The sequence below is a fragment of the Coturnix japonica genome, chromosome Z, assembly GCF_001577835.2.
Source record: "Coturnix japonica isolate 7356 chromosome Z, Coturnix japonica 2.1, whole genome shotgun sequence".
Classification (NCBI taxonomy): domain Eukaryota; kingdom Metazoa; phylum Chordata; class Aves; order Galliformes; family Phasianidae; genus Coturnix; species Coturnix japonica.
The window spans coordinates 33958411-34024138 of record NC_029547.1 but is presented as its reverse complement, the minus strand read 5'-3'; the positions used below and the strand labels follow the sequence as shown (position 1 = coordinate 34024138).

The 65728-nt window shown below is 37.9% G+C and overlaps 2 protein-coding genes across 4 annotated transcripts in view; one reads left to right on the top strand and one right to left on the bottom strand.

Moving 5' to 3' along the window:
* Positions 1–6828: 6828 nt before the first annotated feature.
* Positions 6829–59340, top strand: GNA14 (G protein subunit alpha 14). Of its 2 annotated transcripts, none has more exons than XM_015849193.2 (7): positions 6829–7210; positions 25777–25961; positions 50963–51117; positions 52665–52793; positions 53569–53698; positions 56117–56270; positions 56812–59340. In XM_015849193.2, the coding sequence occupies exons 1-7, from the start codon at positions 7090–7092 to the stop codon at positions 57000–57002; spliced, it is 1065 nt and encodes a 354-aa protein (XP_015704679.1). In that variant the 5' UTR covers positions 6829–7089; the 3' UTR covers positions 57003–59340. The 2 variants fall into 2 exon arrangements, with proteins under 2 accessions (XP_015704679.1, XP_032297263.1); XM_032441372.1 differs by lacking the exon at positions 6829–7210 and adding an exon at positions 21350–21734.
* Positions 59341–63024: 3684 nt separating this feature from the next.
* VPS13A (vacuolar protein sorting 13 homolog A) overlaps positions 63025–65728 on the bottom strand; it is a 102919-nt gene continuing 100215 nt past the window's right edge. For both annotated transcript variants that reach the window (XM_032441136.1, XM_032441137.1), the window contains one exon: positions 63025–63857. In XM_032441136.1, coding sequence (XP_032297027.1) covers positions 63807–63857 — 51 coding nt within the window. In that variant the 3' untranslated portion in view covers positions 63025–63806. The remainder of the gene's footprint in view (positions 63858–65728) is intronic.

Sequence of the window (65728 nt, the reverse complement as noted above, 5' to 3'; positions counted from 1 at the left end):
TTCTAACCTGCTCCTTCTGAGTCTTTGAAAATGCCAGTTAGTATTTTCAAATTTTTGTAGCTAGTATTACATAATTTAAATCCCACTATAGCATAAAATTTGAACTTTTTACAGAATGATACAATCACAGAATGGCCTGGGTTGGAAAGGACCACAGTGATCCTGTAGTTTCAATCCCCCTGCTATGTGCAGGGTCTCCAACCACCAGACCAGGCAGCCCAGAGCCACATCCAGCCTGGCCTTAAATGCCTCCAGGGATGGGGCACCCACAGCCTCCTTGGGCAACCTGTTCTAGTGCGTCACCACCTTCTGTGTGAAAAACTTCCTTCTAATATCCAACCTAAACCTCCTCTGTCTTAGTTTAAAAACATTCCTCCTTGTCTTAGCACTATCAGACCATGTAAACAGTTGTGCTCCATCTTGTTTATTTGCTCCCTTCAAGTACTGCAAGGTCACAATCCTCATCTGTGGATGAGGTCTCCCTGGAGCCTTCTCTTTAGCTAAGCAAGCCCAGTTCCTTTCTTCATAGGAGAGGTGCTCCAGCCATCTGTTAATTTTAGTGACCCTCTTCTGGACCCATTCCAAGAGCTCTGCATCTTTCTTATACTGGGGGCCCCAGGCCTGAATGCAGAACTCCAGATGGGGCCTCACAACAGCTGAGTAGAGGGGGACAATCACCTCCTTCTCTGTACTGGCCACCCCTTTTTGTTCATCTGAATCTGATTGCAGCTTAGATTTTGCTCAAAATTAAATCACTCAACAATTCAGACTCTATTCCTGCTTTCCCTAAAAGACTCATTTGAGTGTTTTCCATTAACTTTATCTGCAAACCCAACACACAATTTTAACGCTAGCTCTCAGGGCTCTTCATTAATGTGGCTTGCGACATACTAACAGTGATTTTTGTTTTGACTACAACTATATCATTAGAAAGACTGCATAAAGCAGGCTGGTTGGCATTTGTAGTAAAACAGACCTTTTCTAAGTATTTTGTTCCTGGTAACTTAAAATTTTGAGGGTATTAAATACATGTGAGCCAGTGGATTATCTAAAAAGCTAAAGCTGCTAGGATTAGAAAGAGAGAGAGGAAGAATACTGTAAACAGTTGAATTAAATGAGAATACAACTAATTACTCCTAATTATTCCTGCCTGTACTGTGTTAGAATCTTTTGTTTTGGAGAATATGAGCCTAGCCAGTAAAAAAAAACAACATTGATTTATTTGTTTAACAATTACAGGAGCTTTTTAAATAACATTTTTGCACAAAATCTGTGGCAGCCTTTGAAAAAAGTGAGTTTTGGTGAAAAATATTATTACCTGACCTGAAGCCAGTTCCTGCAAGGATCTAGTAACTCAAACCAACAACTTTTATGGGCAAAAAGAAGAGAGTTCCTGGAATTAATCCACGTACCTGAGACTTCAAAACTGCCGATTTACAAATCTGGGAAAATTAAGAGTGAGTTCTGCAAGAAGAATAAGCACAGTGTAGTATAAATAAAAGAGAACTTTAAAGAGACTTATTAAATAATATATATATATATATATATATATATAGTACCAAGACAATTTGGCAAAAACTTCATCTTGATTTAATTGGTAGGGAAAGGGAAAAAATGCAGCATACAGAAAAGAAGGTAGGAAGTATACAAAATGGTAAAGGGAAAGTTAAATAACTACTGCTTTAAGAATAACTTGGTACTAAAAAGGCCGATAGGTCAAAGTATACCAGGAACAAAATACATTAGCAATGTTGGTTGGCCATTAAGGATTTACTGAAATGTTAAAACATGAGGATGAAGAAATGATGAGACTGGGATGACAGACCTGGGAGGTGTGCTTGAACACATTCTAGTCTGTTAATAACTAGAGATAATTGTGAATAATACTGAGTGGGAACTAAATCAAGCCCAGATAAGTTGCTGCCAGAAGTTCAAAAGAGATTTTGTTCTGTTTTAATACATCATGAAGAACACCAAAAGATTGGAACAGTGTGGCTGTGGTGCATTATCTGCTGCAGTTTAATTAATGGAACGCTGCCATCAGTCAGCATAAGTAAACACTATGGTAAACTTTCAGAAGTATTTGACTGAATGTTACTGAGTGCTTCATTGACAAACTGAAGAGCAGGAGTAGAAGTGATATGATCAGTCTTTCAATCCCAACTCTACCGCAGTACGACTGTACAACATTTTGCAAATGTATTCTGGCTTTCCTCCCTCTCTGATTGAGCCAGTGGAGAGGTGAGAGTGAAAACAGTTCATACAAATTAGCTTTGGTGATGCTTCAGTGCTAGTGAAGTTTAGACTACATGATAGAAGGTAAAATAAAAACGCAAAACTTTACAGTATCTGCCAGCAACTGAAACATTTGTTTTTTTCCAAAACATCTCCTAAGCCGATATTGTTTCTATGTCTCTCTTTGAACCTGAAGTTATTTACTGTCACCTCAAAACACATTAATAACTCTAATAAGAGCATATACATGTGGAGATGCTCAAGAAAATTTCCATACATGGTAAATCTTTAGAATTTAAGAGAGAATTTTTTATTTCACCCTTCCTCTATATGAAAATGATTATCTGACAAATCCTTTGCTTCACCATTCTCTCATTTTCCTCTTTGATCCCTCTCAGAATATTTGTTACATCAACATTTTTATTTGGCTTTCACTGCTTTTTTTCCCTTGTTTACTGTTTTAGGGCATAAGTTCACATTGCAAATATGATGTCAGTCTACCATACAATACAATTAGCAAAATCTGTCGATGGTAACTCTCAGACAACATCAGTCAGAAGGAAACCTGAGCTTGCTTTCAAAGTACAAGCTGAAAGGACCAGATTTCCCTTTCAATTGTTTTGTGATTTTATCCAATCAACTGTTCGCTTTCTCAGTGCTAATTTAATTGGTATCTTTCAATCCAGGCATTAGTATTGTAGAGCAAGAGCACAGTAAATAACATGGGTTTGGAGGACAGTTGAATCTGGGATATTTTTCACCTCACCAGTATTTGGGATCATTAAATCTGTCAGACTTGTTTGGGCCAGAACGAAGGCTTCTCTGAGTCTATTCCTTTTAAGGAGCACAGCTACTGTGAGTTACAGAGCAATGAAATGCACAAAGTACACAAAGTGCCAAAGCAAATAAAGAAGTCAGCTGGACTGAAACTTTATCACTATGTAAAACAAAACAAACAGAAACTCAACCACCCACCTAAAGAGAAAGCCACATGATCGTTAGTGTATTTTGTTTATTTTAATCTCCCAATTTCAATAGGCACATAACATCTGGAGTCTGTTTCTCATTAAATCTCTGTAGCTTGTATGACTGTTTACTCCTCAGAAATATGGACATAAACCACTACCAAATAAAAATCCTTTATCCATTTTTCACAGGTTAAAATGACAATGAATGCCTACAACAATGGTTTCCTTATTCTTCAGTACTTCTTGAGTGAATGACAGGGCTCTTATAGTGCCCCTCTTGCTCACGTGTTTAGTACAGCCTTAGCTAGGAATTGAAGGAACACCATATACACAAATAAGGATTAAAACTGAAATAATATTGGTATTGGGTATTCAGCATTGAAGTTCTCTCTCCGTATAATTACCCAGAAGATCACTTACAGATATTGAAAAACTTACTTTAAAAAAAAAGCAAAAATGAAGTAACTTCTCTCACTGCACCTACACTGATAATTTCTGCTAATGGCTTTTCTAAAGTGTGATCTGTCTCACACACTCCTACATTCAGTTCCCTTTTTCATTCAGCCAGTTGTTTTTGTGTAGAGCATACAATACAACATGAGTTTATGAAACAGCAGAAGTTCAAAAAAAAAAAAAAGGTCACAGAATCACAAAGTCATTTGAGTCGAGAGGGACACTTAGAGGTCACCTAGTTCAACTCCTGCAACGAACAGGGACAATTAGGTGCTCAGAGCCCCACCCAGCCTGACCTCCAAGGTCTCCAGGGATGACGCATCCACCACCTCTCCGGGCAACTCATTCCAGTGTCTCACCACACTCACTGTAAAAAGTTTTTTCCTTTTATCCAGTCTTTTCCTTATATGCAGATGTTGGAGCTGAAACATTTTTAAATCACACCAGATCTTTAAGAGAATCTCAAGTTACCCTTAGCAAAACATGTGCTTTGATTAACAGAAGGCAGTTTCACCACTGACATACTGTAAACAACTCAGAACTGAACCCTGCTTCTGCAATCTCACCTGATCTCCTCAGAAATACTGTGTAACGATACATCTCCTACTGATCCTTTAGTTTTTGGCAGCCAGTGGTTTTTTGGCAGTCACTGTATACTAAGCATTAAAACTCTTTGCACTTTTAGTGTGCTGCATCTATGGAAGTGGGAATCTCTGGTTAATGGTAGATTAGCCATAGGAGTTAATGCTAAGTATCACTGGGTACTTACTACAGGTGTACAAAACATCATACACCTTAATGTTCTGTGCAGCCTCTTTGCATGTAACTCATAATAAAGGCTCTGGAGGCTGCTACAGACAGGAGTGGCTGCCAGGTTCTGTGGTGTTTATATTTCTATCCAACTGTGCTGAGAGACACAGCAACATTTTGGATAAACAAAGCCTTCAGGAGCTCAGCAGAAATTATCAACTGCCTTATTATAATCTACACAGACCTACTGCTCAGCTACAGGATAATCAAAAGGCAAGCAGCGCTAGTGTGTTCTAAACAGCAACAACTTATCAGACAAGAACACTGATGATTAGGAGAAAGCTTAAGTGTACTACATAAATAAATGCTATTTCAAGGGATAAGTTGCCTAGGTAACTTCCTAGTAACTGCAAAATACTAACTTGTTCTTGGGTGGAGAAGTAGATGAAATATAGTATATTGTGTCAGGAAGAGTTCTTAAGCCTAACCAGTAAAAGATGTACAGATGAGGGAATCCACACTCTTTGGGAAACTGCATGGCACCAGGCAGTGGTATGGTATGGTATGGTATGGTATGGTATGGTATGGTATGGTATGGTATGGTATGGTATGGTATGGTATGGGTATGGTATGGGTAGTAATGGTATGGTATGGTATGGTATGGTATGGTATGGTATGGTATGGTATGGTATGGTATGGTATGGTATGGTATGGATACATCCACAGTTGAAGCCCAGCCCAATAAGGGACAGGAACCTGCGTAGCTTCCCTTTTCCTCTCTCTGCCTTTTTCCTGCCTATGGCTATGTTATCACAGTGCTTTTATTTTGCTGATATTGAAGAACTGCTGATGGGAGAATTGGGAACCTTTCCTTTTCAGAAAGGAATGTTTTTGATGCTTCTTAAGAAGTGGGCTGACATACTTAGTTGGAACCATGAAGATAAGCTTACCTGGTACAACCCTGAAAATTCTTCTGTAGATGTCTATTTTTTTGCTTTAGAGTAATGCCAATCAGGGTAAGAGATATCTGAGTCTAAATGTGGGTTGTACAAACTCTGTATTTCCCTTGGAAAGCCAAACATATTGTGGGAACAGAGACGGGATCTGAATCTTCAATGTTGTCTGGGCAGTGGGAATTGTACTGCTGTGTGCAGCTGTCTGTATTTTGCCAAGAAACCTTAATTCTGATACTTGTCTCACACTTTGTGTACTGCTCATCAAATGCTACAAACAAGGCAGATACCTGTTTAGCAATGAATGACAGTATTTGGAGAACAGCCATGTTTGCAAAGAAAACTGCTATCAATGGACTCAGAAGGTCTCCAAACCCTGACTGCACTGTTTCCCATGTTGGGGAGGCAACGTGAAGAGTTGGTAACACTAAAAAAAAAAACAACACTACAAAACACTTAGCTTTCAAATTATGAACCAACATCTTCATAAACGCTTGCTCCCACATGTTGTACAGAACCAGATGCAGTGAGCTTTGTTTTAAAAATATTTTACATTCACAATGTAGATACACACAACTACTTTGGTGAAGAAGTCAGGAAATCAACCTGTCACACTCATTAAATATTTATTTATCTCCCCATTACCATGTAGTTTCACCTGTCATTGTTGCATGTACTCTGAGTCAGAACCTTGCTGCTCTTTATCAAATCCATCTCAAGGTCCAAGTGTCATTGTGGGGTAAGCCACTGTAAAGGGAAGTAGGGAAGGAATGCAACAGGAGGAAAATGGAGTAATGCATCAGAATAAAAGAGACTTCCGAAAAACAGACAAATCGAAGTAGAAAAGAAAAGGTGATTTCATCATGTAGTCAGTGTTACTGTAAATCAGAGGTCCAGCTTTAGTGTAGTAAACGTTTTTTCCCCACTGATACTTCCCCCCTGCAAAAATAAATCTCTCAGCTAACCAGGAAAATAGACCTGTGGTCAGCTTGAAACGAGATTCAAAAATCAAATACTGATTTTTCAGATCTGCAATAGGGTAAAAGGGTCACATATAATATACCGTATGTATGATATCGTGTCTATCAAGAAGGTCATCAATATCACACTTTCTGCGCAGACTTTCTGTCTGCGAACACGTGAATCAGTCCCAAGCCTGGGACGTGCACTGTGACACAGCGTTACAGAGGGAGCACCCTGTGCGGCAGACGCGAAAGGAGCCGAGCTGAGAAGGGTTCCTGGACTCACGAAGTGTCTCTCTGGGAAGAGCCCAGCGCAGGGCACTCTCCCCAGCACGGCCGTAGCCCAGAAGCTGCCTTGCAGCTCCGCGTCCTCCAAGGCGCCGATGACAGCAGCCCTGCCCTCAGCGGTGTTTCCCACGTTTAGAGGCGGCGGACTCCCATGGGGACAGTGGTGCTATTGCCGCTGCCGGGGCTCCCGGGGGGGGGGGGGGCGGGGCGGGGCGGCAAGTAAACTTTCGGACGTAACCACAAGGTTCGGCAGGGAACGAGAGGCAGCTGACTGCACAACAACTCAAAACGAAAACCCGATAGCCCCCAACAGTAGAGGGATAGCCCCTAACCCGCCAGCAGCTCCCACTCTGACCCGAAGGCAGAGGTACCCCCAGCAGAGGGACGGACACCGTTCCCCCCCACCGGCGCCTCCCCCGGCCCCGTCCCGCCGGCCCCTCTCAGCACTGAGCGGGCGGAGGCACTTTCCACCGGCGGGCCATGGCCGGCTGCTGCCTGTCGGCCGACGAGAAAGAATCACAGCGCATCAGTGCTGAGATCGAGCGGCAGCTGCGCCGCGACAAGCGGGACGCGCGGCGAGAGCTGAAGCTGCTGCTTCTGGGTGAGTGCGGCTCGGCGCGGGGCTGCGGGCACCGCACGGGGCACCCGTGGGCAGCGGCGGGCAGAACGGGAGGCAGCCGCTCCCGGGGCCGTGTCACCGAGCGATGCGGCTGTGGGCCGGCCGGGCGGTGCCAAAAGGAAACCCCAAGCACTGACGTACCGCACTGCCACGTGCTGGCCTTCGCCGCGTGCCGGGCTGGAGGTGTGCAGTGTTTTGATGCAGCCGTCAGAGCTGATATCTACTTGTTTTCTGCCAGGTCTCTGGGGAAGACTGATAAATGTTTTGAACCTTGCTGTGAATATTTATAAGGAATGGGATTTAGCTGCCAAACTTTGGTTTGTTGGGAGTGTCTGCAAAGTTTGTGAGCCCAGGAGTTGGGCTTAATGATCACTATGGACCCCTTACAACTCAGGATATTCTGATTCCCATTCAAAAGCTCATAATATTAGTTTAGAAAGAGGCAGGATACTGCCAGTGCCTATCCAGCCTTCTCTGTGTCTCTTGGTTATGCATACCTCTTACATCCCTCTTCAGTCATCGGTCCGATAAGATGAAGCACATAAATGACATTTTCTTCTTCACTGTGCCCGGGTGCATACACAACATCAGTGTGCTAATAAAGGGGGTGTCATATACTTTCAAAGCTTAGTTCATGTTGAGAAATGTACTGGGGAATGGTAGTTTTTATTTTATTATTTTATTTTCACACACTGGTTTTTATTATAGCCCACAAACATTTGTTTCATGCCTCTTCCTGTTCTGCTCCCCTGCTCCAGGCTTCTTGAGAGAGAAAGCGGACTTTGGAAAGAACTCATCTTGCTGCATAGCACTGAGACCGCTTACAGAACGAACCTGCCTGCAGGCAGCAGTATGGGTTTGTGATTGAAGGGGTTTGTTGTTAGAGGAAGTGTGCACATTTGCTGAAAAACAACTTAATATACCTAAGAGGAGAGATATATTTTTGTCCAGAAATCTTACTGAAGTACACAGAAGGAATACTTAAATTGTCATTGCAAATGAATTTTTGATGAAAAGTCTCTATGCATGAGGAAGATAGGTAGTGCTGCTTATGAGTATGTTGTATGTAAGCAGCAGCCTGTGAACAGTGGGAGTCAGTGCAGTTGGTCCTTCAGAAGGCTCCTGTGGCCACCTCAAGTAGATTTTCTTACAGCCTGCATTTTTATAAGTGTGGAGAGGGCCGTGCTGGACAGGCAGAGTCATTAGTTCTTAATGAGAAGAAATGTGTACTGGGCATCAACATAGTTGACTGGCAGTACATTGACTTCTGTTTGGAAGCAGAAAGATCCAGCTACGCCATGACAGATTTCACTGAAAGAGTACTACAAGTCTGAGATACCAGCTGCCATAGGCCTTTATTTTCTGGAAGCATCTGGAAATGTTTACAGTAATTGTATCACATGGATGAACCACTTTTTCTTAACCTCCTCCCCCCACTTATTTTAGACCATTATTTGGCACAAAGAGAGACCAGAAGACAAAATAAAGCTTTGATCAAAGTTTTAGAGGTATCTGTCATTGCTGCTGTGCATTGCTGTAGTTGTTTAGGTATCTTCGCATTTCAAACAAACGTTAACAGAATAAATGAATAATACATTTCAGAGCTCCTGAAGTAGTGAAGGACCAGCACTGGTTTTGCATTTTCTCAGAGGAGTATACACAAGACATGTGCAGAAAGAACAGATTTTGACTGGCTACTGAATGTGAGAAGCCCTGGGAGAAATCACAGGCTAAGCATGTAACAGAATCTTTTGTGGGATCTGGATTCACTTTTACTATAAAATGTACAAAAGAATGAGTTTCTAAGCATATTCAAATGCAACCCGGTATGAATCAGTCTAGTTTTATTTCTTGTAATTGGGTTATCTGGAAAAAAAAAGATACTATCCTAAACAGGAACTTCTGTACAGGTGGATAAAGCACTTGGTGACATTCATAGCAGCAGCAAGAAATCACCTTGGTCCTTCTGTTTTCCTAAAAGAAATAATCACATTTCTACAGAAAACGTAAATTTATCTTTCTCAGTATAGGCAAGTTCTAGATTTATCATCATGGTTAATTTTTTTTTCTGTTCCACAGCTCAGGAGAACAGTTGGGTGATATTTACAAATGTGTTAAAATCAACTATTTTTGAGTGTAGGAATAACGAGCTTCTCTGTGATGAAGTGATTTGAATTTACATGGGGTAGAAAGTCATATAGAAAGGAAATAATCTAGAGGTGATAAAGTCTATCTTACCAAGTCTTTAGCAGAGCTATTCTTGTACTGGCTATTTTATATTGCCAGACTGCATCAACTAGTCTGATATCAACATCTCATCTGAATTTAAAGTAAGAGGCAAAATTGAACATTTAGAATGAATCCTGGGCTGCATCAAAAGAAGTATGGCCAGCAAGTCAAGGGAGGTGATTCTGCCCCTCCACTCTGCACTGGTGAGGCCTCACCTGGAGTACTGCATCCAGGTGTGGAGTCCTCAGTACCAGGAGAGGGCAGACCTGTTGGAGCTCATCCAGAGCAGGGCCTCAGGAATGCTCTAAGGGGTGAAACACCTCCCCTAGGAGGACAGGCTGAGAGAACTGGGTCTGTTCAGCATGGAGAACAGAAGGCTCTGAGGTGTTTTTGCCTTTCAAGTATCTAAAGGGGGCTATAAGAAGGAAGGCAACAGGCTCTTTAGCAGGATTTGTTGTGACTGGGCAAGGGGAATGATTTCAGACTTAAAAGAGGGGTTATTTATATTGGATATAAGGATTAAGTTTTTTATGGTGTGGATGATGAGGGACTGGAACAGGTTGCCCAGAGATGTTGTGGATGCCCCATCCCTGAGGACACTCAAGGGCAGACTGGATAGGGCTCTGATGTAGCAGTCTGATTTAGCTTTAGGTGTCCCTGTTTATTTCAGTATTTGGACTAGATGGCTTCCAAGTGTCCCTTCCAACTCAAACTCTATGATCCAATGATTTCATTTTAGTGGTTTGCAAATAGAGAAACGGCAGAATTGACTTTAGAGAAAGCTGATGCTCGAACAAGTGCTTGTTATCACTTGAAATTCTGATTATGTATTGCACTTTCTGAGAAGAAACAACATAATTATTTTCTTTAGAAGCTAACCTGAACAAATAATTCATGGAATCCCAGAACGAGATTTGATCATCTAGTTTACATTTGATTCAAGCAAGTAAAATCTGGCTCTAAAATTAAAATCAAAACACAATAAAATGCATGGAAATCAGAGGAGAGGAACTACTGGTAATTTACAGGGACCTACCATTTTACCCAAATACTTACCTATTTGCAGCCAGTGAAGTGATCTCTCTTGCGATTTACAGGGCTGTGATGAAAGATTCCATTGATAAGGAGATAGATAGAAAAATGAAATGAAATAACAAAAAAGAAAATAAGGTAAAATAAAATTAGGTCGTATCAACTTTTATTATTGAAATTTACATTCTCTGTATTACTTAATTCCTGAAGCTTAACAGTAGCTCACACAATTTTTAGGCTATGTCTTTTAACCTTTGTGTTAAGCAGCCTGTGAGCTCACTTATATCCTAGTGCTTTTTTCTGTGCCTGGCTTCAACTCTATGTTATGTTTAGAATGCTGTGAGAGTATAGATAAAGATTTTGCATGTGCAACTTTATTTGCAGTATTTCAGTATGTCTAGCAGATTGTCAGCTGTTACCTTTGCCCTCTTCTGCTTCTTGGACACATTCGTTATTTGATGTTTGGCTGTTGACTGGATCTCATTTTCTTTCTTTAAAATATAGGGTAAATAATCAGTATCTTTTGTCTGACCTGTTATATCTTCTGAAGTCTTCCACTAGTGTCTGTGGAAAGCAGTTTGAAATGTCAGAGGTGAACATACTGTAAGACATAGTTGAAAAATGAAAGTGATGGTTTATGGCAGCCTGCTATGAAAAGCCTGTAAAATCTGAGTTTGGATTAGAATAAAATAATTATATTAGAATTCCTTAAGCATTTGAGTTTCCTTCATGTAGTTAACCCAGAATGAAAATTATAGCATGGTAAACTTTGAAATGAATATTCTGTCACTTCCATTTGCAGTTTTCTTACTGAACTGGATATTGAAAGCACAGCATAGGGTGGGAATCCTTTCCACTGAAAGCTTTCAACTTAAAGCAAGTATTATGAAAAGCAGAGTGAAAAGAAGTTAAGTGGTAAAAAGATGACTTGCTCAGTTTGCTTTCATCTGTTTGTCACTGTGGTGTTTTTGTTTCAGTTATGCTACTTTTTCTATGTGTCTGAAAAAGTAGGCAAAAGGGAACAAAATTTCATCCTGGGCTTAGAATCTAGTTTCTCTTAAGTATAATTTTAGAAAAGCTAAATTTGAGACCCTTTAAGCTCAAGTACAAATTAGGCATACATGCTTGTAAACAAAAACCAAGACACAAATGAAAACTTCTTTAGGTGTGATTTTTGGTGCTGTTTTCTCCAATGTGCTCCTAAAAAGGTGACTTTTTCCAGTTCACCAGATAGTCAGAATTTGTACATATTTGAATATCTGTGCTCTTCTAATAAGAGTTATCATATGAAGTAACAGTGGGAAGATTAACATCATCTAAATGGTTGTGTTCTCATTTATTTATTTATCTTACTATAAGGAGGAGAATACTCTGGCTTGAAGGAATTTTTGCTACTTTAATTTTCTTGGTGGCTGGATACATTAAGCTATACTGCCTTGCAGTACTGGTAATTGAAATATGTGTACTTTTAAAATTGAACTAAAATTAAACTGTCTAGAGACTATTTTCACTTTTTCAATTCATCAGGCTTTTCAGCACTGATGCTCTTTCTGCGGACAAAGCTCTCAGCACACAGTGCTGAGTTCTCTCTTGAATTATATCCTTTCCATATGAGTAGTTTGGTAGGGTGTTTTCTACAGGAGTAATACAGGTAAGGAGATCTTTCCACCGACTGTGCATAGCAACACTGTTGTTCTTTACGGGTGTCTTTTCTGGTCACTGTGGAATTGTAGTGTGATTATGTATGTTGGGAAGTTGCAGTGAGCTTAGAGCTGCTGTTTTTTTTTCAGTTAGTTTTCCAAACTTTGAAGAAAAAATGAGTCTGTTTGTAGTATCTGTTGATTTAATTAAACTTCTGTAATAGATTGAGCTATTTAACACTGAATTTCTGCTGTTTTCCCCAGAAGTAATGCTCCTTGATATTAGATAATCATCTCTGCAATTGAAGAACTAGAATCACAGTGAGACCTTTATTAATTTCTGTATTGACCTAGAGCTGAACTGGCTTATTGGAGGTAAAGTTTGCCTTCATTTATTGTATTACACTGTAGATAGTCCATGGAGGAAGTAATTCTTGGAAAACAATACTTAAATAAAATTTTAAAAGTGGGTTTCCAGATGTATTACATAACTGCAATGTGTTGTTTGTTTCACCGTAAGTCTAATAGAATAGTATTCCATTATCCTGAAAAGCATTAGGGCTTCATAAGAACAGTGAGGTGCTACCACAGGCTGCCCATATAAGCAGTGGATGTCCCATCCCTGTGGTTGTTCAAGGCAAGGTTGGATGGGGCCTGGGCAGCCTGAACTGGTGGGGGCAGCCCTACCCACAGCTGAGAGTTGGAACTGTGTGATTGTCAAGATCCCTTCAAATCTAAGCTATTCTGTAATTCATGCAGAGTGTCTTGGAAATATCTGTCAGCGGCCACTGTATGAAAAATTAAATAAGAAACAAAATACTTCAAGTAAATAAAGTCTGTGCACAAATTATGAAAGTAAATTGCAACTAAATATATATATATATATATATATTTGTCTCAAATATTTCTGAGGTAATTGTGCCAAGTGTTCACTTGCAATCATAAATACATTTTAAAAGCAAATAAGTTCCCAGCCTGTTATGTTCCCTTTCATAGGAAGGGCTAAACAATTCATTTAGCCCTTAGGAAATATCTGTTTCACAACTGCTAGCTTTGTGTTTGAGATGGAAATGTGTTTCATATAGAAACTTGGCATTCTTTCTCCAGGAAGGAAGCTTTTATGCTTCACTCTTTGTTTCATTTTTACTTTTCAGTCTTAAAGGTGTATGCTAGCCCATATTTTTAATTGGGAAGCACCTTTCGTGGCACTGAGGCCTCAGCGGAAGGCCCTTAATGGTCAGGCTCATAGGAGATCCTAATTTCTAATTGAAACTGTTAAATGCCAACATTATGGATCTGAAAATAGAAAGCTTACAGACCTGTTTTCAGGAAGAGTTCCTACCAGCCTTGACCCGTATAGTCGCTAGACCTCAGCTGTGCATGCGTGTACTGCACTTTTGCCTTTTCTCCCTCCCAGTTAGATAGGAAAACTGTGAATATGAGCCCCAAGTTTATTTTGCTGAAAGTTTTCACTTGTTATTAAACTCAAAAGAATTGCAGCCCTGTAAAATCTTGAGATGGCAGCGCATTTATAGAGAGCAGTGTTCTCACAATATGGGTCAGTGAGATCTCAAACATCTGCAATTGTTTTTAAACAATTTATGTGCTGTAAGTCCAAAGAGAGGAGGTAAACAGTTCTAACAGGCATAGAAGTCTGTTGTATGAATAACTCCAGTAGGCCCAGAGAAACTTAAGGGAATTTGGATATTCCTATGACATGAGAGCTTTCTGAAAATGGCACTAAGTTCTTCAGGTCACCTCAAGAGTACAGCTTTACTTAAATTTGCGCATAAAAACAGAAACAAGACTCTGCCAAGTACAGAATTACATGGTTATGATTTTAAAGGCCAGGAGTTTCTTACAAAACTGTATTCCATTTTAATGCAGAATAGCCCATTACTGTCACAGGTGGAAAACACCCTATTTAGATTTTTTAAATTCTGCTCAGTAGAAATTTGTTCTTGTGAGATAAACTTATCTTTGAAAATAACACAAACGGTTAGTTTTAAATTTGGTATTGTTTTATTTTGAACAGTTGATTCTTTCTGCTATACTTTTTTTTTTTTTAATTATTATTATTTTTTAAATTATTACAGGCTTCACCAGTGTTTAACTTAGTTGCCTCTCCTACTTCAAATCCCTGTGACCTCAATAGCTTACTGTTTTTAATACCTAGGCATTAGAAAATAACAGTTGAAGAACAAGGGATATAGGCAAAGGAAATCTGGGGAACTCCATGTTACACAAACTTTCTTTTTTTTGGCTGATACTCTGTGAAAAGTAGATTGAACAAAGGAATATGTTTAGTATTTTTAGTCTTTATATTGCATTTTTTACCTTCTGAGTTTCCAGTGTAAGTGGATTTACAGACATTAACTGCAAGACAATATTTCTGGAGTACATAGAACTGATGGAAGTATGAAGAAAATGATGAGGGAATGGTGGCACAGTATTCCAGCAGCATGTTTCAACTCTTGATTCAAATATTACTGAATTAGGAGCTTTGAAACTGGATGAGGTAGGGAGATCATGTAGCAATACTGTGTGCATTTAGCATAAGATCATTAAGAAGTCTAGTTGCAGAAATCTAGACTTTACTGCTGTTAGAAGACAGTTTGACTATTCACAAATTTTGCAGAAAATATTGTATTTGTGAACAAGTATACCTCTATGTGACTCCAATTGAAGTTGCTGTTTTCTAGAAGAACGTTTGGAGATTAACACATTTCTGCTGCTAATAGCTGTTGTAGTTACATTCTGGTTGGCAGTGTGTGGAGCCAGGTGTTGAACCTGATGATCCTTGTGGGTCCCTACCAACTGGATGAGATATTTTATGATTCTATGAAATTAGTAAATTAATTTTATCCTAACAGGCTTCCACTGTACTGAGTATACTTCAGACTTAGAGTACAATGCCCAATGCTCTTTTAGTACTGCTAGAGTACCGTAGAATCATAAAATCATAGAATCACCAAGGTTGGAAAAGACCTACAAGGTCATCCAGTCCAACCATCCAGCTATCACCAATATTTCTAACAAAGCCGTGTCCCTCAACACAACGTCTAAATGTTCCTTGAACACCTCTGGGTTTGGTGACTCCACCACCTCCCCAGGCAGCCCATCCCACTGCCTGGCCACTCTTTCAGAGAAGAATTATTTCCTGACATCCAACCTGAATTTCCCATGGCACAACTTGAGGCCATTCTCTCTAGTTCTATCACTAGTTACACACGAGAAGAGGCCCTGTTTAACATCTTTGCCAATGATTTAGAAAACGGGGCAAAGTGTAATCTCAGCAAGTTTGCGTATGGTACAGACTGGATGGAAGTGGATGATTCACCAGAGGGGCACTAAGAGGGACATAATCAGGCTGGAGAAACATTCTGTTAGGCACCTCATTCAGAAGAAATGTCTTAAACTTGGTGAGGAAGAACTCTGTTACAGACAGCGGACTGTCTGTAAAGCATCTTTGCAGAAAAAGCACTGGAGTCCTGCTTGGACATGAGCCAGCAATGTGCCCTTGCAGCTAAGAAGGCTAACAGTTCTTGGCTGCAGTAGGAAAAGTATTCCCAGCAGATCAAGGGAAGTGATTCCTCCCCTCTACTCTGCCCTGGTGAGGTCATACCTGGAGTGCTGTGTCCAGTTTGGGTTCCCATAACTCCGCAGTATGAGAGATAAAGACAAATGTGGATGTACTGGAAGGAGCCCAGTGCAGGGCCAACAGTATGCTCAGGGGTCTGTAGCACTTAACCTATGAGGACAAGTTGAGAGATTTGGGACTGTTTAGTCTGTGGAAGGAGAGGCATCTGTTTTTCAGTGTTGATAAATACCTGAAGGGAGGACACAGAAAGAGTCGAGCTGGGCTCTTTTCATTGGTATTTAGCAGCAGGACAACAAGCAACTGGAAGACAGAATTTTCTACCTGAACATCAGGATGCACTTTTTTTACCACGTAGTTGGTAGAACACTGTCAGAGGTTGCTCAGGGAGACAAGGATATTTTCCTCCTTGGAGATCTTTAAAATTCATCTGTACATGGTCCTGCCTGCTTTAGGTGTCGCTGTTTGAGCAGCAGGAGGTGTTAGAGTAGATGACATCCAGACATTAGTATTGTTAGTTTTCTTTTAGTCATTACTAATTAAATGGTAATGCTAATAAAAATATCTGAATGGCAATAAAAAATTTGTAAACTTTGGTCCAAAACTCCATACTATATTTATGTGGTGTGCAGAATTGGATGTGAAGTAGATGTGCTTTGATCCTGCTCAGCCTCTTGGGATCTCTTTCTGTTTAGTCACCACTTGTTCCTTAGATAGGATGCTATGCTGTCTAATAACTCCTGATTCCTAGAACTGCACAGGATTGATGACATTCATGTTCTTTTGTCCTCTTTGAGACCCAATTAGCTTTTTAAATCTCAGTTTTATTATTTCTGTCAAGAGAGGTTTTATACAAGGTGCCCTTTCTTCTGGGGCATGTATTTTCAATCAAGGTCCATATTCTTTTTATCTAACTAGTATATTATTTTGGGCTGTGTTTTCATTCAGCTGGTCACAGAGTTGTAGAATTCCTGAGGTCAGATGGAGCTGTTGTCAAAACCCCTTCTCAAATCAGAATTACCTGGAGCTCAGGATCATGTCCAGTTGGACTTCAAGTATACTTCAAAGATGGAGACAACCATTCTGGTGTCTTGTTTGCATGTTCAGTCACCTTCATGGTAAAATTCATGGCAGTAGGACAAGGGGAAATGGCCAAAAACTGAAGCATAGGAAGGTCTGCACAAATGTTCATAAGAACTTCACAGAAAGGTGCTGGAGCACTGGAACAGGCTGCTTAAGAGAAGCTGTGGATTCTCCTTCTCTGGAGATACTGAACACCCACCTGGATGCCTACTTGTGCAGCCTGCTGTTGGGGCCTGCTTTGCAGGAGGGTTGGACTCTGGAGGTTCTTTTCCAGACCCAACAATTCTGTGATTCTGTGATTTTTCCTATGTTTAAAAATAGTTTTTTAGATTCCAATCAATGTCATTTGCTTGTTGGGCACAACAAGAAAAGTATTGATTTCATTTATTTATTTATTTATTTAATACCATAGGTATTATTATTATTGCACGTAGATAAGATCTCCCTTAAACTTTTCTATTCCAGGATGAAAAGTCCCAACTCCCTCCGCCTTTCCTTATATGAGAAATGCTCTAGTTCATTAATCAGCTTCATGAACATTTGTTGGCTTCTCTCCAGTGTCTCTACATACTAGGGAGTCCAGCATTTCAGATGTGGCCTCACCAGTACTGAATAGAGGGGAAGAATGAGGTCTGTGTCATCCCATTTTATACTGATGAATATAACAATCTAGAGACGCTTTTCCTTTTTCTTGTAGCTCTCCCCTTTCTTGCTGTCACCAGTGCCAGTGTACTTCTGGCAATACATGACAATGCACGGTTACTAAAAGATTTAAAATGCCTTCAGGAAGAATTGATTGTAGCAAGGAACCTTGTCAACTGTTTGGTTTTAAAGTAAAGTGAAAGACAAAGCAACTGTAGTATCACACATATGTAGTACAAACATGTCTTTTCCATCCTAGAAAGTTTCTGGTAGAAATGCATCCTATAAAGCTACAGTGCCTGTCTCTTATACACATCTGGAAAACGGGTATTCTGGTAGAAATGCATCCTCAGTTGTTGTACTCACTCCAGCCAGAATTTGCATCTACCTCCCAAATTCAGTTGATTTACGATTTTTAAACTTCTAAAGTTTCAGCTAGGGATGTGGGACCAAAATTTTAAGAGAATAAACAAAGTAAATCCTTCAGTCTTACTTGGATTAAAACTCTGTGGGCTCAGCTGTCTATGGTATAGTTTGTGCCATACACCCAAACATCATGGTATGGGGAACATCGCTGTAATAAAGTGTAAACCAGTGGAGGGAAGAGGGACACACACAAGCTCTACTGTGTCAATTTAAAAAAAAAATCAAGTCATTTGACTGCTTCTGTTAAGTTGAAGTACTGTTGGCACAAACAGTGAATGATGATTTTCTGAACAGTGGCTCTTCTTCCTTGGACTACAGGGAAAACAACAGAGCTGGAAATCCCCTTGGGCTAATTATCTGGAAATAGCAGCCAGACCCCATGTGGTTACCACCAGTGTAGTGTAGAGTTGACAGCGTTTCTTCATTGTTGATGTATGCTTTTCATTTTTTAAAAAAGAAATGTATTGAAAATTTCTTTCACTAATAGAAAATGTTCCATGAACACTGAAATGAAGGCTCAAAGTGGAGACATGAAAAAAGCCATGCTGTTTGGTGGGTTTTAGTACAAAAACCAGCAAATTAGTTTTAATTCGTTCGCTCTAAGGAACTTTCACAGGAAATCTTTCTTTTGATGGTTTCAATTTAAATAAAGAACAAAAGTGTTTCTGTTTTGTCATTTACTGTTAAAGTTAGGATATTAGTCAGTACCGTTCTCGATGTTTGGATTACTTTTTTGATGATCTGGTTTCCTGCTCTGCTTTGAAGTCAGAATTCAAAACGTTGCATGACCAAAAAAAAAAAAAAACAACAAAAAAAAACAACCACAAAACCTAGGAAACATGTCACAGTTGCCCTTTTCATATCAAGCCACTACTCTGAACATTAAATGTTACTCTATTGCTTTATGTAGTTCTTGTGTCTTAAAACATGAAAGGTGGTCAGCATGTTTAACTTATGATTATATGTGTGGCGTCATCGTATTTCTTATAGGATATTGTGATATCTTGGATAGAATTTGGAAAACAATGAAAATACCAGATACAGACTCACAAAATTAGAATCTCCTCAGAAAGTGGATTTCTTAGTTCAAAATACATTATTCTGTCATTCATCAGCAAGAGGAAGATTGAGAATAAAAAATGTGCTCAGTTTCAGTTGGTTTTCAGTTGATTGAATTCTACCACAGTGTAGGAAAAAATGTATGTCATTATAGGAAAGTTTTTTTAATAAAACATTCTATCAAAAACTCCAAAGCCTCTTTAAGCATCCTGTTAGATAATCATCATCACATATGAATAATAATTTATTTAGCATGTTTGCTCATTGTGGATGAAATATGACTGTAATTAGCATCTGTAAATTTTCCATGTCCTTTTGTAAACTTACACTGTAATGAATTTTCTACTCTTGCTAGCATTCTGCAGTCTGCCACTTTCACTGGTAGATACCAAGCTCTTCTTGATTTGGTGCCTGTTAACTTCCATCTGACTGGCCTAATGAAAGATGGACTGCATGGGCAACATTTTCTTAGCAATAATGCCATCATAGCTGCTGTCAAACAGTGGGTTACTTCCACTGGTGTTGGTTTTTATGAGTGCAGCATGCAGGCCGCTTGTACATCACTAGTGAAAATGCACAGCTAATGGTGGTGATTATGTTAAGAAAGTGTTCAGTAGCTGAGAATTTGCTTTATTAAGTAGTGTCATTGTGCTCTTTGTATCTGTTGTAGTTTCCATAGTAATGTAGTAAATATGTACCAAATATGAGGCATTACCTTCTAAGTGTCCTACACATTTGTACTTGTAATTTTTATCATATTTGAATACAGAACAGATGTATTTTCAGTAAAATAAAAACAGGAAAATAAAACTGGATATGCTGTCATTCTGTGGAAGATTCAAATGATAATTTCTTTAAGTACTGTAGTTTGAAATCATATCCTCTGTACTGAAAACCATATTTCAGTTATGTTTTCATTAATAACTGATTTCAGTCAGCACTGAAAATACTTTCATAAATTATCCTGTGATGTTTGAACTTTGGCAGTACACATTTAAGCATTCACTGCTTATCTCTGAAAGTGCTTATTCATCTGCTTTTTGCCTATGTCAGTGCTGTTATGTGTATAAAGCATCATCTGAAGCTTAGAAAGTAAAAGGAAATGAAAATGGATTTCATTATATTATCTGTATGACAGACAGTGGTAATTTCTTTAAGATTTACAATGGATTACCTGCAAATATTTTTATTCTGCATGTAATTTTTGTGTGCATACGGATTTCTAGTGGACAGGTGGACAGCTTTGTTCTTCTAGTCTTCTAGTCTTCTTCTGTTGCTAAGTACTACACAGATATACCTATTTCAAGGTGTTCGATGATACTGATAACCATATTTATAGAATGATGGAATCAGAATCCTTAGAGTTGGAAGAGACCCTTAAAATCCACCCAGTCCAACTCCCCGGCAGTGAACAGGGATAGGCACAGCTAGGACAGGTTGCCTAGGGCCTGATCCAGTATCACCTTGAAAGTCTCCTGGGATGGGGCATTAGCCACATCTCTGGGTTGCCTGTTTCAGTGTCTCACCATCTCCACTGTAGACTGGAAGAAGTTGTTGCATTCTTTCTACTTCCTCAACAGCAGAATCATCCCAGTTATTTATTAATTTGGAGTTAATTTGAACTTCGGATGTGACGTTAGAGTAGGGTTTTACTGCCGCTGGTGCACAGATAATAAAACTGGAACTTCAAACACTAAGTCTGAAATTTAGGTGCAGTGTCAATATCTTTATTTCAGATGAACATTTCTGATGACAGATCTTTGATTTATCAGCAGTTGGGTGGGGAATCATAGACAGTTCTTCAGCTTTTATAAAAACTCAAGTCCTCTCTTTTTGAAATGAGAACATAAAATCATAGAATCTAAGGTGATAGAGCTCTAAGGTCAAGTCCAACTATTAGCCTAGCACTTTCAAGACTACCTCTAAATCATGTCCATAAGCACCACATCAATGTATTTTTTTAAATACATCCAGGGATGGTTACTCAGCCACTTCCCAAGGAAGCCTTTTCCAATGCTCCCCAGGGCTCTCTGCTGGCTCTATATTCTGCCAGGTGTCAATCAATACCCACAAGTCATGTCTATTCTCAATATTAAAAATTAAAGATTACATAAGGAAATATTTTTTAAAAGTCTCAAAATTTGCTATTTGTGCTTGAGCACTGTTGGATTGTACTGTGTGCTCTTGAACTGGAGGTAAGTAATGAGTAGTTCATGGTAGATTTTTTTCAGAGGTGTGCAGTCAAGAGTACTTAAGGGTACTAAAATATAAACTTATATTTTAATCCAGTGCTCACTTTGTCAGCCTGGCAAAACAGTATATAATTCTGAGTGAGTGTTACAGAGATTAGGCCTCAAACTGATCTTTCCCTTCTGCTTTCCTTGCTTAACTTGTATTTTGGCTTCTGCCCTACACCGCATAGGTCTTACCCAGACACTACCGCACCTTCTCTCATTATTTTTGCCAAGTTCACACACAAAAGGCAAATATTCAGCAATATGGGCTGAGGATAATGTACATCTTCTAACAGCAAACATAATAATTTTCATCTTGCAGTGACTGGAAAGCAGAACTTAGCAGTCATTGGAAGAGCATGTGAGAAGAAAGACTGGTGGAGAAAGGCTTGGAAAACTTCAGTTTGTGCAGTTCTGACTGGCTCATTGCTATTATTTCTCTTAATCATTCAGTAATTTTTGAAGTCATGAAGGAATTTCAAAACAATCAGGACTCCTGAAAATTGGAGGAACCCTGCTGCATTACATTATGCACTTTGCCACTGCCTGCCCATTCTCTGCAGGTACATATCGATCTTCCTATGCAAATCTTTTAACTATTAACTACTGAAGATTTATCTTCATTTGCACGTTCATTAGTCTATTAAGGAACAGCTTAGAAGCTGTTTAGATTTTGTCATTTACGAATGAGCTTTCCTTTCTTTAAAAACTGCAGAGTACTTTTAAAAATTAGAACTGATTAGTGATCTTAATCTCCTTACATTACTATTGTTTTAATTGTGGCTGTTACTTCACTTTTTGACTAGCTTTAAAGTGCTGCATAGGTCATTATTCTACTGCAGTGTAACTGCCAACATTATGAGCCATGTAGAGTGTTATGTTTCTTTTCCCTGTGATTAAAGCCAGCTGTAGACCATCCAAAAAAGAGTGAGAGAGTTTCTGCAATTCTGAGGCTGGGCACAGACTGCTTCTCTACTCTCACCATATTTTTTATCTCAGAAACGTTTTTTGGATGGGTTATTTTTTTGACTCCATTTCCCCATTTAGAATGCAGATTGTGAGAATCATATGCACACAGAAAAGAGAAAACAAATAGGAAAACAGTTGTTTTCCCACAAATTCCCACAAATTCCTTTCTTACACAACAGGCATTGCTGCAGTGTGATTCACTTGTGGTGAATCCATGGGCTTTGCAAGAAGTGCTCAGTGTGCAGGAAAGAATCAAAGAAAGCAGCAAAAGAATGAGTGCTGGGACTTAAAAGATGGTGTCTAAGCATCAGTTATGTGTCAGAAATTTTGGTTTGCAGTTTTTAACTGCCCTCAAGAATATCAGAACCTTGCATACTTTTTTTTTTTTTTTGCTTGGTAGCCCTGAGCCCACATTACACTGTAAAGAGCTAAATTATGATTTCTTTGAGAATTATAGGAAATGAAGCTGTCCCTTCATGTTCATTTCACTTAACACTGTTGAAACAGGTTTTTTGGAATTGAATAGAAGTATATCATGATTTTGATTATTAGTGCTATTTTTTCTGCAGGAATGATCCAGTGAAAATATAATTCTGTTTGGTGCTGCCATTGCCATACACAGTGCAGTGTTAGAACTGACTGAGGAAAGAGATCAGCTGTGACTCTGATGTAGAAGAAAGTCAGAATTGAGCTGAAAGTTTTTAATTATGTTCTTGTTGTACAACAAGCCTGACACATTTTCCACTGGAAGGTTCCAGATGTTACAGTTTAAGACTCAGCTTTGCATTTGTTGGATATATAACTCTCTTCTTGAAAGCTTCAGAAACTTTCCAGTGCATTGCTTAATTTCTCTATCACTAATGGAAGGTTTTATATGCTTTTGTCTTTCATTCTGTGTAAATGAGCTGTGTGCTTTGAGAGGTGTCTCTTCATGTAAATCAACATAGAAATCTTGAAAAATAAATAGAACACTGATTTGTTGTAGGAACTATGTAAAATGAATAATATTGTTATGAAAAAATTAAGAAGGTATGATTAGAGGACCGATAGAAGAAACCTCACATCCTCATTCTCACTGGGGGCTCCAACCAGATTGACATCTTCTAAAGGGTTGACAGAGCAGGATATGAGAAATCCAGGAGCTTCTGTGTGAGAATCAGTGACAACTTTCTGACTCGAGTGAATCAGCTTTTCTTGTATTTTTTATCACACAAATGGCCTTTACTATTTTACTTGTAATAACAGCATTCATACATCTCGGCGGTATACAGTCACATTTTAAAATCTCCCTTTATCTAGTGCTTCTTTAATGGATGGCATTAAACAGCGATTTTATACCTCCAAAGTATATAATGACATTGACTTTTATTGTTCTATTATCTACGTGCATTTTATTATCCTACTACCGCTTTTGTTATTCCTAACATTAATAGTGTACTCCATTTTCTTAATTCCCACTAACTGAAGCCTTAAAAAACAGGTTCCAAACTGTGAGTATCCATTTGTTTTCCAACTACTTTAATTAAAAATATATTCAAGCCAAATCTTCTTGTTTATGCAATTCCATCCTTAAATGTAGTTCTGTTTAGCTTAATTTCTCCAAGAATGCATATCGACACGACTGCTTCACATCCAAGCTCTTTCTGAAAGCCCTACCATTTTATCTCATGCTTTAAAATGATCCTCTGTCAGGATGCGTTTCAAAAGACTTGTTTTGTGTTAAGCTAATTTTTTTAGATAGCTAATGAGAATGGAGAAATAAAAAGCATGTGTTGTTGGACTTGCACAGAGATCCTGTATTTTGTGCTTATAACAAGAGGCAGAGCTTACACAAAAGGAGTTGCTGGAAGGAAGAATATAGAAGGAACACTGCACTCTGCTTAAGGTCAGGGTAGGGAGCAAAAAGCTTTTAAATTAACTTGTGTTTTGCATTATAAGAGGTCATAGGGTAAAATGGAATGGCTCTGCTTACTACTTACGTACCACTTTGATGAGCTTTTGATGGAGGTTAATTCAGATTAGATAAAATAGAACGTTGATGAGAAACCAACTTTAAATTTCTTAAAAAAATAAAACATATTCATGTGGGAAAGAACTTAGATTGCAAATGACCACTTCAAACCAGACCCATGGTAGTTTTGCTCTTTGCAAAAAAGGATCATTGTAACATCCTTTCGCAGCTGTAATTAGTACAAAGGACTATAATTTTCCCATTTAAACTTAATTTGCATAGTGCATAGTTACATATGCCTGCTGTTGTGCTTTAAATTAAAGTAAATTAATTTACTTTAAATTTTCTTTTAAAAAAATTGTAGGGGATGCTTCTGTAATGTAACAGGAGTGTTAATTCTGACCTGAGTAAAAATTTAGGCCAGCAGATCAACCTGAATTTATCAGTGCATTTTTCCCATCAAAAATATGAGTTTTGCAGGCAGTGGAAGAGGCTCTATGTTTTGGTGTTGTAGGTGTTTTTCTGTTTGTTTGTTTGTTTGTTTTGTTGTTGTTGCTTTTCCAGATGAGTTGTATTTCAATTGTATTTACTTTGACTTCCTAAAATTGGCATGCCAGGGCAGGACTGCTTTACTGATGCCTTTGGAATGGATGTAACATAGCATCAGCAGTTTACTACAACAAATTCATTTGAGAATTTGTGTTTCACATTTGTGCCAACATACCTCTGTGTTCCATCCCTCTCAACTAAACCAACACAATGCCAAAATTAAAATGATCCCAAGCATTTTTTGAAATAATAGATATGTTAATCTTCTCACAGACAAAAGTATTAAATATTTTTAATTGATTGATAGAAAAGGGTGGAACTATGCTTCAGCCTTTTTCTGATGAGCACTATAGGTAGCATAGAATAGAGTTGTTCTAGCAGTGTCATTTGAAGCATGGGCTGTACGGTGGACAGGAAATAACAGAATCACAGAATCACGCACTAATAGAGGTTGGAAAAGACCTCTGAAGATCATTTAGTTGATAAGTAACCCTAAAAAGCAGAAAAGTGTCCAAGTAGGTTTTGAATATCTCCAGCGAATTAAATTCCACAACTTCTTTGGGCAGCGTAGACCTGTGCTCTGTCACCCTCACAGTAAAAAAGTTTTTCCTCATGGTTAGATGGAACTTTCTGTGCTTTTACCTGTTGCTCCTTGTCCTATTTGATGGTCTGAAAAAAACCTGGCACCATCCTCTTGACAGCCACTCTTTAGATATTTAGAAATGCTGATAAAATCCCCTCTCAGTCTTCACCAGGCTAAACAGCACCAAGTCTGTCAGTCTTTCCTCCTGAAAGAGGTGCCCCTCCAAGCTCTTCAACATCTTATGTAATCCTCTCCTGGACTGTCTCCAGCAGTTCCCTGTCTTTCTCGAGCCAAGGAGTCCAAACTGGGTATCTAAAAAGATACGTCCATGTGTCTTGAAAGAGAATAACAAACAAAGCTACTAATATTGTAATTAAAACATATAGATCATAGGAAACTAAAAAATATTACTACAGTTAATGGTGACCACTATGCCGTGGGGTAAGATGCACATCCTTGCATATGTATTTACAGATATTTTCTACTTCTAGAGTCTGCAAAGCCTACAGTGTTGTGTTTTTGTTTTCTCTCTCCTTCCCACTGCACTTCACAGGCACAGGAGAAAGTGGAAAGAGTACATTCATTAAACAAATGAGGATTATCCACGGATCAGGTTACACAGAAGAAGACAGGAAAGGCTTCACAAAACTGGTTTACCAGAATATATTTACTGCCATGCAAGCTATGATCAGAGCCATGGACACTCTGAAAATACAGTACACATCTGAAGAAAATGAGGTAAGACAGTACGAAGAAAATTCAAGTTTCGGTGCATGAAGTTTCAGCCTGTACCTGAGTGATCTGACTCATGACTAAGTGCAAGTAGAACGTTAAATTCTGCACGTCATGCAGGGAGTTTGATGTTCCACAGTATGAATGGGGAAGGTGGGCAAGGAATTGAGGGTGGGCAGGAAGGGAGGATATTTGTTGGTATGAGTTGTTAATAAGTAGTGAGCACCAGTAATTTTCTTCTGGAATCTAATTTATGAGTTAATACATGGTGGCTTGTCAGTACCACTCCAAAATGAAAGGCTTTGGGTATATTTTGTGGGGAAGAATTGGATCCAATAAACAGAAGTGTGCTTTGAAACATGCTACCTTTTGGATTTGATAGTAACCTCTGTTAACTTAATTGACTTGAATATGAGAGTGTCTTCTCCAAACTTTTTTTATTTAAGCTTATGTTATAGTAATTCTTTTTATTTCAGTTGTTAGTATTGTAGAATTATGCAAAATAAAATATATTTCTGCTTCAGTTAAATCAATTTTTTGCTGTATTTTGTCTGTTAAATCAGTTGCTTATTCAGTTTTATTTTTATTATGAAATACAGACAGGTTTTTGAGACAAGACTGGTTTTAGAATGTGGAGATTTTGCTCAATATAATGAAGATTGTTTAAGCAAATTATTATGTGTTATTTCTTTAAATTAAGAGGGATTCCCAGGTAGATAATTTTTTGGATTTAAGATAGGGAAGACTACCTGTAGAGAGCATCAGGAAGAAAGGTTGTGGGCTGATATTTTTGATTGAAGTAAATGTAAGTAAGCTACTTTTCATTCAAAAATACGATCACATGAAGAATATATGAATGATCAATATATTTTTGCTATTTAGTTATTTCATATTGTGTATTCTTCTTTGGGTAATAAAAAAGAAGGATTGAAAATATTATTTAAAATAGAGATCTATTTTAATAACAAAAAGAACAAATAGTATCAACAGGTAGTTATTTCCTACAGAATAAAAAATTCTGATGGTTAATGAATACCTTTAGGAAATGTATTTGTGAACATAGTTCATTTTAATTATATGTTTTCATGAAAAGTGATGATATTTGGGATCTACTTGAAGAACTACGTTTGAAGTACATCCTATCAAGCTTTGGGATTTGTGCTGCTTTTCTTTCCATTTTAAAAACAAATCTCTGTAGGTTTAGTAAATAGCAAAGTTTTTCTTATTCTGAGCTCTAAGAATTGGGCTGGATACATTCCCATAACATGGTATTCTGGGTAAATTCTGTTCTTGCTTGTTGCTGTGCCACCATTGTCTTCCAATTCAGAAGGTTATAATGCCATTGCACAGTTTTTGAAGAGAGGCAGAATTAGATCTGGTGCTTCTTTATTGAAAATGCTTATTAAAAGACCTGCTATGAACACAGTTTTGTGTGCTCAGTTTTGTTGGCTTTTAGAAAACAAATCATTTTTGCTTACACGTAGGGAAACTCCTAAGCAATAATTTGAATGTAACCATGCTTGAATTACTGTCACTTGCAGGAGACATATGCAAATTATGTCTTTCATTTAGGCGGTGAGTATAAGGCAAAGTACTGTAAATCTTATAACTGATTCCATTAAATGATCTTAAGCCTGTAATGGGCAGCTATTGACAACACAGTGATTAAACAGAGGACTTACACAGCTCTGGTGTCAGAATTCTATTGCAACAGTGTGCCCAGTGGCCACATTATAGTTGTCCAGTGGTCTCCACTTTTCAGTATGTTGATCCTGTCCGCATCACATCTTCTTTTTCCAGGGGAAAACAAAACAAAGCAAAACAAAACAAAAAAACCCCACCCTCTGGCCTTCTTATTTATTTATTTGTCTGATCAATTGACTTTTTTGGTTGATGCTTTTCTTACATCCATGTTGTTCTTTGACCAGGTCAGATTTCCTCCTCCTCTGTGGGCCCTGGAGTTCCCTGGCTGCCCAATGTCTCTTCATTTGATGCTTTCGTAGGGGAGAACAGATTGTTGCTGAGAGTTTCAGCCTTTTAAATGTGTTGGGCAAATCTATAACTTAAAACAGAATGCCCAAATAATCCTCTTAACATTTGCAAATAAAAGCAAATTTAATAGGAGGGTTGTAAAGATGTTCACTGTTTTAGCTGTCAGCTACAAGTATTATGTAATTTTTTTGCCTTTCTACAGGAGCTAAACAAGATGCTAACTGAAACTATTTGTGCTGCACTTAGACAGGAAGAAGGGTTTGGTTTGTATTGCTCTTTAAGTTGCTTGAAACTTTCATATTAATTAAGCAAACAATTTTTATCCTAATTTCATCAGTTATGTTCTTTGAGTTATTTTGACTTTATCTCAGTTTTCACATTTTGGCTATAAAGGATTAGTCTTGCAAATGTTTAGGAGCCTAGCAATTTAAGGCATAATTATAGTACTAGCTTAAACCTACAGAATATACCTGATGCTACTTTAGTGGAAGTAGTCAGGATTTGAAAGGTTTTCAGGGATTGATTTAAATTTATTTGTTTTAATTTATTTTAATAATTGACTATTTGATCCTGATGACTTTCCCAGGTCTTCTATTACCAATAATTTTATTTGAAGTTTCTGTGAAGTTATGAAAACCGAAGTTGGTAAATTCGGCACATCTGTTAATAAATCAAATATATTAAATTACACTTCTAAGAAAATATTATACAATTTGTAGGGGTGAATCACCTAATGCTGTTAGGATTTGAGATTATTCAGGTATCTCTTTATGTCTCCATTCTCTTTAAGAAATGTTTAGCTTACTGTTTGCTATAAAATTTTGCAGTTACTCATTCTGAGTACGCCCTCCCATGCTGCCAGTCTCAAGTCTGATCATTTGTCTGTATTTTTGGAATGCATAGTTTAATTTTTGTTTTCAGTTGTTCCTGTTATAGCTGCTCTATAAGAATTCCTACTAGAATTGATCTAGCTTGGCTTAGGGGAGTGAGACTTTCATTATTTATATTTTAATTTTCAATGTCATACTGTGTAAATTGCTAAATTGAGTGCTGATTAGTGTCCAGTTACAGTATAACATGATTTAAAGTCTCTGAGGGTAAACTTTTTGTGTGAAGTGTGTGAGTTAACTAATTTACAAACATTTCTTCTCTCCATAGTGTCTGTCAAAAAGCAAGACTAAAGTCAGTGGAACTGCTAACACTTGTCTTATTTGAGAAGTCATGTTTGAGTATACATGAGAGTTAAGTTTAAGTAAATGGAAGAAGGAATGCACACGTCAGAGGCGAAAAAGTCAGTTGTAGTAGATATTCTTTTTCATCAGTCAGTATTTTTTAAATGAACATAAGGTGAAAATATTAGGGGGAAAAATAAATAAGCCCTTCAGGCAAAAAGGGGAAGAAATCAGATGGAGTTGGAAGAATAGAAGATGCAGGATTTCATTTGTCATTCATGCATCAGTCTTCAGATTGACAGCGGGATAGCTTTAGAATAGTGCTGTAATTCCTTCTCTAGAAGGACTGTACTTTCTGTACACTGTACTAAAAGTACTCATTTGCTTTGAATTCCACTGGTAAAGCTGGTGTATATTGCCCTCACAGTGAATGTGGGGCTGTTGGAAGTGTCCTACAAAGGTCATCTAGTCCAACAGCCTGATCTGTTCAGGGCTAACCAAAAGTTAAAGCATATTACTGAGAAAATAGTCCCAAAGCCACTTGAACAGTGACAGGCTGGAACGTCAACCACCTCACTACTTTTTCCCACTGACTGCCTTCACAGTTAAGAAATTTTCCCTAATATGCAATCTGAACCTTCCTGGGTGCAGTGAGAAATACATGGCAAGAAATATTGGAAGTGTTCCAAACTGTGACTGGACCTACATTTTCATAAATAGGAAAGTCTGGCTAGGAGTGTAACAGTAGTGGAGCTGATGAATGTTACTTAGAGAATATTGATCCATCGTATAAAGCTCATCTGAATCTGAATGGTTGGAACTCCAGCCTCTTCTACAAAAATTCTCATTGTTGATAATTTATTACATTTTCAACAAAAATTACTGTATCTTTACCTCCTGAAATTTATTAAGACTTCTCTTGAAACAGCCTTTCACCTTAAGTAGTATCACAATATAAAAGTTACTTTTTCTCTGCAGCCTTTAGCATAACACAGAGAAGTAAACAAGAATATAACAGATAAATAACGAGGCAAAATTTACTGTGTTTACAGATAGTGTTAAATAATCACATCATGTTCTCTCATTTTGAAATGCTACCAACTTAACCGGCAAAACAGTGCATATAAATGAAAAGAGATCTGATAATGAGAAGGAAAGGGGGGTGGTGGAGGGGGATGTGGTGGAGTCTCCTTCTCTGGAGATATTTAAGACATGCCTGGATGCCTACCTGTGTGACGTGGTGTAGGGAGCCTGCTTTGGCAGGGGGGTTGGACTCAATGATCTCTAGAGGTCCCTTCCAACCCCTACAATTCTGTGATTCTGTGATTCTGTGAAAGACAGTTGTGAGGGAAAAGATAACTAGTGATGTATAGTTAATAAGTGATGACTCCGGACTTGTATTTAGTTTTTTAAGTGAAGATTTCTTAAGAAATCTTGAAGAATACTTGAGTACTTGAAGTACTTGAAGTACTTGAAGAATATGTATAAGTGGTTAACATCTTTTTGGCTTTTTAGAGTAGATTTTAATGTTCTTAACACCTAATATCCTTCTTGCTCCCTATATTCCTGTCATGGTTTTGTAATTTTGTAATTTTGCTATCAGTATTCCACATCATAACATCATGTAAAGTATGGATACTTCTATTGAATGTGCAGTCCACAGAAGAAGACTACATATCCCAGAGAACAACAGGGTTAATGATAAGTCACGGGACCAGGACTCTATATAATCTCGTTTCCAGGCTGGAGTGCCCGCCTTCTCCTCTCGTAACTTCTCGGAGAGTGAGCGTCATTCCAGCCGTGCTCGCCGTAGAGGTTCACAGTCAGGCCTCTCGTTTCAGGGAGGTTCGTTTCGCTTCTTGAGTTAGCCTCAATTATATTATATTGTGTTATCTTGTATTTCGGTATCATATTTAGTAAAATAAGTTTTTCCTCCTTAGATTGTCGCTGTTTTATCCCACTCCCTTTTTTCCCCCTCCTTTCCGGGCCCCGGGGGGGGGGGCCCACGGGGTGGCTTCCCTGTCACGGGCATAGGTAAATCTAAGTAACCCGTGACAGATTTTTTTTTCCATCTCTTTTTTCCATCTCTCGTAATGACTGAATAATTCCATTGCTTTCTCTGTGAAGACATTATTTTTTGGCAACTAAAACAAAGAGTATCTCGGTGAATGGTTCTGCTAATAGTGCAGAAGACTGAACAAAGCCCAGTTCACTTGTTCTGCAAACTGTGGAGTAAAGAGTTAAAAAGCAATACAACTTTGTTACAGAGGCTGAAACAAGTTCACTGAACAAAGGCTTCTGTGGCTCAGTATGTTATCTGACCCAGCTCCTTTGCCAGAAGCTGCTGTTTCAGTGTCAGAGTTAGCATGGGAAACATGCATCTGGCTTTGTTGCCTGAGTTCAGTCTGGCAAATTCACATCTGTAATTGTCACAATAAAATTAGCCAGAGTTCATCTCCAGCAGCGTTTGATCAGAAGAATGAGGAAAGTGTGCCTCTGGGTCAGAATGCGACCGCAAATTGCCATCCTTAAAACCAATTAATCAAAAGTTATATAAAAGAAATTGTAAGTTAAAGTAACATACAATTGTGCTTTTCCTGATTCAGAACCAGGGCCCTGAAGCTGAATCAGCGCTGAAAAAGCAGTACTTGAATATACGTATCACAAAGTGAGGCTTTTGATATTTGCACACAACTGGCTGTAGAACAGATAGTTTTTCTGTGTGAAAGACTACTTTTGCTGACAACTTTTTCCAGTGTACGGCATTTTCTGATGTGGCCTTTTTTTGCATATTTTGCCTTTTATTAAGAAAGAAGTGAGTGCACTTGTGCAGCTGAGAAATCGTGATTCCTAGAATAAAGACAGAAATATTTACTGCAATGTGGAACTGACTCATTGCAGTGAAAAATTTAAAGTTTTTTGTTTGTTTGTTTGTTTGTTTGTTTTTAATGGAAAGTTTAATGGGTATTATTCTAAAGGAAAACTGGCAATCTTCTGTGAGAAAACAAATAAATTAATGACAGATGAACGACCAGTTAGTAGCAGCTCGGGCAGAATCATTTAAGTCAGCACCTGCTGTTATTAGAAATATAAAAGCCACTTCAGAAAGAAAAGCGTCTAGAAAATTCCTCTAGGCCTGCTCTTTCCTTAGTGCTAAAGCCTGTGAACAAAATCATTCTTTGGGATAAATTTGCCGCAATGAAGAAGTGCTTTTAGTGTTCGCTTATTTCTTAGCAAACACCATGGTGCCATTCTTTACTCTCTTTTATTTTTATGTGCATTGAAATACAGTACAAAGGGTTCTTCTCAGAAATTAGATTTATATTTCTTACTTAGTATAAGGTTTTTCTAAAGACAACTATTTTGATGCTGGTCAACCAACCCTGCTATCTCCCATTCCTTCTTGAAGGGGTAGAGAACATTTCTTTGAATAAGAATATACTGTTCTTCAACCAAATGCCTCCTTGCATGAAGTCAGTTGTTTTCTGTTGTATGCCTCTTACACAATCTCTATATCTATCTGGGGCGTGAATTTAGAGCCATGAAGAAATGCTTGCTGCAGTAGGAGGCCACACTGCTTGTGTGCAGCATGGAGGTATTCCCCATTGTAATGGGGCTGAGACCACTTGGTGCTTTTTCTGGATGAGTGGACATTGAGTCTTAACTATTTGTGAGGTCTGCATGACTCTGAAAAGGTGTTGTGTTCAGTTGCTGTTATTTAAGGTTTTCCAAGATCTTGTTTGCTTTTATAAAATACAAATTTAAATGATTTTCATCCTCAGAATAGTAATTACTTACTCATCTGTAAAGTAACAAGAGTAGAGTAAACTAAGTCCAGATGGATTGTTATATCACTGTTCACTCTGCTTCATAAAATTGTGTTGGTAATGCTTACTGTGAAGCTAGCATTCTGTGAAGAGGCATGGGTAGAATAACAAGAGCAAAGAATGCCAGACTGTTTCTGTATGGATTTTTCAACTTTCTAGATAGAAATATCTAGATAGATAGATATTGCGATTACTTAATAATTGTATGAGAAGAAAGTAACAAAAAGGGAAAACTGAGGAAAAAGGATAAAGAATGAAAGTCAGTGATGGCCACCAAGAAGGTGACTACCCAAAGTCCCTATTGGGCGTCCTTTTATGCCTGCTGGGTTTGCAGGTGCACCCAAGGTCATACATGAGAGAGTTTGCAATAACAAGTTTGTCAAAAATAAGTTTGTAGCCAAAACTTTCTTGCAGGAAGGACAGGACAGTCTGTCAATGAAACAGGAGTTGTCATGTGAGAGGACAGCACACCACAGTCACTGATATTAGCCTTTGATTAGATGTCATGGCAAAAAACCCTGCACTGCAAGTGTCTGAAACTTACCAAGTACACTCCAAAAGGTCAGAAAGTGTTTTTTGTTCATCATTTACAGGGATGTAATAAATAAAAGCCATTAGTAGTAAATTCAATTTGTTTCCTAGTAAAGGAAATTAAAATTCCAGTAAAAGGATGGATGGAAAAGACTTGTTCTGTGTCAAGTTTATGTTTTCTGGCATTGTGGTATCATTTCATACTTGCTGGGTGTCTTGAAAAGTCACCTCTTACCTTCTGTTCTACTGTGACTGAGTTACTTGAGTTTACACTGAACTTCTCTTTCGCCCCTTAATAGTCTAAATTTTCTCATGAATGCACATGGAAGTATGGCTCCAGTCTCTTAATCAGAATGGCTCCAGTCTCTTAATCAGAATCAGTTTTAAGCTTCTTCATGATATAGGCCAGTTCGAGAGACAGCATGGCTAAACTAGCATAAGGCTCAAGTCTTGGTGAGACAAAATGCTTGCCTTAGAGGACTATAAAGTATTTGGGATACTGTTCTCTTCTTTGGTTGAGAGTTCTGCACAGAAACAGATCAAGACACAGTGGAATGCTGGGCACTTTCTGCTGCTTCTGTCAGCCTACTGTCCTAAGCAATAGTCTTCTCCGCCTAGGTATGAGTTGTCTTAAATTCTGGAAGAACCTTTTTCACAGTTATTGCCGATTGTCATAGCATTTCTATGAGGAATTTTCTAATTGTTTCTTTAGTAAAGATGGGATCTAACAATAAAGAATTGTATAGGATAAAGGTCATGAGTTACCATCATGACACTGGATTCTTGTGCCAAGAAGATTTCTTTATTGTGTGATGATCGTGATCACGATGTGTATCTGCGCCATCTTGTGTATCCTTATCATCTTGTGTATCTCCACATATTCTTCTAAGCAAGCATTTTATATTCTAACACGCACATTCAATACATTTCCATTAATAATCCATTGGCTATAAAGCAAGCAGGTTCCATAACAAGCAGAGAGTTTATCTTATGCCTAGGTACAAAACACCCAGATCTTCTGTCTCCTTTCCAGACATCACATGCCCTTTCTTTGTCCACTAATGCTATGACTCTATCACAGAAGGCCACCAGATTGGTCTGACAGCCTGCCCTTGGTGAAACCATGCTGACTGTCTCGGATCTCCTCCAAGTCTAACATGAACCTTAACGTTTCTTCCAGAAGAATCAGCTTCAAGAATGTCCATGAAAATCATAAATATTTCTCATCTCTTACATCTGTTCTCTAAGCTATTAAATATTCACAGAGGAATTAAGAAAGATTTATTATGTCAACAATAAATGCTATTTTACAGCTCTGTTTGATACAGTTGTATGCAGTAGTAACTCTACAGGAATTTAGTGAGATTAAACAAGACTGAGTGCAAGGTGTTGCTCATGGGTTGGGCCAATCGCCATTACATATACAAACTGGGAGACTGATTCCTTGAGAATAGTCCTGCAATTAAGGTGTTGGTGATTCCAGCAGACTAAAAGCTGGACATAAGCCCTGAATGCCAACATTATATCAGGCTACAGCGGGGCAAGGGAGGTGGCTGATTGTTTTATGCCTTTATGAGGCCCTGTCTGTCTAGATGTGTCCAGATCTGGAGCTGTCTGCATAAGAAGGATGTGGAGCTTTTGGAATTGGTCCAGAGGAGGGCCACAAAGGTGATCAGAGGACTGGAGCACCACTCTTATGAAGGACTGAGGGAGTTGGGCGTGTTTAGCTTGAAGAAGAGAAGGCTTCCAGGAGGATCATTGCGGCCTTCCAGTTCTTGAAGGGATTTTGTTAGTGGGCATGAGCAGATAGAGAAAGGAAAGAGGAAGTGGCTTTAAATTAAAAGAGAGGAAATTTACTTTAGGTGTTAGGAAGAATTTGTTTATTCAGGTGGTTGTGAGATACTGGCACAGGATGCCCAGAGAAGATGTGGCTGCCCTATCCCTGGAAATGTCCAATACCAGGTTGGATGGCGCCCTTGGCAGCCTGATATGATGTGTGGCAGCCCTGATTATGGCAGGGGTTTTGAACTGAATCTTTAAGGACCCTTCCAACTCAAGCCATCATCACTTTCTATGATTCCATTCTGAATTTTCTTCCGGAATTTAGAAATATGGAGGGGATTACCATAGGAGCAGATGACATACAAAAAAATTAAGAAGTTGATAATGTTTCATATTGTTAATACCTTAATTTTTTTGCATATACGTAGAAATAGGAAGTCAGTCCTAAAATAGCGCCAAGCTTCATTTTTTCTTGTTTTGCCTTTAGTGTCCATGTATAGTTATATTCCACTATCTGTACAGTTGTAATCATGTATTTCATTTCAATACAGTGTTCCTGTAGTGAAGCTAGGATGAAAATTGCAGTCTTGTAATGGATGAAAATTACAGTCTTGTAATGACTTCAGTTAAAAACATAACAAGACGAATGTCAAAGTTTTAATTTATGACTGAACTTCCAGACACTGAGGTAGATATTTTTTAATTGTTTTTGATGGCAAGGTCAACAGTATTTAACAGGACTAGGAAGACATGGCTTTGAGGTATAATAAAAAAAATAACGATTTTGAAGTTTCTGATCTGTAATGCTCAGCATTGTTGTTTGAAGCAGTTCATCTAATAACTGTATTATTCCTTTCTCTCACATTTAGCCACATCACCACCAACAAAAACACGAGGAAGATTTTAATTTCAAACAAACATAGATGTCAGGATTGGAAAACCTGTCAAGCCTAAGTGAGTGTTAAAGACAATTATCATTTGAAGTCTTAATATCTCCTGCAGCATGCCTATTTTAAATAATAGAAGGAAATTAACAAAGAAATAAAAAACAGGAGATCATGTGCATATGTGTATGTCATGTGCTTCAGATGTAAATTATTTTCAAAACTAAATAAATCTAAGGAAGTTTCTTAGGGGTGGGGGAATGTTCCTTATTTGTGGTCACTGTGGATCTTGCACCTCTAACTTGTGTGTGTTGTGATGAGGTCTGATATTTTCAAAGATGCAGTTTTGAATACCTTGGCCTGCTATTAATTTACAGTCTCCAATAGCAGTATTCACTCCATCCATGCATCTCAAAATAGCAATGAAACTATAAAAAGTAGAAGAAATATTTTACTCCTTGTATTAATAATAGGAAGAGAGTAGTAGCCATAGGAAGCAAGAACATGTGTATATATAGTGCTGTATATTGTATATACATAGAGTCATATAGTGGTTTGGGTTGGAAAGGGCCATGTCCACAAGCAGTAGGGCAGAGTGGTATAGCCAGCAGCTGCCAGCACTCTTTGGCATGCAGGTTTGTTTGTGGTGAAAATGTCCTGGATGAGCTCATGCTACTTTGAAGCCCTACTGATTTTTTGGTTCCTTTAAACTAAAGTTCACTGTTCCAGACATCACAGTGTACAGGTAGTTTTCAGCACAACTATTATTCTTAGTGCTTCCCAGCATCAGAGCTCTACCACAAACACAGAGATAAACTGGCTTAAGGAAACTGAAAACTAACTTCCCCCAGTAAAAACATCCCTGATGCCCTTATCTTCTCCATGACCACAACAATGCACTGAAGTTATTTGTCAGGTCTCAGCAGAGCAAAATTTTAAAATAATACAGCAATAATTAAGACAGACAGTGAAATCAGGAACATTAAAAGGAAACTCATCAAGAAATACAACAACATAAATAGATGTACTTTCAAAAAACCCCACAAGCTCAAGAACAAAGGTATTAAGATAGCTGGGATGTAGAAGAAAGCCTTCAGATCATGACCTCAGGTAATCTAGATAATTTCCCATGTAAAATACATTATCTTCAGTGAGATTACCTATGATATGGAGCTATCATCTATCTATCTATCTATCTATCTATCTATCTATCTATCTATCTATCTATCTATCTATCTATCTATCTATATGTATATATAAAAGGTGTAACCTATGAGATTTAATTGAGGCTTACTACTTTTCTTGCAATTTTATTATTTTGATATCAAATTTTTGAGTTCTTTAAAAGTGCATCTGTTGCAACCATATGGAAAACTTGTAACTTGGTATCATGTCTCAAACTCAGATAAAGACCAAATTTAAAACTGAATTTTAAAATGCAGCACCAGCTAAGGTCCAGTTTCTTATGGGTGGGAGACCAGACCTTGGAGCAGGAGAAACAACATATTTCCAGTTTTAAGTTCCCCAGTGCAAGCTAGAGATTGAGAAATGGCAACATGTTCAATGAATTGTAGCTGAGTTGAAAAAGACCTTCAAGACTGTCAAGTCTAGCTGCTGGCTTGACCTGCTAAATCCCTTCACTAAACCAGGTTTCTCAGTACTGCTTCTACGCATTGCTTGAATGACTCCAGGGATGGGGACTCCTTCACTTCCCTAGTCAGCCTGTTCCAATTCTTTACAGTCCTTTCCAGTGAGAACCTGAGAACGTTCTTGGTACAAGAAATATCCTCTAAACTTAGTCCTGTTTTGAGCAGGGATCAGAGCCGATGATCCCCAGTGATCCCTTCCAAACTGACTTAATAAAAATATTCACTGGCTTCCATTTTCTTTCCATTTTACTTTGTGATAACACTTTTTATTTGGAAGTGAAAAATAATAAAAGAACTTAGAGTGCTAAAGTGCCTTGACCATACTTCCTTTTCCTTTTCTCTCGCTCTCTTTGTCTTTCTTCTTTTTTCTCTTTTTCTGTTTTCTTTCCTCCTCTATCCCCCCCCCCCCCTTTTTTTTTTTTTTTTTTTTTTTTTTTTTTTTTTTTTTTTTTTAAAGTAGCACTTATTCTGTCATCCTGGGGCAAAAGGACATGGTCTGATTTAACTTCTTTAACTCCTCCCCACCCCCCCCCCCCCCCCCCCNTTTTTTTTTTTTTATTCTTTTTTTCTTTCTTTAGGGGCATGGGAAGTCTTTCATGGTGGTTTTATTTTTGCAGCCTATTTTTGCAAGCCAGGATTCTTAGCTGAGGGGGATCCTACAATAATTTTCAGCAATCGAGTACCACTGTTCTATTACACTTGTCAATTGCAGTACAAACAAGAGAAATGTGAATTAAAATTTGCAAGACAGTTACAATTTAGAAGTAATTTCTCTGGAACTGCATGTGTCTAAAATTTGTCTAAACTTACTAATTTGCAAGGATTTACTCTGAAAGGTTTCTGGCATTCTTCCTTGTAGACTAACTTCTGGATGGTTTTGGAATGCAGATCAGAACCTTACAATGCATTTTTTGTTTGAAAAGTATTGCTTGTATTAGGAGTGTCTACTTTGAACAATCATGAATAAGTGATTGGGCATTAGAAAATAAAGATCACTGCTTATATGAATGCTTAAAAATAACTGTTTCAGAGACCAGAATATTCAAAGATCACTGTAGGTAATCTAGTAGTTATGTTATAACTTTGGAGGAAGTAATTTAAAATGTGTTTTTCCACAGAAACTACTTGATCAATCTAACTCAGCCAGCTGAATTCCATTTAAGTTCATAAATTTTGCTGTGCCAAATAAAACTGGAAGTCCAGCCAATTCTATCATTGAGCCTTTGGGTCTGTTAGTGAGGTTTTATGGGAGGACTTTGAGGATGTGATTATAATCATCTATTACAACGATCTTTCCAGTGTCTGGATGTTGTATGAAATAGGACAGAGTCCTTGGTCCTCCTGGATTTTCATTTGATCTGTCAGTCAATTTTTCAGACCCACAGCACAGTGCGAAATCCTCCCACACTAGCCTAGTGTCATTATTAGCTTTGCCTGCTGTAATTACTTTCAGGCACTGTAACCTTGGCAACGGTGTAATACCGCTAAATAGGATATTTGTGGGATGGAGTACCAGGTATCTGTCTAAATCTGCTGCTGAATGTTACTTGGTGAGGATTGGTTATCTAACTCTTTTTTTTTTTTTTTTTTTTTTTTTTTTGTCTTTTAGCTGTTTCTTAATCTACAAAATTTCCCTCCTGTTCTTCTGCTGTGAAATCTTACTGCCAACAGCATTCACTTAAAGGCATCCAACTGTATTAGACAAGCTGTGTCACTCTTAATGTAATTGGTGATTTTTTTTAAAGAGAGCTGGTAAATCTCTGAACTAGGACTTCACTTACAGAGGTTTACTTTGTGCTTCACAGGACTGCAGTATAGAACAGGTAAAAACACCTGCTGAAAGCTATAAAGGAAGTGGTTTTCACTGAAGAAAAAACATCAAGGGATGAATTCTTCCACTTCAGTTTTATACAGTAGGCCTTTTACATCTGCTGGAGAGTGTCTTTTTCTGTAAAGTGAAGAACTGTTGCTAGAGCTGAAATCAACAACACAGACTTGGCTATTGCCATATCAAATATTTCAGTGCTAATCTTTTTTGTTTGGTTGGTTGGTTTTTTGCCTGCCTTTGGTATGTGGACAGTCAGACACAGCGTATCAAGCAAGAATGCCTAAACAGACAGGCTTTGTTGGAAATGTGACACTATTCATTGAGTAGCATAGAAGAGCAACATTCAGAAGTGGTTAATACACAGCAGAGAGGAAACTGAAATTCAGGTTTCTGTTTTCCAGGTAAGGGCTGTAACCTCCAAATTAGGAAATGGATGGAATGTCTCTTTCCTTTTTATCTTTCTGCTAGAAAGAATTTGAGCATAAAAGACTCTTCCTGAGCTGTTTAAACTATCATCGAGAAAAAGCAATGCTGTTTTCTAAGCTTCACTAAATTTTTACTGTTTGAGAGTGACATTTAGAAGTGCTGGTCCTTAGGAAGTTTTATGACCAGCAGGCAGTATGGAAAGTGTGCATCTCTCCAACATCCCATCACCTGACTATCAGTGTTGCTGCTCTTTTGGAGAGGTGGGAGGTTGTTTCGCATCACAGAAATGGGAGATTCAGTCAGAGATTATTTTTGGATGGAACAAGGTCTGTTCTGTGGGAGCTTACTGACAGTCTTTTATATCAGGCACAATATCATAGTGACAAAACAAGGAATAATGGCCTGAAGCTTGTACATAGGAAGTTCCATACTAACACACAGAACTTTTCAATAACCGTAATAGAACACTGCAGAAGGTTGTTCTGATAGACTGTGGAGTCTCCTTCTATGGAGATATTCAAGACCCATCTGGACACCAACCTGTGTGACCTATTGTGGGGTACTTGCTTTAGCAGGGGCGTTGGATTCAATCTCTTGAGGTCCCTTCTACCCCTGCCACTCTGTGATTTTTGGATTTTTTCCTTCACCATTACCAGTGCACCCAGCTGGAAAGTATTATAGTGATATTTTCCCATTCAAAAATTAGAAGTAAGTAATGTGTGAGCTGCCATGAAAGCCAGCTATTTGTCCAGCAGAATTATTTACGAAAGTTTACTAGGGATTCATTTCTAACAGGTTTTTACATGTAAGGCCACAGAGGTAAATAGGATGAGAAAAATATGCATTATAGATGTCACATCCTTCAAGCACTCTTACAATAACTAAACTTTAGACTCTGAAAATATTGACTGATGTGGAAGTAGCATCGAATTCATCATTTTCATAAATATAAAATATTTCTTGACTTAACACCCTGTAGCACATAGTCTGAAATTTTTTGAGACAAGTCATTTAGAAAGAGATTCTGTCTTTTAGATTAGAAATAAAAAGAGATTCTGTCTTTTGTCTGTAAATTAAATTTTCTAATTAATAATTAGCAAGTCATGATCTCCGTCTTTGTTACAAGCGGTGTTTAATCCATGTTAATGTGTAAAGCTAAAGGGATGCAATGTATTACATGAACTGTAAGGCTCCAAAGGGAATAAATAAATCATGAGAAGTGGTTAGGCATGCTCTTTGTGAAATACTTTCTCAGTGTTTTGCCTGGAAGCTCTGCAACACTGGAATGCAGAAGTTCTTCTACAGAGCTAAGTAGAACATGTGATTTAAATTTTCACAGTTTTTGTTCATCCATTCATTTAGTATGTCTTTCCAATAGCAGTCCTCTTAAGAATAGAGAAGATTAAGTTTTTTATATTTTTGGCATAGTAAATTTTACTTTTTGTAGTAAACCATTAACAAAAGTGGGAGACATTTAGGATGCATCTTTTGTCTTGCCATATTGTTGCCAACCTGGATTTTTCAGGTAGTGCATCAACTTTGCTCAGGTTTTTTGTTTTTGTAATATCCAGTATTTTCCTCAGAATATATAAAGTCATGGAGGTGTTACCAAAGAATTTGAATTACTGTTTGCTAGACACTATAAGCTCAGATTATTTTTATTAAAAAAAAGAAAAAGGATTGTTATAGGAATTGATGTGTGAGAGCAGAAGTCTGTTGTACAGTGACACTGCTGACAAAGTCAGATGAGAGACTGTTTTCTTGTATACCTGGAAGTTATGTTATAGCCCCAGTGTCTCTTCACTTAGAGGGTCTCATTACTTAGCAGTGCAATGAAAAGAAATCTCATTCTTTTGCTCAAAAGTCAAAACCAAAATGTAGAGTTCTCTGATTTCCCTTGTTTGGCAGATGAGAAGAAAGAAGAGACTGAACTTTCATGGTTATGGATTTATAAAAGCCCAGTGGAGGGTAACAAACAGGCAACATCTCTCATGAAAATGTTGAATTAATCACTTAAATAAAGTCTAATTGGTGTATTCATCACTTAATCACTTAACTCATCACTATTTAATAGATGAAATAGAAGCTGAGAATGTGCCATTATCAGAGCTTGGCTAGAGAAAGAGAAGTATATGATTTCATTAACAGAAGTCTAACAAAGATATACTCAAACATAACTGTAATGTTTGCAGCTTGCTTTTCTGCTGGAATGAACAGCACTGTCTGGTGCCCTACCAGGTCTGGAGGGGTTAAAGAGGAAGCATTTCACATTGGTATAAGGCACATTGTGTTCATTTGGGCTGTGAAGTGTCTGAATCTCTTTAGAGAGTAATCTCTTTGGGCAGGGATATGTTATGCTTGGCAGCTTTCACCTGCTGTACAACATGGTGTACCCATACAATACTACATAAGATAATATCCAAGGAATTCAGTTCAGCGAGGAAACTGGAGAGCCAAGCAGCTTGGCTCAGTGAGGAAGGGTGTTCTTCCAAGGACATTGTTCTTAAAAACAATGCTTTGCAATGAGTGAACATCAAAAGACTTTAAAAGTTCATTTTAGTTTAGATAGCAGCAGCATCTAAATTAACTACGTCTACAAATAAGGACTGGAAATTTGGTCAAGCAGATTGTTATATACTGTAAGATATCTAGTGCTTCCTGTGTTTAATTTTTTTTTTTTTTAATGTGTTCTGTTTCTGTGTTACTTCAAAACGAAGGAGACATTTGGAATAACCAGCCCAGTGAATAGTTTGGTATAACTAAAATGATAATTCTAAAAAGTGAGGTGGTAAAGACAGTCTCATAAAGTAAAATATGTCCTCTGTGTCTAAAGGAGGCTGGACTCTGAGGCAGTCAATTGAAAATATAGGGCCATCTTTTCTAATTTAGAATAGTTACATTCGTTATCTTCTCATTAATTTTCTTACTATTATGCAAAATACTTAATCAGCTGTATCTGGTGAAGTTGTATACATCTTGATGATGCATACTCAAAGATAACTGACTGCACTTCAAAACTACTCATGAAAATAGTTTGTAGTGTGTACATGGGGCAGCAAGTAAATTCTTCAGATACAAAGTGGCTTGTAAAATACTTCAAAAATATTCAACAAGATTAAAGAAAAAGTGAAGAGTGGTGGGTGAATGTTCCATATCATTACTGACATGGTACTGAGTGGTTATGGAGATGTAATATTGTGTCCTGAAAGAATTCAGTGGAACTGTACAATATTTTTTTCCTTCTGTTCAGCTGGCCAAAAGTCCCATTTCCTTAAGATGTTCTTAATGAGAATAATTCCAGGGTATGGTGTGTGTCTTGTTATTTTCAAGCTGGACATAAATACATATTTTAGGAATAAAATAGTAAGTGATTTCATTCAAGGTACTTGTTGATAGCATGTGAGGATGTAGTTTCTTCTTTATTCAGATTGGAGCTCACTATGTCTGAAGTAATGCAGGGTTCACCAGGGATGGGAAACTGTGCCTAGAGACCTAATGATATTATCTTGATTCAGGAAAAAAAAACCAAAAACTTTTTCATTGACTTTATTTATGAATATCTGTGGTATTTCAGATGTGCAGGGGCCAAGCAGCTGGTTTGTCAAGAGCTATTTGCAAAGAGATAAGAAGTAGTTCTTGTTTTTTCACGTACATGTATTTTTATGAGACAATCCTGGGAAAGAAAAACATTTCTTTTTTTGGAATGTTCTTTGTTCTACCATGAAGTCCAAATAATCTGGGTCTTGTTTTCTTCTGCCTAAGAAGGAGGACCTCAGGGAAGACTGGTGTTTTGTTGGCCAGCTCCATAAAGAGCTGGAAGTTGGCTTTGTCTGTCCAGTCTAGCTCAGGAGTGTGAATGCCATCATTACATGACCACTACAGACCAAGCAGCTATCAGTCCTGATGTCACCAGTCAGTTCACCCCTGTTGGTGAGCAGCAGGTCCAGCATTGCATTTCTTTCATTGTTCTTGCCCAGTACAGGAAGCAGATGATCTGTTTCCTCAAGTAATTCAACTACTGTCCCAAGGCCGTGAAGTCCCTTTTCATGGCTTTCGGAACTGCATTCAGCTGCCTCATGGCTCCTCATGATAAGAGGATTGGCCTGGCATACTTGAACATTCATTTCTTTGCAGGGAGGAGTCATCTACAACTAACCCTTCTCTTTTTCTTTGAGGGAATAGCCTTGATACTTCTACCACACTGCAGAGGCTAGACATCTACACTGTCTCTTTTTCTGTTCTTCAACTGGTTGAAAAGTCTCTTGCTGATTCTAGGAGCTCTTGTGTAAGCATTAGTCATATCTTTAAGTATCTATTTATGTCCTCTTATACTTGCCACATTCAGTGTGAGAATTCCATTGTTTTAAAATTTTACACCTCACAGGTTGGTAACTGTAAATAAATTCTGGGTAAAAACTGATTTACTTAGGTGAATAATTGAATTTGCTTCTTTGCCAGAAGATCATTCTTTTCCATCTTAATGTTTGGGTTTTGATTTGTTTTGTTTCCTGATTATGAATTTACTAATTGAGACTCCTTCTTCAGTCTAGGAAATCCCAAAGCAGTCTGTATCAACAAGAGTTCCACTTTTTAGATTAACTGAAAGGTTAGTGCTGAGCACTGGGCTGTGCAAAATGGAGATGCAGACATTTGGATCTGAGAATCTCATTACTTCCAAGGAAGGAAACCAAGGCATGGATGAATTTCCTGTTCTTTGCCAGCTGCACTTCAGTGTTGTGTTTTGATTTGAGATGAACATTATCTAATCACAACTTTCTGCCCTGAATTTGCTTCCTTCCTTTCAGGAATGTGCACATAATGTACCTGAAGACAATTTTATTCACACTTTTCCTAAGTCACTGTAAATCTGACAGAACTCCATTACAGTCAATGGTGTAATATATTTACAAATCATCTTAGTATAAAAATCCTTAACAACATTCTCCCTAATTAAAACACGTATTCAAGTGGTTCATGATTTAGAAATACATCCTTTCATTGTTGAAACAGTTTTATTAAAATGTATTGTGGCTAATTCTTGAGGCTTTTCTGTTTTTTATTAACACAGGAAGAACGTGTGCTTGGCTAACTTACTTCATCCACTGTGATTCTTAAACTCATTGACTAATGTCAGCCAAATTTAGAGATAAAGATCTCGAAGGTAATTAAATTTTGACAGGTATTGTGAAAAATGTGGCTGAATAAAGAAGAATGTTGTTACATACATATTGGTGTATAAAGGTAATCTGGCACAAAAGTACTGATCAGAGTGGTTAGGGACTGTGTGCCAGTGCTTCATTGCTTAAGAAGCATTAGTTCCATACCTCTGCAGAACCCAAGAATGGGTTTTGTTAGCTTTTGTGCTCTTCCTTTGAAATAGGAGGCATCCATTCACATCTTCACAACAAATTTGACTGTCTTTTCTCATAACATGCTGCAGTAAATCAGAAGCCATGTGCAGGATTTGCTGGATTAAATTCTGTAGCCCAAATTAATCTATGCTCCAGGTTTAGACAGTCAGCATGATTTCTTCAGGGAAATAAACAGTCTTTGTTATAGATCTGCTTATTTTTTAAAGAAGAAGAAAGTGAATTTTCATCCATTTTATTAAGCACTGCGAGAAAACAAGATAAAATTAATTTAAAATAACTAAAATAGGATACAGATATGTGAAAAGTTTTTCTGATCTTCATCTTTGATGTATTTAAATTGAAGTGTAAATTTTGGCATCACAGGAATGTAGATGTATTCATAGAATCATAGAATTACTCAGATTGGAAAAGACCTCAAAGATCATCAAGTACAACCGCAGCCTAACCATAGTCCCCTAACTCTAACAACCCTCTGTTAAATCATATCTCTGAGCACCACATCCAAATTGCTCTTAAACACATCCAGGGACGGTGACTCAGCCACCTCCCTGGGGAGCCTATTTGGGTGTTTAACAACCCTTTCTGTAAAGAAGTGTTTCCTAACGTCCAACCTAACCTTATTTTGGTGCAACTTGAGGCCATTTCCCCTCGTCCTGTCACCTGTCACCAATGAGAAGAGACCTGCCCCACTCTCACTGTAAGCACCTTTCAGATACTGGAAGAGAGTGATAAGGTCTTCCCTCAGCCTCCTTTTCCCCAGACTATCATAAATATTGCAGATAATTAGGAAAAATATTTTTTTGAAAGGAACCTAGCAACCCTTCTCTTGTGATTTTATAATAATCACAGAATCACAGAATTGTGGGGGTTGGAAGGGACCTCCAGAGATCATCAAGTCCAACCCCATTGCAAATGCAGGCCCCCTACATCAATCTGCACAGGTTGTCATCTAGGATATAAATAGAAACTTGTCCCAAAGTGTAAGTGGGGTATCACACAAACAAAAATTATACACGCACTTAGCTTTGAGCTTGATAGGATTACTTCTATGTTGAATGTGAAGTTTGCTTAATTTTACAAAGAAGATTTCAGTGATTGCTTATATTAGCAGAAAGCAATGTTTCAAGTCTGCAATCTTATTCTGTTTCTACCAAGGCCAAAAGTTTTAATGCTGCATAAATTTTCTATGAGAACAAAATCAAAAAGTTAACACATGTAAATGTCTACTTACATGCTAGAAAAATGATGTTTTATGAGAGGCATTTTAGTTCTTGATTACAGGGACTCTCTGTCTCTCTAGTTCCTTCTGTTTTTGTTCTTTTATTTCCATATGGGCTAGCTACTCTATGCTTTGATAGAAGTGTGAACAAGCACACCCAACCTGATCCAACTCTTTATTTTCTAAACATGCTGCAGGTTAGTAAATGTAGGAAAGAACAGAAATTCAGCTCACTCTTGCACACATTTCCCTAAAACTATTATTGATGGCAATGGGTAGTCAGGAGATCAGGAAAACAGAACACAACAAGAAACTATAAAAGATTAAAACCACCATTTCGAATGGAGATCATTAACTCAAGCTGTAACTCAAATATTTTTGCAATGTGCTAAATAGTAGTCTCTGTCCAGAGAAGAAAAATGAACCAACTAGAAACCTGATTATATTTGGGAATGTTATACTAATAGGTTTTCTTTTGTCCATCACCCTAAATAATAGAAATGCTGCACATCTGAGGTTGGGTAACTGCAGATTACATACGTACACTTGTATATTTGTAGATGTACGTGCTCACTTTTAGTCCTCATAAATAAATGTACTTCTGCAGAAACCAGTACTTTTGTGCCTGCAGAAGTTGTCTAATATTTGCATACACATGGATGCACTCTAAACTGTTATTTAACAGCAGGCTAATGTATGAAGATTAACTGCAAACTATTTCGCTCTATGACGAGCAAAACAAAGATCTTATGATTGTCTGTTTTTTTAATATTATTATTATTTTTTTTTAATGGACACTGCACGAAGTTTTATGAAGGACCTGACTGTGAGGTCTTGTTTTTCAATCATATCTTTGCCAAAAAGTTGTGTTGCCAACTACAGTCTGGGTGGTGGTTCGTCCTGGTATTTTTGCAGTTGTGTTATTTAGCCTTTCTTTGCTTATTGCTAGCCAGCATACTGTTTATCGTCTCTATGATTATTGTAGGTAGGGGGTGGACTAATAATTATGAAACACAGAGAGAAAAAAAGTTACTGCAGGTTATGTGTGCAGATGGAATAGGCCCAGGAAAAACAACATAATAAAAGCATGTAGTATGTGGTTGGTGTACAACCAGGATGATATCTATCCAGCGTTGCTATTTGAAAATTTTTAATCTTCAGCTAAACTTACTGTTCCCATCCAGTTATCCAGACTATGACTGTATCTCTTTTCAAACACATAGAACAGGCATTATGAAAGCTGAATAACAGGAGACTGCAGAATAAGCAATATTTATCTTTTGCCCATAATATTCTAAATAATTAAGTCATTAAGGTCCCATGCTTTCTTATAATTGTTAATTTTCTTCTTTCAGAAAGTTCTTTCACTTGGAAATTGAAGCCAATCTAAACACACTTAACTTTTGTCTCTTCGGTCACTGTTAGGAGATAGCAGCAGTAACAGCAGCGTGTACATTCTGTGTTCAGTCCAGCCGGTAGTTAGATTCCTCTTGCTTAGTTTTAAGTGTGGCTTGTTCGTGTTCCATTTCTTCTGTATTCAAAATATTCAAGCAAAACTATTGTAGGCAGTTTTGTAGCTAAGTTTAGAAATAGCTTCCTGCGTACATTAATAGTAGAGAATTAGATATGAAAAACATCATCCATGCCTCTGACTGAGGGAAGTGCATTTTGCACTACTTGTAGTTCAGCATAATTTATTGAACAGTGGACTTGCTAGTACAAGGTAGTTGGCTGCTGGAACAGCTGGGTTTGCTTTGATTCCAATTTAAATATTGTTCGACAACAATCCAACAGAATTTGAAGGTGGTCTGATGACAGATTAAAAGTAGGGATGTGAGTTATTACTAGGACACAGGGTGTCTAATCCCGTCTCATATGTAGTTCTCAAATAAACTACAAATCATCTAAGTAAAATGTAAATCAGAGATACAGCTCTGGTCACATTGTTGTAGGTCAGCATGAACAGTTATGTAATAGCTAAGAAACAATAAAATGTATTCAATAAACAAGATCACCTGTCTTGCTTACTTAACTGTGGTGTGTAGAATTACGTTAAAAATGATTATACATTTCATTACATGTGAAGAAACTGCAAGGAAAAGTAACAGAAAAGTTTATGCTATGATTCATTTAGGAGTTTTTAAACTCCTTTAATTTTAAACTAACTTTAGTAAACTTTAGTAAAAGTTTAAAAATTTAACTTTAATTTTAAGTTATTTAACTTAATTATTCTATTAAAAGCTATTAGCTATTATTTTAAGTGTGTGGTTTTAAAAACTTCAGAATTCTTGACATTCGTTTTTGTGTAACAGAATACCTCTGAAATCAAAGGCAATCCCAATCATGAAGAATTTGCCCACACATTATGACTGTATTGAAAACTTTATTGAAAAAGAAGAAAATTGTGCTTGCAATTTTTTGTTAATTTGGGCAAGTACGGAGAAATTACCTTTGAGGCATTAGGATCTAAGCTGCATAGTTTTTTACAGTTGATTATGATAAAGTTAAGATGCCACAGCTTTCTAAGTCCCATCTTCTTTCTGATGCTTTTCTCATTTTTTGTGAGTCGTTTGATGTATATATTAGCATATTTTCCAGTTCAAACCCAGTATCCCACTACCCCAGATCCCAGATCTCTCTGTGGCTTCTCTAAAGATTAAATAAGAGGTTGAGAAGAAATCTTATTTTATTTTTGAAGAAAAACTAAATCTAGACATCTGCTATTGAATGAGAGAAGAGCTCAACTGTGTTGAGCAATGGGACAAGGAGTAATGACCTAAAACTTGCACATAGGAAGGACATACAAACATGCAGAGGAGCTTCTTTATGGTAAAGATGACAGAGTGCTGGAACAAGTTGCCCAGAGAGATTGTGGAGTCTCCTTCCATGGAGATATGCAAAACCTGTCTGGATGCCTACCTGTGTGACCTATTGTTCAGTAACTGCTGTAGCAGAGGGGTTGGATTTGATTATCTTGATGTATCTTCCAACCCCTGCAATTCTGTGATCTTTGCAGTAACTCTAATGTTTAACAAGCAGAGCAAAGAAAAGTTATTTTGTGCTACAAAGTCATACCTTGCCTGTATCTCATTGGACACGTATGGAACAGAAGATGTAGGTGTCTCGCTCCAATTTGTAGGAGGGAGGCAAGGTTCTTTGATATGTGTATACCCGGCGTGAGATTAAGAAGCAAAGGTTCAAATGTTGGTCCAACCAGTTTATTAAAGTCCTTGCTGTTTTTAGGGAGACGGGGAAGGGAAGGTAGGCGATAGGGAAAGTAGGAAATATAAGCAAAGAGTCTTTGCAGAGAGCAAAAGAGATAGTCACCACTGTGGGTCCAGCGAGGTACACAGTAGGTCCGTTGATCTCAGGAACTCGTCTGATCACTGCGGGGGATGGGAGACAGCCAGGGAGCTCCGCAGCAAGCCGGTCTCAGGGTTCTTCCGACAAAGTTTTCCCCTCAGGGAATTCTCCGTCAAAGATGTCTTTGGGAGTTTGTCTCCAAAGTCCCCAGTTTAGCCAAGGCCTTTTATCCCCCATTTCGGCGGGGGTTTTTCTTCTTCTTTGAAGTTTGACTCAGCATTTTTGGGAACGTATCTCGAGCAAACACTGAACTTCAAAGCAAGCAGATAAACACACTTTGTAGTAGGGATTTAAACCAGCTTTTGTGATATTCCTGGCCCACAGATGAGCCAGCAAAGGAGGGGGGGGGGTCTCTGTTGCCAGACACAAGCATTATCGCCTTCTTCAGTGGTCAGCTCCTTCGAGCAGCACCCCTGAAGAAAACTGCTCGTCCTGCTTCTGCTTATCTTTGCAATCGGAAGCAGAAACACTATGGCACAATGACACCCACCACCCACCCCCAAGGACACTTAACAGTTGTTAGTCAGAGTCTTATCATCAGGAAGGCCTCATGAAGCAAACTTTGAGACAACAAAAGAAAACCAGTTCTGACTTTCACAGTAGAAAATGACATTTTAAAAAGTGATTGTTGCTTCAAATTGGTATAAAAAATTAGTGAATAGTAATGGTAAGTAAATGGTAAATTTAGAGTTTCTCTTGGCCTCAGTAGAAGTCCCATTTAAAAAAGGAATAAATCACAAGCAGGTGATGATAAATAAGATTAACGTGATCAGAACATTCAGTAGCAATGATTTGACTTCATAAGTTAAATGCGTTCAAGAATAGAACTGTTTGTATTCTCCTAGGATCCTTTCTGATATTTATTGATGGGGATGATTATAAAGGGAAAAGGGTAGGGTGCATTATGCATGCTGTCAGTTTGCCATCCCTTCTCACAGTAATGTAATCCTTTAATTGATTAGGAGTGTGCTCAAATTATCAGAAGAGTGGAAGTGGATAAAGTGACAGTGCTGGAAAGAAAACAGGTTGAAGCAATCAAGAATCTTTGGGAAGACCCAGGAATTCAAGAGTGCTATGACAGACGGAGAGAGTACCAGCTCTCAGATTCTGCTAAGTAGTAAGTACTCTACATAAGCACAAGAAGAACCCAGACTTAATGAAGTTAAAGTTCTGTCTGGTTTTATTATCTATCCCTATGTCTCTGTTGGCCTGCAATAGACAGAAGATTTTAAGGTGGGATAGTGAAACAATTTAATCTGAGATTTTCTGAAGGTCCTGGAAACATCAACCCTCCCAGCTTTGAGTTCAGCACAGCTGGTACCTAACTGAGTTTCCCATAGGGGAAATCATGGAAATCAGCTCTAAAAAGTACATTAACAACAAACAGGCATTTCACAAAGCTTATAATTATACTAAAATTTTAGACTGTAGGTAAAAATGAAGACGATTCAGTAGTTTTCCTGGAACTTAATTATGAAAAATGATAGCTTTAAGAGAACAGAAAAATTACATTTTTGTTTATAACGAAGTTGAGATGTTGGATTCCAGTGAGGAACATTTAGATTGGGCATTTATGGTAAACTTGGGATTCAAAATGGTTATACTTGGAAAGCATTCCACATGACAGCCTGTTCTATCTATCTTCCTTTTCTATGAAGTCAACTAAAATTGAAAATGAGTTCTATTTTAGGTTTGATTAAGTATTTATTTTACTGTTAATTACAATTGAGATCTTTAACAATTTGTGACATTTCTGGACAGGAGGAATTTTCTCATCCAAAATAGAAAACTTGGAAAAAGTGAGAACATTTTTTATTTTTTTTGTGCCCAAGTGAGGGATGACTGGGCAGCAATAGGAAGAAAAAGCTCTGATCTTCTCCTTCTTTCACCAAATAGAAAGAGGGAATCAGTGCTTAAATTTGTTTTCTGCTATGATCACCTTGAACGATTTGGAATACAGTTTACACTTTCTGCAGGCCATGTTAGCATTTTTGGATGATCAAGTGTTGCCGTCTAGTGTTGTGAAGATAGAATGCAGATGAGTACACCTGGCATAAGTTCCTTGTTTATGACTTCCTCACACTCTGCTCATTTATTTCAGCACAACAGTGTTATCCTAGAAGCTAATCCCAGCTGTATATGAAAAGCATATGAGTCTTGTGCAGCTAAGGAAGGCTAAGTCAAGAATGATGGCATGGACAGAAAATGCATTAAATGCATTGTCTTCTGTATAAAATATATAAGGTTGATACATTCATGTGTGCAACACTTTACATTAACTATTCTTCTGAATCCTATCCAGCAGCCTTTGAGGTTTGTGTGCAATATTAGCATCACAGGAGAAGTGCCTGGAGGTAGAAAAAATGTTGCTAAACAATTACATTAGCAAAGATTATACAAATAAATCGTTTTTTTGTTTGTTTGTTTGTTTGGTTTTTTTAAATATTCTGTCTGAATCATAGACATAGGTGTCAAGTAAGTGGAAGTTTTTATAGCTTTATGCCAGCAACAATTCTGCTTACACGAACTGAACAAATGGTATTTCTCTTCATTTGCTTTTGTGGGAAAAGTTTTGTACTGCTGATCAGCGCCCTTGTTTTGAATCTGTTGATTGAATGACTAGAGTGCGTTAATCTTGCTTCTTTTGTGTATTTAACTTTTCAGTTATCTTACTGACATTGATCGTATTGCTATGCCCTCGTTTGTGCCAACTCAGCAAGATATTCTTAGAGTCAGAGTGCCAACTACAGGAATTATCGAGTACCCTTTTGATTTAGAAAATATTATATTTAGGTAAGATAACCTGTTGAATGGTTCAGTGGTCAGTAATGAAAGTAGTTGCTGAAACTTGACTTCTAAGGTCTTCAAGCTTTTGCTTTCAGTTGATATGGTATTGATATAGTATATATATTCAGCACTTTGCTGTCTGGATTTAGTCCTCAAATTTCTCATGATAGAAACTATTCAAAAACATAAATTTTAAAATATACATTAAAAAAGCTATTCTATTCAAACAACTCAATTACTGTATATTCTGATCAATCTGTTTAATTACAAAGTCTGGAAGTTTGGGAGGGGTGGGAGGTGGGAAGGAGGTGCAGAGGAAAGGCATTTTAATAATAGTCATATCAGAATATATTTTTTTTCCTCTTTTGAACTAACAGTTACTACCTCCCAAAATTGATTATTGTAGGAAACAGCTAAATAATCCCCTCAGATTTTTTCTGGTCTACCATAGGATTTTGATGTGGAAGTAAGATATTTGTGAGAGTTTTGATTGTTGAGTTAGGAGATGTGAATAAACTGTATCAGAGGAGGAACAGAAGGGATATTGGAGTTGGAGGAGAAGCAAAATGGTTCATGTTTAGATCCGCTTTTGTTAAAACATCTACCAACAGAGCACAATATTTTGTACTTAAATTTTAAACAGAACAATGCTAATATACAAAATCCATGGTTCAGGTGTATTTCAGTTAGGCAAGCTATTACAAGGCCCTGGAGTACATTTAAAATATATAAAGTCATTTACGACAATGACTGATATGTTAACTTCATTTCTTGTTAATAGGATGGTGGATGTGGGTGGCCAAAGGTCAGAAAGGAGGAAATGGATTCATTGTTTTGAAAGTGTTACTTCCATCATATTCTTAGTGGCATTAAGTGAATATGATCAAGTATTGGCAGAATGTAACAGTGAGGTAAGGAGTGGATGTATCTTCATTATGTACAGGAAAAGGGATGAACATTATTAAGAAATACAGCATTTTTATGCCTTTCCTAAAATTATTCATGCATACTGGAACTACATTGGGAAGTTCATCAAGCAGTCTTGAAGTTATATTAAAATTAGGAGCCTGCCTGTAAAAAAGTGGAATCTACCTTAAAGTAAAACACGATCTTAACATATTTTAAATGTGTCATATATATGAAAATGACCATCAGCAGTATTCTAAGTGAAATTCCTTTAATCATCATTCTTTATTAAAATCTCTGTCACTTCAGAATAAATTTGTGTATGAATTAAAGAGAATGAAGACAAAGTAAATTTAAGTTCACCTCCTTTCCAAGGTTAGAAAATGTAGGATGAGCTATCCCATCTGTTCCAGAATGCCATCACCAGCAGAGGCCAGATGTTGCTAGGAACAACAAAATAGTGTGAAAAACAAACGCGGCTTCACTTGCTGAAGGGTTATTTATTGTAATTTAAGAATGAATCTTCAAAGATTCATGTCATCTTTTGACATATGATCATGGGTGACTAAGTAATCTTATTTTTAGTTCCACCACCATTTTGTTGTGTTTACTTTGGACATTAGGAAAGAAGGTAAATACCAAAGTGGCTACCATCACAGATTTGTGTCCAGTAACTTCAACCAGCGATCTCCAAATATGCTGTTCCTTAAGTCTCTCTTGAAATGGACAGCATGATTGTTAGTATGGCTGATTACTTACACTCTTGTCCTTTAGCTCTGTTACATTACAGAATCATAGAATGGATTTGTTTCCGCCCCACTACTCACATAACAGGGCCAAATCAGCCCATAAATTGTTGACAGAGGGGAGCTTTGAGATGACCTATTTTCAACACCTCTGTCACCAGCAGGATTGCCACCCTCCAGATCTGACTGCCCAGGATTCCATTCAACCTGGTCTTGAATGCCTCCAGAGATGGGGCCGCCACAGCATCTCTGAGCAACTTATTGCAGTACCTCACCACCTTCTAAATAAAACATCTATTTATAGCATCCAACATAAATCTCTCTTTTAGTTAGACCCCCCAACTCCCCCACCACAGCACTGCTCTCAAGTAATTGTTCTTCCAGTCTGTACATATCTGGGGTTGCCTCAACCCAAGTGCAATACCTTGCACTTGGTCTTGTTAAACCTCATCTGATCCTCATGTGATCACTTTTGGGCATGTCCAGGGCCCTTTGGCTGGCATCCCTCCCTTCTATTTTTAAAACTACATCACTCAACTTGGCTGAGGATACATTCAATCCCTGTCACTGATAAAGATATTTAAGAGCTCTAGTCCCAAGAGAGGTCCCTGGACAGTACTCTTGACTGATCTCCACCTCCACACAGACCCACTGACAACAGCCCCCTGACTGTGACCATCTAGACAGTTCTTTATCCACTGAATAGTCTAGCCTTCAAACCCACATCTCCAATTCAGAGATAAGGATGTAGTGTCAGAATCAAAGGCCTCGCACAGCTCCAGGTAGACAATCTTTTGCCCTTCCTTTGTACACTGATGCAGTGACTCCAACATAGAAGGCCACCAGATTGGTCAGGCACAATCTGCCCTTGATGAAGTTGTGCTGGCTTTCAGATCTACTCTACATCTCATATATGCCTTAGCATATCCTTCTGGGAGGATCTGCTCCACAGTCTTTCCAGGCACAGGTGTGAGGCTCACTGATCTGGAGTTCTCCAGGTCTTCCTTTCTCCCTTATTAGAGGGAATTATAGAATACCTACAAAGATCAATGAGTCCAAATCTTGGATCTATACAGAACCACCTCAAATTCAAACCCTATGTCTGGGAGCATTGTCCAAACACCTCTGGAACTCTGATAGCCTGAGGCCATGACCAGTGCCTTGAAGAGCCTGCTCCATGCCAACCACCTCCACCTTAACTCAACCTGATTCTGCCCTGATGTTCTTCTATGCCTTCTGCTCAGGTCTTGCTGCTGTCACCAGATAAGAGATCAGTAAGATGGGAGATCAGATGTATCCTGCCTCCCACTGGTGAGGTCAGCTGAGACTTTCACTGAGCAGAGACTTTCACAGGCCTTACTAATTAATTCATACAAAGCCTCCAATAATCAAGGCTTACCTTGATTTCTTGTCCCATTTTCCCATTCACAGTGGTGGTCCAAAAGCCAGTAAATTTTATTTTATAAAATATAGAACACAAACAGTAATAATCAACTACTACAATTTACAATTGTAGTAGTTGATTACAATTTTGCTTAATAAAAGTTATGTGTATATATATATAAATGCACAAATTAAACAAAAAAGACTTTAAAAGAAGCCTTTATGATCTCTGGTTAATAATTTACACATGCTGCATTTTAGAGAGTTGTAACTTCATATTAATTTTTGTTGTAGAATCGAATGAAAGAAAGCAAGGCCTTATTTAAAACCATCATTACATACCCGTGGTTTCTGAATTCTTCAGTCATTTTGTTTTTAAATAAAAAAGATCTTCTAGAAGAGAAAATCATGTATTCCCATCTAATTAGCTACTTTCCAGAATACACAGGTAAGCATTCATCCTTGACTATGCTGACAAAGATACATAAATCAGCTAGATTTTGCTCATTGAATGGAGAAGGGAAAGTAAAATTACACAGCATATTTCATATATTTCATATCTACACTCTTTCAGTCTCTGCTTTATTTTTAATTCATTTTAACTGAACTATTGAAGAAAGATGTATTATTTTAATAGCACTGTCACTATTAAGTAAACAGAAGCACTCTTTCCACCTTGAATTGTCCAAAAGAAAATCACGGATGTATTCCGCCACTTAATACAGTATCATATAATGTACTACTTATAGTGGAAACAAAGATCCCCTTCCTGAATAAAGTCCTGTTTACTGTGTATTTGCTGTATAAAATTTCTCTCACAGTCTTTGAGATATTTCAGCAGTGTAGCAATCAAAATATGCTGGGTGATTTGCTCTTTGTAGCTATTTCCTATTTAAATGTACAATTAGCCTGCTCAATGCCACCATGAGTGTCTTTCCTGATGTGTAGTTTTTTTACTGTTTAAAAGCACCAATTATGTTTTTGAGCAGGACCTAAGCAAGACGTCAAAGCTGCAGGAGACTTCATTTTGAAGCTGTATCAGGATCAGAATCCTGAAAAGGAAAAGGTCATCTACTCCCACTTCACCTGTGCCACAGACACAGAAAATATTCGTTTCGTCTTTGCTGCTGTCAAGGACACAATCCTACAACTAAATCTGAGGGAGTTCAATCTGGTTTAAATTAAATACGTGTTTGCATCCATAAGGTGTGATTTACTGAAAGCACAGCATGTGTTGACTGAAAAAGAGGTGTCTTATAAATTCCAGGGATGAGAGGATGGTTTTATATTTATTGAAATACAGATCAAGAGAAGTATTAAGTCTGAGTTTCCAAGTTTACTTTTTAGCATACACATTTAAAATTCTATTTTCCATATTAGTTTCATCTGTGAGTTACTTTGTGACTGCTGTGGAAACTAAGTATACTAAAAAATGCACACAGCTACATCACTCCCCAAGCTGTATTTGCTTTTCATTCTTCATTTTGTTTTTAGTTTTTAAAATAATCTTATCATTTACCATCACAGCTTATCATTTCTAAGGCATCACTGGTAAGCCAGTGTTATTTTAAGGAGGAAGGTCTTTTAAAAATTCTTGTTCTAAGCAATATGGTTGAAAGACTAGGGCAAGGATAAACATGCTAAACTTTTTAGAAATATGTCCTGATTGTTTTGATAGAAAAAACTCATGGCATGTTCCTAGGAAGCATTACAGATTATTATTTATTCTGATTTTAATATAGCCTTGCATTCCTGTTTAGATGTCTAATAATAATAGCATATCATTTGCAGTTAAAGAATGAGAGATTTGCACCTTGTAGGTACCCAGTGGAGTTTGCTGTTTTCTTAAGGGAAAAAGGTTTTCTCAAATAGCAAGTTATGTAGTGAATGTTCTCAGCACTCACTGCTTTAGTGACTGGTGTATCGCCCACACGGTAATCCAGTCCTTACATTCCTTCAAATCAATAAAGTAACTTGCACTAACTGCTTTTCATACCTTGCACTTTCCCTTCACTGAGTTGCACAGGTAGTTTTACATGGATTAGAGAGAAGAAAAACCTCTCCTCTAGAGATTTCCAGCCATCACTTCTCCACTCATTCAGCTACAAATTTCTCCATTAATGATGGCAGCTTCATTAGTAGCTCAATCAGTTTTCATTCACCCAGTCAAAAATTCTCAGACAAACAACATCTTAAGGACGTTAGACTGGAAAACTCTTTTTACCCATTATAAAACCCCATTGGTAGTCAATGGCGTTTAATCATCTAACCCAGGAGCACTCATAAAGGACTTGTTTTAGTGGGACCTCCTGCTAATAGCATTCATTCTGCTCCAAAAATGTGCTTAGATTCTCTAAGATTTCTTGTCTTGAAATCCATATCTACCGAAGCTCTACATTACTTCCAAACTTCTATTTATAAGAACACAAAAGGACTAAAATGCCAACTTTTCCCAGGGCAGCAGATTTAATGGAGGAAAGCACATAAAATGTCCAAGTGGTTGAACGACTTGATTTCTGCAAAATTCAGTGGATAGAAGTCTAGACTCTCTGCTTCATACCTGAGTCAAAGTTTGCTATCTACCTGAAAAGTACCTTGATGTCAGGAATCCAGGAGTTGGGTTTTGCTGGAGTACAAGCACAGAATGACCTCCACATTTTACCAAACCCATCAGTATGAGCTCTTATTTAACACTTTGCAAGCAATGCTTTAAAGCATCTTTAAGGGTACTACTGAAGTCATGAATCTGCATATAATAGTCTGCATGACACAGGAAATGAATACTTGGAAAGATTAAAAAAATGTGGAAGAGACCCAGCAAAATGAAAATTCAGTTTCACTCCTATTTCACTGTTACTCTCCTATCATCAAACCTGTTTAACAGCCACCTTTGTTTCAGCCCTTGATACATTATTCAGGAGATGAATGACCAAAAATAAATGGTATGGATGCTCTTATACTCCTTGTAGGAGGGAACTTAAAAGTGAATTTACTCATTCTTTGAAGTATTAAAACAAAACATAGAATTCTTTTATCAGATGTGCCCTGCAAACAAAAAGTTCTATTCTAAAATCTTGTGTCTGCTGTGAGTGGAATTTTAGATACTTAGATCTCATTTAGAGTCACAAAAGCAAAACCAGTGACAAAGACTGTGATTGTACTTCTTGTGCCAGATAATAAAACTTAAGCTCTTCAATGATACTTATATGTATATGTACACATGTAAGGAAAGTCCAAAGGAATCTGTTGGTAAAAATAGCAGTCAAATCTTAAATGGGCAATAAATGGGCAAATCCAAAGGAAGCAGAAGGTGTTTGTTATGTGCTAATTCATTCCGTTTTGGACAGAAAAGCATAAGGCTCTCAAGCATGTAATACACCAAATATAAAAATCTGCGTTTCAAGAGAAGATAATGCAAACATTTTCTGTATGGAAACTATAATATGCTATGTAAAATTTTCACCAGTTTCATGAGACAAACATTTTAATTAAACTCATCCTACCAAAGGTAAAGACTACCATCTGTATTCTTCTCTCATTGACGCTGCTACAACAGAAGTTCATTCTACTGTCTTGTCAGAGGTGAATTTGATCTGTCAATTTCTACTCAACAAATTCTGAGTAATAACATCACTTGTAAGAAACCACCAAACAATTAATGCAGTGTATGAGGAATGAAATGAAAACAATAATCATATTCCACTCAAAATTCAGTTTGCTTTATTGAAGGTGGAGAAGAGGTTGGGTTGGGGCAGCAGGAAGGCAGGAAAGAGGGCAGAAACCAAAAAGAAGTCATGCTCAGTAAATGCATGCAGCTGAACAAAAGGGGGTGCAAGCATTTATTAGACTGTTGATTTTAGAACACTGCATAATACAGTCACCTGCACCTTGCAGCTCTGTTAGTCAACATATTTGATTCGACATTTGGTCACTCCTTCCATAGAGGTAATTTTACAAGTAACAAAATACTGCTGAAAATCTAAATGACATTTTGAAAGAAAATAAGTTCATGTAACATATGTCTAGAATAGAAACAATTCTTCATTAAAGGCCATGGTATTCTTTAGGCACTACAGTGGACAGGCTTAAATGTCTATATTTTTATTTTTGTTGAGATTGCCATGCATATTTGCATGTAAATGTTCACTGAAAATGAATACATTTGTTCTACATTCTTGTTAGAAAAAAGATATTTTGAGATTTGAATTACACACACCAGAGTGGACATCTCAAATAATGTGCAAAAAGCAATCCAGTGAACTACATAATAACATATCTGAATCCCTTTCTCCTTTTCCAAAATTGCTTTATGAAAAGAAATTGAAGTCTACTGAAGTATGGCAAAATTCACTCATGATTGCATGGATAAAGCATAAGGAAAAAACAAAGGAAAGAGATAAATTAACTGAGTAGAAGAACTGAACTACAGAAAACCGTGTTATTGTAACATGCTGAGACAAGGAGGGAGGTGGTGAAGGGTTCTGTATTGCATTTTATACACTGTGAATGCTGATTGAACCAGCAGACTTTGAGGTTTCTAATTCTCAAAGCTTTCTGTTAGCACAGAAACTCAAAATAATATATACTTTATAACAAAGCTGGATTTTGGGGGAATTTTATCTTTTCCAAAGTATAAACTTAACCACAGACACACATATCTAGGATAATTCCTTCAACTTTAATGATTAAATTGTTCAAATACCACTGAAGAACCAGCTGTGGTTTCAGAAACAAGAGCAAAATAAAGGACAACTGTGCTAAGAACTGGAGATGAAGCATTGAAACAGAACCTCTGTGAAGAGAAAGTAGAATAAATTAAAGAGATAAACAAATGGGAATGTATCATATGCTTGCTTGCAAGAGATATCAGAAGTGAAAATTCAGTACAAAAGAAATACCAGGGATATGGGAGAAGAAGAGGCAATTGAAAGTATCAAAGAATGAAGATCATGATGTGGCTGTAAATTGAAGTATCCCACCTATAATTAACAGTCATAGATTAAAAGAAAAACAAACAAACAAAAACAACCAAAACAAAACGACAACAAAAATACAAAAAAAAAAAAAAAAAAAAAAACAACCATAAAAAAAAACCCCAAAAAACCAGATGTTTTGTCAACTAGTGACAATATTTATCTAAGCCAAAGTACTATCTTGTATGACTATAACCTGAGTTAGTGGTCCTGGTATGAGTTTTTTGCACAAACAATTGGAGTAAAACAGTCATTCCCATAGCACAGAATTCACTTTGCCATTAATGGGAAAAAGTACAATTAAATATGTGTCTTGTAATCAACTAAATGGTTACTCAACATCTAAGTCAAGATGCAGAGTAAACTAAATAGCTGCACTTGCAGGTCAGCATGCTCATTGTTTCAGATTTTACAATAATGCAGGAACTTGGATCTGTTGAGCACCACTAGCAGTGTAGGAAGCATAAAATATCAAACATATAAACATTCCAAACAATTGTTACGAAAGAATAGTTTGGAAGTACATACCACTAATTTTGAAGACTTTCAAAATGGAAACTTATGGAAGCTTTCATGTAATGCTGTATTGCTCCCTGTACTTTCTAATCAACTGCAGTAATCATTCACTCAACAATACCATAATGAATACATCTGAGAAGGAAGCAGCATCGCACACATTCCTGCTCTACCTATTAAAGTTCTGCTATCTAGGCAAGAAACAGCCGCTCTCCATCATATTTGAGAAGTCGTGGCTGTCAAGTGAGGTCCTGGATGATTGGAGGAAGGGTGACGTCACTCCCATATACAAGAAAGGGGAGCAGGGAGGACCCAGGGAACTACAGGCTGGTGAGTCTCACCTCCGTGCCTGGGAAGATTATGGAACAGATCCTCCTGGACAACATGCTCAATTACATAAAGAATGAGCATGTGATCCAAGACAGCCAGCACGGCTTCACCAGGGGAAGGTCATGCTTAACTAATCTTGTGGCCTTCTATGATGGAGTGACGGCGTTGGTGGATGAAGGGAAGGTGACCGATGTCATTTACCTGGACCTGAGCAAGGCCTTTGACATGGTCCCCCACCACATCCTCATCTCCAAATTGGAGGGAAGTGGATTTGATGGGTGGACAACTAGATGGATAAGCAATTGGTTGAAAGGCCACAGACAGAGGGTGGTGGTCAATGGCTCTATGTCCAGGTGGAAGCCAGTAACAAGCGGTGTCCCCCAAGGGTCTGTCTTGGGACCGGTGCTCTTTAACATCTTTATTAATGACATCAATGAGGGAATGGAGTGAACCCTCAGCAAGTTTGCTGATGACACCAAGCTGAGTGGTGTGGTCAATACGGTGGAAGGAAGGGATGCCATTCAGAGGGACCTCGACAGGCTGGAAAGCTGGGCTCGGGTGAACCTAATGAGGTTCAACACAGCAAAGTGCAAGGTTTTGCACTTGGGCCGGAAGAACCCCAGGCACTTGTACAGGCTGGGAGGAGTTGTCCTTGAGAGCAGCTCGGCAGAGAAGGACCTGGGGGTCCTGGTGGACGAGAGACTTAACATGAGCCAGCAGTGCGCTCTGGCAGCTCAGAAGGCAAATGGGATCAGGAGAGGGGTGGTCAGCAGGGATAGGGAGGTGATTATCCCCTCTCTACTCGGCTCTTGTGAGGCCCCATCTGGAGTACCGTGTCCAGGTGTGGAGCCCTCAGTACAAGAAAGACATAGAGATTTTGGAAAGGGTCCAGAGGAGGGCCACAAAGATGATCAGGGGGCTGGAGCACCTCCCCTATGAGGACAGGCTGAGGGAGTTGGGCTTGTTCAGCCCGGAGAAGAGAAGGCTGCGGGGTGACCTCATTGCAGCCTTTCAATACCTGAAGGGAACTTACACCCAGGAGGGGAGTAAACTCTTTGAAAGGGCTGACAATAGCAGGACACAGGGAAATGGTTTTAAGTTGAAAGAGGGAAGATTTAGGTTGGATGTTAGGGGGAAGTTCTTCACTAGGAAAGTGAAGGGAGGTTGTGGATGCCCCGTCCTTGGAGGTGTTCAAGACCAGGTTGGACGGGGCCCCGGGCAACCTGATCTAGTAAATGTGTATGTTTGGTGGCCCTGCTAGGCAGGGGGGTTGGAACAACATGATCCTTGAGGTCCCTTCCAACCCGGGTCATTCTGTGATTCTGTGAAACAAAAGTTCCAGAGGATAAGAAGTGTTGAAAAAAGCACCTGTGAAATACTGTATTTGTTATTTAATATAAATCTGACTTTATTAGTCACTTGCTTAGCACACAATATCCACGGCAAATATTTTTGGTATGCAACAGTGCCCTTATAACCCCAAATCTTCCTTTTTTAGCTGCAAATCTGCTATAACTTTTATTTAGAATAACAAGCTTAAATTCATATTACTAGTGCAGACATATATTAATTATCCCCATAATAAGTTTCTGTAAACTGTTATATTTTCTCTTAATAATGATAAGGGTGTAATGACATTTCCTTGAGTAGGATATAAAAAAGTTCACACTAAAAGTGATACTGTAATGAAAATTCATTGTGACCTGGCCTATTCATTTATAAAAGAAAATAGTATTTGTTAACTAAGTAGCCCCTCCTGTGATTAACTAAGTTAAGAATTTTCTGGTGAACAGATTCCATAGGATTTGAGCTTTAAAACAGTGATAATTAAGTTAATGCTTCCTTCAAAAGAAGTTGAGCAAATTCATATAAATTGTATTTTGAAAAAAAAAAAAATGAAATCTGGAATTTTCAAGCTTAATAAAATAGCTGAAACTTGGCAAAACATTTTCATCACTAGAGGTTTGTGGGTTTTCTGAAACTTAATAATACTTTTCTTTTTATGACATCCACAGATCGGTGTGCCAACTAATTTAGCCTCCCCCCCTCCTTTTTCATTTTCTTTATTTGTAAAATATTGCTGATGTGCAACTAGTTCTTCTTGTTCAAAAGGAGTTAGAAGGTAGCTGCTCAGTACACTTCATCCCTTGGTGCTTCTCCATTCATTATGACTTTGGCCGATTCTCTCTCACTTCTTCCAATTTAGAAAGGATCCACTGTGTGGAGGAAAAGAAAAAAAATGAAAACATGTTCTTGTTAAAATCCATACAGAGCAGTTGAGAATTTGGCTCCGGCAGAAGACACTTCACTGTCTATCTGCTCTCTGCCTGAGTTTTAACGTTTTTCTGTTTTAGATGGTAAATCCTTATTTTATCACTTGAAAAAGATGACATTGGTGTGGTGACATTGACTGTCACTGCTAATTAATCTGCCCACGTTGATGGTCCTGCTTTTTTTTTTTTTTTTTTTTTTAAATAAAAATGACATGTACACTTATTAATTCTTTGCATTAGTCTACAACACTAGATGAGTCCCACATGAGAGGTTAAAAGCAAGAATAACAAGACAGTGGACATAAATGGGTTGCAGACATGGTAATACGGGTTATTTTGAAATAAGCTTTCCTTGGAGATATTCAGTTTCCTCTGAGTATTTATATATTTGCTGACTATGGAAGAGAAATTAGTTCCAGAGACACTAAAAAAAATAAATAAAGGACAGACAATGGAGAGCTAGGGTATGAAATGAAATTTTATGCAGTGAGACTGGCTTTAAAAAGGTAGCTTTCAAAGAAGGCAAGCCAATATAAGGTTCTGTCACATGATCAGGCTCTATGTCACAGATCTTGAGGGTACTTCCCTATCCACTACAGCCCTATACTGGTTTAGTGGCATATTGAAGGTGTCAGGAAAGACTTGGCTGTCCCAAGTACCACCTCTACACTATGAGTATGGCACTTCTCACAGATGCAGAACAGACTTGCAGTGTCCACAAGACTGACAAACAGCATAAGTTCTTGAGGCAGTGTCACTGAAGTGATCTCATACCCGTTACTGAGAAAGTTTCATTTTTACCATTACTTAAAGGCTTGCCTCAATTTCTTCTCTATATATAAACCATAAGTGTAACATTTGCAGAAGTGACCATAGGTTCAACCATACAGAAGCAACTCTCAAAGACCATTTTTTCCTTCCGCAGGTTAGCCCCCAAGACTTTGATTCTAATTTTTGACGAATCTGTTAAATATTCGTTCTCTACAATAGAACAACCATCCATACCCAGTCTATGCGACAAATACCATTTTCCCCTTCATACTTGCATTCCTGTTGGATTCATTAAGTACATGGACCTTCCTAAAAAAGGCTAACCTCTTTTCTGTTTTAATGTACACACAGCTTTTTCAGCTTCCTTCTGGCTTGAGACTTACAATACACATAATACTTTGTGTACTACTTTGCACTACTTTGATTTCTGGTATTCTTCCTGGCTTAGCTGAGGCACAGCTGGGATTTGACTCCCACACAGATTCCTGGGTCTCAGTTCAACACGGGGCCCTCCAGGACCTTGACAGTGTTTGTGATGTTTTTTGAGGAAGGAGCCAAAAGATATTACTCAGATGCAAATGTTTGCTACCCTTGCGAAAACAAAAGGAACTTAAAATGTTGAGCAGGTGGAACTTTCACAGAATGCTCCATATCCATATGCCACTGGTGTGTATATATGCACAATTAATTTGATTGTGAAAATAACAATTCACTCTGATAGAAGTGAGAACTTGAGGAAACCTGCTACTTTGTAATTCTGGGAGTAGGCCTGAACCACCCTTTTGCAGAGAAAAACTATGTCAAAATGGAGAGATCAAGTAGAACGTGTCCAATAATGACAATGTGATGGATCAACTAAACTGCTTCATTTTCTACTAGGATTTTTCCTCATTCTTAAACTCTGGGCGCAGTTCACCAGTAATATTCTATCAAACCTTACTTAATGTTTTAGTTCATATTCTTGATTGTTTACTTTTGTTGGCAGTACTGTTAAAAACAGCTGTCTGACAGACAGTTGTAATTCTCAAAATTTAAGCATAGAA

Bases quoted from the DNA above. Each gene is read 5' to 3' on its own strand.
- GNA14 (XM_015849193.2), top strand. From the start codon at position 7,090: ATGGCCGGCTGCTGCCTGTCGGCCGACGAGAAAGAATCACAGCGCATC. The intron at 25,962-50,962 runs GTAAGACAGTAC...TTAATTGATTAG, and splicing joins ACACATCTGAAGAAAATGAG to GAGTGTGCTCAAATTATCAG. The intron at 51,118-52,664 runs GTAAGTACTCTA...TTAACTTTTCAG, and splicing joins CTCTCAGATTCTGCTAAGTA to TTATCTTACTGACATTGATC.